The 72,089-nt window shown below is 37.2% G+C and overlaps 1 long non-coding RNA gene across 1 annotated transcript; it reads left to right on the forward strand.

The window, feature by feature from the left end:
* The first annotated feature begins 10,409 nt into the window (after positions 1 to 10,409).
* LOC137640668 (uncharacterized) lies at positions 10,410 to 29,813 on the forward strand. The gene is made up of 3 exons (XR_011044441.1): positions 10,410 to 10,495; positions 20,762 to 20,875; positions 29,086 to 29,813. It is a non-coding gene; the product is annotated as an uncharacterized lncRNA (long non-coding RNA).
* Positions 29,814 to 72,089: the final 42,276 nt, after the last annotated feature.

Consider the following 72,089-nt stretch of genomic DNA (forward strand, 5'->3'; position numbering starts at 1 on the left):
GCGCTTTATTGTACTCTCCGGTGCTTTTTATATATATAGTTTTTTATCACTCTTACCTACTTTTTTTTTAGTTCGTTGTTGTCATTTACATTCATGGCCTAGTACGGAGATCTTTTTTTCCTTTATTGATTTATGGTATATTTAAAAAATGGATATATAATTTCACTAATGTCTTTTGAAGGAAAATATTACGTTACATTCATTGAATGATTTCATTCGAAGTTGTAGACTCGCTTTTGTGGAAATGGTCTTCATAATGAAACAATACTTTATATGTATGATTTTTTACATGCAAATCGCTGAACATACATTAATAAATTTTTCATACATGCCAAAATCTACTCACACAAACATACATATATATGCTTTACTTATATATGACAAGTCCTTCATGGGTACGAAGTAGATTCACTTAACGAGGAAAGCAGTCTGCGGAAGGTTGTAGACAAGCGATAGGTGTTGTTGATATTGAATTTAGGAAGACATGCAAGACATTTCTCCTCACAGCTACACCAAGGGCAATTTGAAGATCTATTGGTCTGCTGTTAACTGTATGTATATATATATATATATATATATTTGTGTGTGTGTATATGTATGTATGTATATGTGTGTGTGTATATATATATATATATATATATATATATATACATATTACTAAACACAATCACAAACATATACACAGATATATATGTATATATGTATATATATAAATATATATATACAAATGTATACATATATATACATAGATATACATGCATATATATATATATATATATTTATATATATATATATATATATGTATGTCTATATATACACATATATACTGTATATACACACGCAATATGTATGATTATATATGATTATATATATGTAAATATATATATATATATATATATATATACTGTATATATACACAATATGCATCCTTATATATGATTATATATGATGTATATATGTACATATATATATGTGTGTGTATATACTGTATATATATTTATATATATATATATATATATATATGAACATATACACACACACACATATATATATATATATATATGTATACTGATTTATTTATTTGTTTATTTATTTATTTCCCGCTATACCATCTTAACTTATAGATTTCGTTAAACATTAAGGATCCGCTTCTCCCTCTGCTTAGCCTTGAACCAATGTTTTTGAATAATTCAGGTGGATGAGGTTAAACCCAACCTGACCTTTCCTGCCTGAGGAAGTCAGAATCCTACGAAGGGAATTAGGATTTCTTTATTTATTCCTACATGTATTCAAGATTTGATGATAGCAAGTGTTCTCACAAAGTAAGGAAATCGAAATTTAAGGGGTCATTGCAGCTCTGGACATATACTTCTTTTACTAAGCACAAAAGCGCACACACACGTACACACACATGTATACATACATACACACATATCTATATATATATATATATATATATAAGGATGTGTGCAAGTATGTACATATATATGTGCATACATACACACACACACACACACACACACACACACATATATATATATATATATATAATGTACAAATTTATCTATATTATATATATATATATCATTATGTGTATATATACATACATACATATATATATATATATATATACATATATATTTATATATATATATATATATATATGAACATATATGTGTGCTTGTTTATATGCATATATATGAATATATACAATATATACAATATATATATATATATATATATATGTATATATATATATATATATATGTATATATATATATATATATATACGTACATAGCCATAGACAGATAGATAGAGAAGATAGTTCGATAGATAGATACTACGAAAGGCTTGCTGGATTGGTAAGAGGGGTATGAGTTGTTACTTGTACAGCTTCTGTGTAGAAGCACGAAACCACTTTTATTAGATTAGCTTTACCACGCACATACTAATCCACCATTCATCAGGTAAAAGAAACTAAATGTCTACTTCATAAAAGTTCTCAAATACACGAAAGACACTGGCATTGTTTTAGTGAGGTAGAGAATATTTAGATAATTTCCCCAAAGTAATTGAGAGTTTATCTGCGACATTATTAATTTTGAATGGGGAACTTCCTATGAGTGGTGCGAAAATTGCATTGTTTTAAATCTAACTTTTGAAACTTATGAGCCTTACAGTATATGGATATCTCACTTTGATAATAATAATAATAATAATAACAATAATAATAATAATAATAATAATAATAATAATAATAATAATAATAATAATAATAATAATAATAATAATGATGATGATGATGATAATAATGATAATGAAAACCTATTATTATTTTGGAAATACACAATATAGAGAAATACAGCGGGAAATTTCTGAGATTCACCGTGACTTCACTTTTCAATGTTTCTATAATCAATTTTTCCATTTGGTTTTATTAACAAGTTTTTATTATCTTCATTGTCAATTTTATTATTATTACCATTATTATCATTATTTAACGATTTAGATGACGATATCTACAATGTATTTTATGTAAATAAAAATTAAACATGTGAATAATATTGATGATGATAAGAATAATGGTAATTATAATGATAATAACAATGATAATGATTATAAGTTTTTGGTAACTAAGGAGAAGTGAAGTAAAATAGAAAAGTAAATATTCAATAAAGAGAGTAATGTGATTTACGAGGGAAAAATATCGAGAGATTTTCGTTCAAGAATCATAATATCTTTAGTAAAAAATCAAGTAACATATAATTCACGTAGTTGGAATAAGAAAAAAAGTATGATTTATTTACCCTTTGTCGTTCAAGAATCATAATATCTTTAGAAAAAAAAAAATCAGGTAACAGATATGATTCAGGTTGTTGGAATAATAGAAAAAAAAGTATGATTTATTTACCCTTTGTATTTTCCCATATTGCATTCCAATATAAAAGTACTAAGAAAATTAAGTTTTATTGCATGGATGGCTATAGGCCTTGCAGCGCTAAATTAGAGAAACAGATTAGTCAACCAGGTTTTACAAGTTTTGGATATGATAAATTATTTTCCATGCTGTTTTTAGAGAAAGGTTTGTCTATTTTTTTATATTATTCTTTTAAAGAAGAAAAATATATTGAGCAACTTTGATTCGAAACGTATTCGTTTACATGCTGAAGTAAAAGTTAACATCGAAAAAACCGGCTATATTATTGATGTTTTTTTTTTTTTTTTTTTTTTTAAACATTGTATAAGCGGAAATAATATGTTGAAGGACAGATAGTTCCAGAAAAGCAGTCAACATTTAGAACATTATTTCTTGCAATTCTAAATCCCCTTTCTCGAGAAAATTGCGTTTCATAAACATTAATTTTTTTATGTACTCTTAAGAACAAATTGACAAACAAGGAAAACTGCTCAATAATATATTTTTTTACATTGTTAATGAAAATGCTGTTAATTTTCATGCAGGTTCATACCTCTTTAAGAGCTATTAGGAATAGTAACGTTATATTGTAAGAAAAGAGCACGGTTTGGAAAATTTTCCAAAGCCTCTTATTTCAAGAGCTCTTTTAACAAAGAAAAAAAAAAGAAAGAAAAAAAAATCTGAGCAAAAATAAACCCAGGTGAACCTAGCAAAAATTTATTTTTAGCTTTTAAGTGGATTTTTTTTATTTTTCATTGCTTTTTTATACTATGCTTCTTCAGAGATGATATAAGAATACGCCCTTTTGAATATATATATATGTATTATATATATATATATATATACATATATATATGTATATATACATATATATATGTATATATAAATATATATATATATATATATATATACATATATATATATGTATATACATATGTATGTGTGTATGGATATGGATATGTATATCATATATATATATATATATATATGTATGTATGTATGCTATGTATGTATGTATGTATAGATGTATATATATATATATACACACACACACATATATATATATATATATATGTGTGTGTGTGTATATATATATATATATGTGTGTGTGTGTATATATGTGTATATATATACAATACAGTATATATACAGTATATATATATATATATATGTGTGTGTGTGTGTGTGTATGTGTATATATATACAATACAGTATATATACAGTATATATATATATATATATATATACATACATATAAATATAAAATGTCTGTGAGGGTGAGGAAGGGGAGAAAGTGAGATCGAGAGCATCACGCACGTGTAAGCATGCATAAATATGCATTCCTTCCTCTTCACAGGAGAGGCGAGGCAGCAGCAGCAGAGACACCCTCGCTCGTGATGGGAGCGTAGATCGTTTGATTTCCTCCTAAGCGATTGGAGCTGAATCCGAAGCCCCTCATATTCCTCATATCAAGAGAACCGAAGACATCCGTGATGACAGAGAGAGAGGGCAAGAGAGGGAGAGAGGGTGAGCCAGGGTGAGGGGACAGGAGGTCAGCAATGTCGCTTTTATAGGGTCCTTCCTGAAATCCTAGAAAAGGTATCATGTGACTCAAAAGTGTCCCTGGGGCTCATTGGCATTCTGGAGGCGTAGGATCTGGAAGGCATACGGTCGTCCGGGAGGCTCCTCACAATGATGGTGTTGAGGGGTCCGATGAAGAGGTAAAAAATAAGCGCTGTTTTTGTGTTTTCTTTTGTTTTTCATCCTTTCGTTATTTTTATTCCGAGTTGTTTTCATATTTCACCTCTGAAAGTTTCTTATTTTAGACATGATATATTTGCATTTTCCCTCTATGGTTTCTTAGCTTTTGGCAAGTTTGCACGTGAATTGTCAATATAAATCTATTTGTTATTTGTTTAGTAAATATTCGCTTCCTATGCGCATGTTATACTTAGAATTGGCGTATGATTTGTTATAGAGGTTGAATATAAAATCAGAATAAAAAAAAAAAAACTTTCCCTTCATGTTATATTGCTTTAAACTCAAATTAATATACCGCCCATGATTATTTGTTTTTTAAGTTCAAATAATTTAAACCCCACCTTGTGTTGTATTATCAATTCCATATTGTGAGCTCTGTCCTCTTGTATGCATATTTACAGGATTCTTTTGTATTTTATATATTTTCACATATTCACGATCTTAGTATATAAAGTGGCCATTCACACAAATACTTACCCAGTAACAAGCGATTACAGGTGAACAACGAGAAAACCTTGTTGTTATATTATAAAATATCTAATTTTACTGCATTTTTCCGTTGTAAAATAATAAAAATGTAAATCATGCTTGCAAATACCTCAACAATTGTTTCACAAAAATTCCATGATAGTCGATCCCCGAAAATCGATAACGATAAGGAATGTTCCAGGACACAGATCTGTTAGGACCTCTCTCTCTCTCTCTCTCTCTCTCTCTCTCTCTCTCTCTCTCTCTTTCTTCTCTACCCTTATGATTCACATAGAAACCGAAATAACCTCAACCTACAGCAACAGCAAATACGTCACCATGGTAGGTTAGGAAATATATTAGAATTTAGAAATAGTTAAGAGTAAAAGGGGGCCATTTTAGGATCTAAGAAGCTATCTAAATCTGACATGAATCAGGGGAAAGTGTAAAAGTACTCAATAAAGGTGTCCATATAAGAAACCCATGTTAAAATGGTTTAGGAAATTGAAGGATAACTTAAGTGGAATCACTGTAACTATTATTTCTTATATTCTCGGAAACTATATTGTTCTTTCATTTGTGTTATATATATATATATATATATGTATATATATATATATATATATATTATTTATGTATATATATATATATATATATACACGTATATATATATATTTATGTATATATATACATATATATATATATATATATATATTACAGTTAAGAAAACACACTTATCTGCTGATTTCTAATTATTGCTTAGATACATGAATAAACAAGGCGCCAAAGATCAATATCTGTGTGTGTGTGCGTGTGAAGAATAATATTTGGGCATCAATCAAAGCACCTGCCTCCAGAATTTATTCTTGTTACTGTACTTCACATGTGTATTTAATCTTTAAAAACTGTGCATACTTTCTGGAAACTAAACACTAAAGTCGAACATTGTTTGGTTGAGCAAATGTTGCACAATAATAATAATAATAATAATAATAATAATAATAATAATAATAATAATAATAATAATAATAATAATAACTCGTAAACTCAACTACTGGTCGCCCTACAAACGAAGGTAATCAGTGATTGATTCTGTAGCTCTGTATGACTGATCGCTAAGACATACCAGGCACTGTTGGGATAGGTTGTTGGTCCGGCAATCTAACTAAAATTATATAAAAGTATATCTACCTCTTTTGTTTTCGTTCGTCAGATAATGAACTCGAATTGCTTTGGCAATAGCGTTTTCCTTACGTTATCGATTTATAAATTTTAGAGCTCTTCCCTTCATTCTTTCGTGATATCAAATGTTCCATTAGGCCTATATCTGAAAGTCCATAGTCTTCGCATTGATAGAAAAACTGTGGATATAAATTAACTAAGAATAACAGAAATTAAAACAGCAAGTAACAAAGGAATCCGAAGATAGTAAACTGAAAAGAAGCCAAAAAAGGGAACTAGAAAGAGAATAGGGAAAAAATATTCGAAGTACACGCCTCTTGACATAAAGGATCGGATTTCGTCCGCCAATACCATTATGTATCCCTCCGCCGAATATCTCAGAGCATAAGCCAAAGCAGTTTACCTTATTGACTTCCGATGGTCAAAGAGGCCCCGGAGACTCATTTTTTATACAGTGGTTAGCAGTGAAGGAGCTCGGGACGCCCCCTTCGTTTAATGGGATATGGGTTTTTCACCAATTTTTCGGTGGTTTACTTACGTCAAGCCCATGCAGAGAAGGATTTCGTTGCGCGCTTGGCCATGAAAAATAAATTTTATTTGCCCCTTCGTCGGCTTTGCATGCATAAGTTCCAAATTCTATTCGGAGATATGGACTTTGCGTGGATGGAATTTTTGGAATATTTTGCAGATATATTTTTTTTTTTTTTGTGAGGAAGAGGGGAAAGACATACGTGTGCCAGAGGATTTAGTGTAATATATGACTTAGTTCATTTCAAAGTTCGTGCTCAGATCAAAGTTTTACTATAAACTAGATATCCACTCAGAGGTATTTAAGGGACATTGCCAAAATTGTGTTAATAATAATAATAATAATAATAATAACAATAACAATAACAATAACAATAACAATAACAATAACAATAACAATAACAATAACAATAACAATAACAATAACAATAATAATAATAATAATAATAATAATAATAATGATAATAATAATAATAATAATAACTACTAGGCTTACTACTACTAATATTAATTATAATACGATCCTTATATCTTTATTTTCTGTATAGCTCTTATATTTACTATATGCTTAGTTTTTCTATCCATAAGAGTTTATATATATATATTATATATATATATATTTACATATATATATATATATATACATATATATATATATATATATATATTTACATATATATATATATATACATATACATATATATATGTATATATATATACATATATATATATACATATATATATATATATATATATATCCCTCCTGAATCTATTCGGGCAAGCTCTGTAAGAGTCAAGCTTGACTCATTGGGCGGGTCGGTCAATCTCCTCCTTTTAATGATAATAAATTTACACTTAAACTAACCTATATGTGGAATTAACATTTCTAAGGGGAAACAAACTAACTAGTCTATCGGTGGCATAAAACATGAACTTCATAACTGTTACTGTATTTTTTATGTGATCTTATTTCTATATTTCAATGCGATATTTCTTAAAATATTTTATTTTCCCTTGTTTCCTTTCCTCACTGCGCTATTTTCCCTGTTGGACTCCTTGGGCTTATAGCATCCTGTTTTTCCAACTAGGGTTGTAGATTAGCAAGTAATAATAATCATAATACCTTACAATTTCATCTTATAAATGTGTATAGCTATGAATATATGCCACACACCCCACGACCTATCAAGTTATGAAATATGGTATTAGGAAGAAAAATATTAAAATTTTCCAAATTTTCTGGTATATAACCGACGACCAATTCTATTCAGATAAAAATCGGCAGTTTGTTTATGATTCCTAGGACAGCAAAATCACTCTCAGTTCGGTGGCTTCATTTCCTCCGAAAATAAGAATTGCTTCGTAATATGAGACGCAAGAGACGTGTCTTTGCAAACTTTTTCTTAGTGGGAAAACTTTACTTACCAAGTTATGGAGTTGGATCGTGTTATGAATGACGATTATTTTCCCCTCCGTATATTTTACCAATGCACTTTTTTTTTTCTAAACATTTGATTTGAGACGATCGAATTCTTAGTCTCTGTCACAAGGTACAGATTTTTAGGGAACTTTTAGGATTATTTGATTCAGTTTTTTTTTTTTTTTAATTGGTAGTGAGTCCATTTATCTTCTCAAATCTCATAGATTTTGTGATATATGACATTATATAAGCTGACCAGACTTCATAAGTTTATTCCATTATCTACATCCAAAATAATAAAGTAATCTCTCTCTCTCTCTCTCTCTCTCTCTCTCTCTCTCTCTCTCTTTATTTATTGAAACAGAGGATGATAGACAGGCATGTCACTCAAAATACCCAGTGACATATGAATGCGTCTCATTTTAGTAAAACATTCTTATAAAGGTTAACCACATTTGGAATCCCTTTAAAAATTTTATTGCTATAAGTAGAATCATACTACTTTTTTTTTTTTTATTGAAATTCAAAGGTTTCAACGGCAGAAGGAATATAGCATCCTTGTGATCCCGCAAAGATTTGAAATATTGAAACTTGAGGAGCATGACTCACGACCTCGGGCTTAAAATTTTGAAAATTAGAATATTACTTTTTGGCTAGGACAACACATATATATATATATATATAGTATATATATGTATATATATATATATGTATATATATATATATATATATGTATATATATATATATATATATATTCTGTTTTAAATATGCATTTCTTTATGATAGCGAATGCAGCCGGTCCCCTACCCAACCCTTGGCTGATGTGGATACCTATCTATTTACTTTTTTTTTTTTGTTTCAAAAAATCCAGGGAGAGCTACTTATTTTAGTATCCCTTATACAGTAGTTCCAACATTTTCTATAATTTCCTGAGGAATAGATTATGATTGTCTTACATTCGATATGATAATCATAAGTAAAAGTTCGGTGCCCCTCTTGTTCTTATTTCTTTATCTGTTGATTTATAAATTTATAATTTATATGTTTTCATTATGCTGAAAGATGCATAAAGTATCAGAAGCGATAACTAAATAGTCCAAAAGTGTAAAATTTGCGAAGAAAATTGCACAGATGAAAATAAATTACGCTATATACGTCTTGCTTATTTGTGGCATTTGGTACATGAGTATAATATGCTCGTGGGGGAACGATATTTTTGGATTTTAGGGAAGGTGCTCACCACTATTTAGTAAGTAACCCGGAAGTATGACGATTGTGTCCTTGTGATCCCCAGTGGGGATATATATATATATATATATATATATGTATATATATATATATATATATATGTATATGTATGTATGTATGTATATATATATATATATATATATATATAAATTTATGTGTGTGTACTTGTGGGGTCTGTGTATGAGGGTATATAAATATGTGCTTTCTTTATGGGCGTACACACACACACACACACACATATATATATATATATATATATGGTATTTGTGCAAGATACTCTACATTTATAATGAATAAATAATGCTTTAGTAGCATCCAAAAATAGAAGAACTTTCTCTCCGGCAAACTGTCCTCCAGATAATTGTCAGGGAATCGGAATGTGTGCATTCTTCATAGGTGTGTCTATGCATTTATTTGCTTCCATAAATTCCGAAAAAAAAGTCTTATAAAAGTCAGAAAAGTAGTTCCTAATATTTTTATCTTTCAATATATATATATATATATATATATATATATATATATATATATATATATATATATATATATATATACACACATATAAATGTGCGTGTGTCAGGGCATATGTGTGTGTATTCTTTATAGGACTGTCCGTGCATTTGTTTGCTTGCATAAAATCCTAAAAAGTCTTGTAAAAAACAAAAGTCAGAAAAACTAGTTCCTGATATTTCTACCCTCTTGCTGTAAAACCAGTGGAATTATGTGTGCATTTAATGTATCTTTTTTAACATCTTTTTATCATAGAATTCTAAAGAAAGACGATTTTAATAAGAAAGACGCAGATTTAATAAGAAAAATAAATATTTTTACATTCCAATATTCCAGGCAAATGTATTGTTCCGCCTTTGCGTGTGTCATTACACTACCGGTTGTTATAGGACAAAGACGAAAACTGGAATACCTATCCTTGTTTCCGGTATTTTTGCTAAACATTTCCACATTTATCCAAAGGTTAGTACCGTTATTTTTTATACCATGTCAGGTATATGAAAGTTTCTTCAGGGCCATTTTCAGATGAAAAAAAAAATGTATAGATGGATGCTTTGTAGTTTGCAATGATGGTTGGCCCCCTACGTTGTGACTCGACATAGGCCAAGACATTTTACCAATGGCATACCTTCTCAGGCCAAAATCTTATGCACTGCGGAAGTCCAAGACTATGTATAATGAATAATGGTTTTATTAGGCTATAGGACTTTGAAACTATTTAAATGTCTCTGGTTTAGAGGATTCTAAAATCTGTGCTTTTTCCTTCTATCTACGCGAAATTATAGTTTTTTTCGATTTTTCGAAATATAAAACGAAATTGTGACAGCTAGGATACTGGAGATATTTTGATATATCTGTTAATTGTAAAGTAACTATCATTGTAAAAAAAAATCGGGAGGTGTCCCATCTAGAGAAAGGATCACTGCTATACTAATTGATTTACATTGGCTGCCGATTAAAGTGAGAATTGAATTTAAAATATGTACAATAACCCACCAAGTTAACTGAACCGGTCGTCCAAAATATCTCAAAGAATTGCTACATATTGTGCCGCCAACAAATCATATTGACACGAGAATAGTTACAGATGGTTCTAAATATTGGAACCTAGATATATGGCTACTGTACGCTCTAGAGCATTTAAATAAGCGGCCCCTAGACTATACAAAAAGCTCCCACGAGACATCCGAATGATTGAAGATATTAAGGCTTTCACGAGGAAACTGAAGACACTCATTCAGCGAGTGCTTTGATAGTTACGATTTAACAGTAATCTAACAATACGCTATGTGAAATGTTAAATGCTCCCGAATGAACATTATATAACGACTGTGGAGGTCGTGTAGAGAGTAGGGTTCCCCTGTTGTACAGGACTGAATAAGCAGCCCCTAACCTAAGTAAGTAATGATCTTGATTAAACTCAAATAGCATATAACATAAAGTGGGATTGCCTTATATGTTTAAACAAGTTTCATTGCCTTTTCCTACCATAACCACAAATCTAAATGACAGGAATATGCACTAACCTTAACCTAACATAGGATACTGGATCCTTGCATCCTTACCTAGCCAGACTAAGATAGAATATATTAAGGATATATCCCAATTTGACAAACAATGATGTAGATAAAGTAAAGTTATGCAGGTATATTCTAACTGTACGACAATGAATCCTGTTCAAAACAATTCGAACAATTTTCAAGCTTTACTGTAGGCGGTAATTGTTTACAACACCACGCTCTCCATTTACTCCAAAATAATGCAATCCTGCATTTCTCATCTTCTTGCACAGTAATTTGGTGGTCATTTAAATTCTGGGAAAGCAATAATTAGCAAGATATGTTGAGGAGGGGGGAAGGGGTTATAAAAAGAAAATAGCTTGGTTTCCTCACTAAATGACTTGGAACTGACATGTCCATAGTCAACCAAACAGAATTCGTGATGCCAGCGTACATTTGATATACTGTATTTTCAAAATATACTTAATAAAAAATTGAGTGATTACTCAAAAGTGTGTGTATTTGTAAATTGCATATTTATGGACACTTTTGAATAATTAATCCATTTTTAATTAAGTATATTTTGAATATACAGTATATCAAATGTACGCTGGCATCACGAATTCTGTTTGGTTGACTATGTTGACATGTCAGTTCCAAGTTGTTTAGAGAGGAAACCGAGCTATTTTCTTTTTATAACCCCTTCTCCCTTCCTTAACATATCTTGCTAATTAATGCTTAACCAGAATTTAAATAACCACCTAATTACTGTGCAAGAAAATGAGAACTGCAGGATTGCATCATTTTGGAGTAAATGGAGAGCGTGGTGTTGTAAACAATTACCCCGTAGGCTACTGTACATTGCCATGTTTTGTAAAGTTAAGAATTAAACAGCTTTTCTCGTCAAAACATTATTTAAGGCACAACTAACGGTAAAACTTAAGAAGCATGCTTCGCTAGAGAAACAAAAAGTAGTAGCAACATGCTCTTTAACCAAGTAACCAAAGACAAAAGGGGCTTGACTCAGTCAGCTAGGTACGTAGCTCATCCTCACTTACCTGTTGTTACTACCGTAGCTACCTTGTTAATGATTTAAATAGTTTTAGCTTGCACTTAATTCATCCCTAATTTATAGCATAAAGAGTTTATGCTAATGTAGGAACAAATTTTTTAAAGGGACTTTCATAATTCTAGGCTAGAATAGGGCCATGTAATGCTTATTCAACATTATTTAGGTGGTTGTTATGAGTATCATATTTTTACCGATTAGCACTTTCTACATACACGTTGCCCATTAAGTAACTCTGTTGGTCCTAGAAAATCTGTTACATAAAATATTCTAAGAGTGCTCAATAACAACAAACCATAGTAAGAGAAAGTTCCAACAGTGATGGTGGAAAATGAGGACCAGAGTAGCAACATACTTTTTAATCAAGTAACCAAGACAAAAGGGACTTGACTCAGTCAAGCAAGTAGGTAGCTCATCCCCACCTACCTATTGTTACTACCGTAGCTTGTTAACGATTAAATTAATTTCAGCTTGTGCTTAATTCATCTCTTATTTAGAGGATTGATTGATTTATGAAATTTTTGGCCCAAAGCCAAGCACCGGAACTGCAAGGACATTTAGCGCATACATATCAGTATAAAATATTGGTAAATATATGATACAGTACTTTAAATATTAGCTAAACTGGAATTCGCTATAAGAAATGGACGAGCGCTGGCTAGTTTCGGTATTTCCTCTGTGTTTAATAGGGGCTAGGGCACAATAACTTACATATCGGTCAATTAAAATGTGAAGTATGTCCATTGTTTACATCTGAGAGACTGAAGGGGACATATTGCGCATGCGTTGTTTCCCATCAGTTTAGGGAGCTTTTTGTGCATTTACAATGATGTATTTGTCAGGTGGTTTTTTTAAACCAATTAACAGCTTACAAATACTTCTTCATAAGTTCCCGGATGTTGTTCTACAATAGCCATTTTTTCCACCTTCCTCTTCAGTTTCAACTCAACCACCATCACATAGACATTTCCAAGAGAGAACTTAAGGGAAGTACATCAGTCTATTACTTTTAATATGTAACCTGGGAAGGGGCTAGGGGTTGTACCATGGGAACTACCAGGTTAGGTTAGGTGGGCTTATGTTCTGTACTGTACCAACCGTGTGGCACACAATTGTACGTAATTATGTTGTATATATTATGCTTGTATCTGCGCTCTTCCCTCGCACTAAAAAGAACCTGAATGATCATGTCTCCGTTTTGCTCTGTAACATTGTCTGTCTCTCGAGCAGGTCATGTCCTGTTGCCTTGAGGTTTTGTATATAAAGAAGAGTGTTCCTTAATAAAACTCAGTTGATTGCATCCTGCCTTTGAGTTCACAACTCCTCTCTCGGCCCGTCACATTGGTGACCCCCGAAGTCGACTCGCTCCCACCGCCTTCCACCCCCACCGCCTTCCACCCCCACCGCCTTCCACCCCGACCTCCCTCGCCCCTTGATCATTGGTACTATGACGGAGACAGACTCTACTACAGCAGTTGGCGCCGCCCCATTGAAACTTTCACCGTTCGCCACCGGAGAAGCGTTTGCTTGGTTTCAGCGCTCAGAAGTCCAGTTTCGTATCAGGGGCGTGACTCGCTCAACAACCAAAGCGGATTATGTTCTCGCGGCGATACCCGAGGACACCTTCCCAGAAATATCAGACTGGCTTTGTGAACAAGGAGACACCCCAATAGCGTATGAAGCCCTCAAAACATACCTTCTGCAGCAGTACTCGCCGTCACCAGCCGCCCGTATAGCAAAGCTTTTTCAGCTCTCGCAACAACCGTTGGGGGACCAAAGGGCTTCGCTTGCCCTCAGGGAAATGACCAGTATCGCTCGCCTTCAACCTGCCGCAGACGGCTCTCCTCGTGAGATGAACCTACTCCGTGCCCTTTGGATACGCCGTTTACCTGAACCTGTGCGCGCTGCCATACCCGATGTCGATAGTTTACCCATAAAGGACTTGATGACCAAAGCCGACGCCCTTATGGACAGCCACTTCAAGACCTCCATCAACGCCTCCACCCCTGACGACGAGGATGACTATTCAACGTCAACCGAAGCTGACATGAATGCCGTAGGACATACACGCCTACCCCGTGACGTGCCGAAGCGGCGACAAAGCCGCCCACCACCCACCAATCGCTCGCGCCCCAACGAACGACTTCTACAGCCACTTACTACCTCCCATCCGCCGCAGTTTTGCTACTACCACTTCAGATTCGGGGCAACTGCGAAGAAATGTGCCAAGGATTGTCAGTGGCCAAAAAAACGTGTAAGTAGGCCATCGCTTGTGGCGGTGGCCTCCCATGTTTCTAATCTTTTCTTTTCACAGGATGCAGGAACGGGCGTGCGATTTTTGGTAGACACGGGTGCTTGTCGTTCTCTTTTGCCAAGGAAACTCTTCAAGGAACGACGTAGTCTGTCTACATCTGCCGACGTCCGCTTAGTACCTGCCAACGGATCTGCGATACCCACCTACGGTTACGAGAACTCAATCGGTAAATTCAATTGGAAGTTTCTCGTTGCTGACGTCACAATGCCAATCCTCGGTGCGGATTTCCTCTCTCATTTCCACCACCTGGTCAATGTCGCCCACTGACGATTGGTCAACGCAGACTCGTACTTGTCGACACCTCTTCAACCCGCCCCCTCTAACCTCGCTCTCCACATTAGTGCACCCACGGATGCCAACGCCCACCTCCTCACGTCGTACCCGGAAGTTTTCCATCCAGAACTTCGCCAAACGCCCGCAGTTCCTGCCAAGCACGGTATTTATCACCATATCAAGACGACGGGACCCCCAGTCTTCGCAAAATTCAGACGTCTGGCACCGGAACGATTGGCAGCCGCCAAACAGACGTTCGCCGAAATGGAGAAAATGGGCCTTTGCCAAAAGGCCTCCAGCCCATGGTCGTCACCCTTACACATCGTTCTGAAGAAAGACGGCTCCCTCCGTCCGTGCGGGGATTACAGGCGCCTGAACATGCAAAGAGAACCGGATCACTACCCCCTCCCAAACATTGCCGATGTGACCTCCTACCTGCACAAAGCGAAGGTTTTCTCTACGCTCGACCTCCTGAAGGGGTATTATCAGGTGCCTATGAACCCAGAAGACATCCCCAAGACTGCCATCACCACTCCGTTTGGTACATACACCTTCAATTACTCCTGTTTTGGCCTTCGTAATGCTGGGGCAACGTTTCAACGTCTCATGGATGGCATCTTAGGGGACCTCCCTTTCTGTGTATGTTATGTGGACGACATACTTGTGTTCTCCTCAAAAGAGGAACACCTCCGTCACCTACGCATCGTGCTCGACCGCCTGCAACAAAACGGCCTTGTAGTCCGGTACGACAAGTGTACCTTTGGCACCAACGCAGTGTCATTCTTAGGGCACCGTATCACTCCTGAAGGAGTCCATCCCCTCCCTGAGAAGGTAGCAGCCGTTCAGAACTTCCCCGCGCCCTCGACCGTCAAAGCTCTGCAGGAATTCTTGGGCATGATCAACTATTATCACCGTTTTCTACCAGCCATTGCCGCCACTCTTGCTCAAGGGCAAGCCAAAGGACCTGAAGTGGGGTCCCCTTCAAGAAGCAGCCTTCTGCAATGCAAAGAAGGCCCTATCAACTGCTGCGGCTCTCACTTTTCCTATCCCACACGCCCCTCTCCTTCTCTCCACCGATGCCAGCGACGTCGCTATTGGTGCAGTACTCGAGCAGGTGGTCAAAGGCTCGCCCCGCCCAAGGCAGAATCGGGTTATTCTACCTTCGATCGAGAATTGCTGGCGGTGCACTTGGCTGTCCGTCACTTTCGCCATTTCTTAGAAGGTACGCCCTTCGTCATTCGCACAGACGACATGCCTCTGGTGCACGCCTTCACTCGACAGTCTGACGCCTGGTCCGCCCGTCAACGCCGACATCATTCCGCCGTGGCTGAATACAATTGCACCCTCCAATACGTCCCTGGGAAAATGAATTCCGTTGCCGATGCCCTGTCAAGAAACACGTTGGCTGCCGTTCAACTGGGATTGGATTACAACGCCCTGGCTGAAGCCCAACAACAGGATCCAGAGTATCAAGCTTGTAGGACATCCTGCACGTCCCTCCGTTGGGAAGATTTTCCCCTCGAAGACTCCAACACCACCCTCCTCTGTGACATCCCTCGTGCCGTTCTACTGCACAGCTGCTGAAGGCAAAGTTCATTTGGCACGGCATTTCTAAGGATGCTAAGGATTGGGTCCACGCCTGTACTTCTTGCCAAACTTCCAAAGTACATCGACACACGGATTCAGGAGTGGGTACCTTTCCTCAACCTCAGCGTCGTTTCGCACACATTCATGTCAATGTTGTAGGCCCCCTACCCACATCACAAGGACATTGTTACCTGTTTACCGTCATCGACCGCTCCACTCGTTGGCCTGAAGCCATTCCCATGGAAACTGCAACGTCCGCCTCATGTACATCTGCCTTACTCTCTGGATGGATTTCAAGATTCGGTATCCCTGAGCATATTACTTCTGACAGGGGAACCACTTTCACCTCTCAATTGTGGACGTCATTAGCGAATCTCCTGGGCATCACCCTACATCAGACAACGGCCAGAACCCCGCTGCCAATGAAATGGTTGAACGTTTTCATCGCACCCTCAAAGCAGCTTTGATGTCCCGCTGCAAGGATTGCAACTAGTTTACTCAATTTCCCTGGGTCCTCCTGGTACTAAGGACCACTCCTAAAGCGGCCCTCGACGTCTCGGCAGCTGAAATGGTGTATGGCGACCCGTTGGTCGTCCCTGCCGAATTTTTTCCTTCTACAACCTCCTCCGACGATCTCCAGCGCATACGTCACGTCGTGGGAAAATTTACTCCGTGCCGCCAGGCTTACAAGCCCCCAGCGAAGCATCACATACCAACGGACTTGCACTCTGCAACGCACGTCTTCCTGCGCAACGACACTAGCAAGCCACCACTAACGCCCCCTTACACGGGCCCTTTCCTTGTGATCCGACGCAGTCCGAAAGCATTCCTACTAAACATTCGGGGTAAAGAAGACTGGGTCTCCATTGATCGTCTAAAACCTGCTTATCTTCTGCCGGATGACCCGCCTACAGTTCGCCTCTCTAGATCAGGGCGCCCTATTTAACATGTACAGTATGTCATTTTTAGGGGGGGAGCCATGTACCAACCGTGTGGCACACAATTGTACATAATTATGTTGTATATATTATGCTTGTATCTGCGCTCTTCCCTCGCACTAAAAAGAACCTGAATGATCATGTCTCCGTTTTGCTCTGTAACATCGTCTGTCTCTCGAACAGGTCATGTCCTGTTGCCTTGAGGTTTTGTATATAAAGAAGAGTGTTCCTTAATAAAACTCAGTTGATTGCATCCTGCCTTTGAGTTCACAACTCTCTCGACCCGTCACAGTACCCTTTACAAATCTCAAAAGTGATAAATAATCATGTTTTGGCCTGTTTTCAGGCACTTTCATGAACCATATATTTTTCCAACTGGTTATCTTGTGCTTATTTTGCATTCAGAACATTATTATTGTTGCAAAATGCAAAATAAACACTAGATAACCGATTGGAAAAATATATGGTTCATGTAAGTGGCTGAAAATTAAAGTATCATAATTATTTAGGATTCACTTCACGTACTCCTAATGGTTTTTGCTCCGCTGTGAGCTCGCTTCGCTCGCAGAAAAAGAAAAAACTGCAAGCTCCGTATGTACTGGGAAGTGGTAATGTTGAGCTGCGCTTGCAATCCCCGTGGCTCATTATTTCGGGGTTATTTTTTACTTTCACATGGGTAAGAATAGCTATACACTGAACTGAGAACGTTTCCATCCTAATTAATTGCCGACAGATGAAATTACAGTAAATATCGAAATAGATAGTACTTCCCTGAAGTTCCCTCTTGGAGACTTCATGTGATGGTGGTTTAATTCAAACTGAATAAAGGGTGGAAAAAAAGGGCTGTAGTAGAACAACATTCAGGAACTTGTGTATAAATATTTGGAAGCTTCTAATTGGCTAAAAAGGCCAGGTAATCATTACGTCATACAAAAAAACAGAAAAGCTGGCCAAAGCAAATGCAAGCAATGTCTGTGCAGTTACTGCAGTAACTTTATATCAGTCTCTCAGATGTAAACAATGGACTTAGAGTGAAAGATAGACTTACACATTTTAATCGACCGATATGTAAGCTATTATGCCCCAGCCCCCATTAAACATATAGAGAAAAATACCAAACTATCAGTATAAATATGAGATGAAGCATTGTGCTCGGAAGCATGTGATTGAAAACTAGCCCTTAACTACTCATCTGAGCTGATCTTTTTACTATCCATAACTGGACAAATCTCCATCTTAGGCCTATTCCAAGGAGGATACTTTGAAGGGGTAATTTAAGCCACTGCCATGGGGAGTAATCCCACTTCAATAGCTGAGGTCGTTAGTCTAACGTTTAATGGTTTGGGCAACCTAGTTCTAGTTGGTGCTCCATTAACGGGTTGCTTAACAAACTTAAAGTTTGGGTAGAGCTTCGAGGTAAGAACACGACATATACCTCAAAGCCCACTCTTCCTTACAAATGAAAACGGGAGGAATCCCTGAATCCATGTATAAGATAACAGGTGATGTCCTATATGCACCTGTGCAAATTCTCAAACCCATGTTATGAGCCACATCAAGTTTTGCCAAAGTGGTTTTGCATGTAGATCCATATATCTGACAACCATATTCTATTTTACTCAGGCACAGTGCCTGGTATATCCTCAACAGATAAGTCCTATCAGCTCCCCAGTTGAAACCAGACAGCTTTAAGGATGTCAAGTCTTTTTCACATTACATACCACCTCATTAATATGCTGAGAAAAAGTTAATTTCTTATCAAATAAAATGCCCAGGTACTTTATGCTATCTTCATTTCAATTAGGGAGTGGCATCTTAACCAGCAGGCTGGTATTTACAGGTTCGGTCAAGGGGATGGCGAGCCCAGTTACAGCTGTTTCCTAGGTTTCAGGTTAACAATCCTGGCAACACTACCGTGGGCCAGGTGAGGGTGAGCTTATGCAGTGATCTTCATTGTTGAAGGTGTGGCATGGAAGGAACACCCTAGCCCTAAGAAAGCCACCTTCTCTCCAGGGGAAGTATCTGAACTCTCACTAACAGCCCAATATGATGGCTACTGCCTTTGATCAGTTGCAGTTGAATAGTCCTACCAGGAAACGAGCACCAGCACGGTTGATCAGGTGAAAGTGCAGTTACATCCATGCTCCCCATTTTTGCCATGATATAGGAGAAAGGTTCTTGCCTTTGGAGAGCGGCTAGTTTCTGCTAGAAACTCCTTTCTAGCAGAAACTAGCCGCTCTCTCTTAGCTTAGTCAACCATGGATTCCCTAGTGGCACATCAGGCAAAGGATGATAATGGCTGCTACACTGGTTGCTGGTGAGCAGTCCCTCATTGAGCTATCACCATAAGCCTGGTATAGGTAAGAAATACACTTCCCAAGGAATCCACAAGAAGGGGTTAATGGAGCTAACCCTGTGATTAATTCTCCTTGGTTTGATCTAACAGTAGGAAACTGCCCGAGCAACTGTGCCATTCAGGTGAAGGTGGAACGTCAGTCTACCTTTCTAATCTCTACTAGACTGAGGGATACTCAGTGGGGACCTAAACTTGGTAATATCCTGATCTGCTAGCTTGGGGGTAGGTTCCTAGATACATGACATGTCCTGGTTCTCTCTCGGCTGTTTCATGGTGCCCTCTATCCGTAAAGTTTCTGCAATTCACAGGTGGAAACATTATTTCATTCAGCTTCGTGAAGAGTCTCTTTCCATGTGTTACTCTTAATGATGTGGATCAAAATGTGGTAAACACAAGGCAGTGATTTTTTGTACCAAAATTAATTGAATCTGTAGGTATTTGATTACTATGGATGATTATTTATTAGTATTGGCCATCGATAAATAGTAAGCCAATAGGTAAATTCTGTTATTTTTGAAACTGTAAACTTATAATAGTCAATCAGTCGATACCAGTGAATGGGTAAGAATGCTTTTTTGAAAGGTCTCTGTAGATAATTATAAAAACAAGAATGTCATGTTCAATTCCATTATTTGATTATGCAATGTGTACGGAACATTTTTTAAATATTTTCACAGATTTTTTTTTTTCAGGTGATTCTTGAGCTATTAGCGACTGAAAATTGAGGGTTTATAATTTTGTTGATCTTCAATGAGAACAAAATCCACAAAAAAAAACTGTTAGCAGCAGTAATTGGAATTTTAAAGGTAAGGTTAATAAAAAGTATTATTTGTTAGATTTGAATGGTATAAAAAATTCAGGTGTTACTAGATTTATATCAAATCGACTTAAAAGTAAATACAAATTTGATTAGCCCTTTTATGGATTATGATTATTATAGATTGCTAATGTATTGCATTAAAAACAGTAAAGTTTAAAGTGGTAATTTTATTCTTAATTTGTTATTCAAAGCAAAATATACATAGATAACAGGAGGATTTTCGTCTTTCTCTGCTGCATTAGCAACTATTGTTTGACTTATTTTAAGTTTTACCTAATGAAGGAAGTTGAAGGTTTTAATTCCTCTTGTTCTGTTCGAATACTAAAGTAGTGTTGGATTACTAATGAATTAAGGTGGAATTTTATTGCCAATAGAGACAGACAATGTTGGATTTCAAATGTTTATTCCTACATGAATATAAACCATTGTACCTCAATAGAAGTATGATTTAAACCTGGTGTCAGTAGTTACTGACGTGTGGCGTGGAAGCCCCTGCACACGGAAAAGCCACTTTGACTTCAGCCACCAGGTCATACCTATCTTGACTGTTTAACTGTTTTCCTTCTTGCTCTTTAATGGTTTAAAGGCTACTCATGAATGTCAGAGGGAAGGAACAGTGACATTGTCCTAACAAGCAGGACAATGGCTTGGATACAGATCATATATACTTATGATCAGCCCCAAGCTAGGACCAGGGAGGGCCAGGTGATGGCTGCTGGTGACTCAGCAGGTTGACCCACAGGCTCCCCAAAACCCCCATCCTTAGCTCACAAAGGTGGTGAGGTTGCAGATGCTAAAGGATCTAATGAGATTGAGCGGAACTCTAAACCCCAGTCTGTTGATCACCAGGCAGACGTTGCCAGTAGGCCACAACAATCCTAAAAAAGGTGAAAGTATGCGTGGGCATGCTATCCTAGCCTGAGGTTTCTGGAAATGAGTGTGGCACTTTCATGAGTAGAAGCCATGTGGATCATCAGGTTTTATGCACCTTTGGTATGGGGCACGACTGCTCAAAGGCCTATCCCCTGCAACGAGTGTAAGGATTGGCTGTAAGTGCAGTGAGTGGTGTACAGCAAGAAGAAGAAAAAGAAGCCAAAATGTAGCCGTTCAACTACTGGATCATATTTGAATTCAAGGAAGTCTGCGTGCATTCTCCTTTCGTCTGGTGCTCGTACTTTACACCCCTCCCTGTCACCCCCCTGTGGTAGTGATGAAGAAAGATGACATTTCTGATCCCCCTCTTGGGTAAGCTACAAGAGAAAAAGTGGTCGCTGATTCCTAGGAGAGGCAGCTATTCTCAGCTCTTGCTTAATGAACCTGAGACCTAAGTTAAAGACAATGTTGAGGAAATGGCCATAATGACAAATTGGCCTTCCGTAGGTTTGGAGGCCATCCTCTCAAAGTAGAAATTGCTGTAAACCCTGGGTACTCCCAGGCTGGTATTCTCCTTTAATGCTACACGCACAAGAAATGGCACGTTTTGACCACCGCTGTTAGTCTGTAGTCCCAGTGGCTCAGACCATGGAAACACCAATGACAATTTCAAGGAAGGAGAAGAAAACAACCTCAAATTCCTCTGTTTAGTCCAATTCAATTAACCTTACCCTATGCTTTGGATTTGACAATCCCTGCAGAGATGTAAAGGCAAAAGAACTGGAAAGAGGTATTAGTGGCTAGTAATAAAAAGAGGGCATCGTATCATCAGAATCCTCGGAGCACTGCGAGACCTAGCACGCTCATCCATGTCTTAGCACACCCTCAAATGTTAGCCTACAGACCTTTGACAGAGCGTACGCAGTCATCACGCTCATTTATACACAGTACCTATCGCATTCAGCTATTAGTGCTCTTATCACTGTCACCTTTACTGCAGTACCCATTGTAAGTGTGCACACTACCATCAACAAAAACGTTCTCCTACCCCCTCATTTTCATCCTTTTGCTGTGTGCTCCCCGGTGAGTGAGATCTGTTTTTTGGATATGCGCTCACCTATTTGCTCTTGCTCTTCCATGGCAGCACGCTCTCCAGGGCACACTTGCTTGTCTGCTGAAGTACATTCTCCTGTGCGCATGTCCTTATCTATTTCAACACGCTTCAAGTATACAGAGCACTCGGCACCATTTGTTAGCTCTTCTCCTCCCCTCACTTTGATATTGATGCCATTTTTCTTATCACCCGTATTGAAACAAAACCCTCCTCCTGCATTTTGTTATAATGATGATGTTGGACAAGGGAGTGCTACAGATCATATAGGATTGATCTCCAGGCCTTTACAGACCCCTGCTAAGAGTTGAGAAGGCATCAGTGAGCTAGATACTGGTCATAAACTTTGTCCCCCTTGAACACATTTGTACTACAGACTCCATTCAAGATAGAGACGGTGAGCACTGTATGAACGACAGAAAGGAGGGACGACTTCATACTGTCCCTGGGTCTGAAAGATGCTTACTATGAGATCCCAGTCCATCAGAAAGTACTTCTAATTCATCCGGGGGGGGGGGTGGAATCCCTTAGTTTAAAGTCATGTGAGCATGAATGACCCTCAGATATTCAGTTCAGTCATTTTGCTAGTTTCTGTTTGTGCACATGCCAGCGACATAAATCTTCTGAAATAACTTGACTGGCTGATACTGTCTTCACCCCAAAGACAGCTTCTCTAGCAGAAAGAAAGACTGTGCCTTTTTACACGATCCCGGGATCTTGATATATTGGGAGAAATCCAGTCTTCAGATGATGGTGTACCTGAGTATGTTGATAGATATAGCACTAGCGAAGATCTTTCATCTGTTGTCCTGTGTTCATTAGTGACTTTTAGAGTTCCATAACTTCTGGCTGCTGCTCTTTTGCAGCTTTTCCAGTACAGAATATTAGTCGTAGAAAACTCAATGTTCATTGCCATTGTTTGTGCAGGTTAGATTTTCCTTTCATGAGCAAGTTTTGCTTGGGTTCTCCATGTTTTTTCCTTAGAACATTGATATCATTCTCTCACTTTGAGACAGGAGTCTTCAAACTTGTTCCCCACAAGCATTGTGTCCCACAGGATTGCCCGTGTGCTGCAATTGGAAAGCACCCTATTGGGTGCCATGCAATCGATAACCACGTGATCAGGAACCACCACACATTTTCCGTTGATCATTACTTTCACTTCACCAATAATTAGTATATGTCCCCTGTCATTCTTTCCTAGGCCTCCCATCACAGAGATCTTGCAACACACTACAATCTTTCACGACTCAATTTTTTTACGTGCTTACTTCCAGCACCTGGATCATTCCACTCTGAGTTGGTCCTGGACAGGAGATCTTCCCACCCTCATTTTTGCAATAGGGATTTGAATAGGTGACTTTTTAGGTCCTATATGAGCAGTCATGTAAGCCCCGAGAAGCTGCATTGTGCTTGCATGATTGTCAGCAAGGATCCTCTCCAACCTAGGACAGGTACTAAAGTGACACTATTAAGCACCGCGTAGTGCCGCTTTTCAGAGGCAAATTCCCTTGGGGCCACTTATCCTAGGAAAGCATGAGAGCCAGAAGCAGTCCAGTTATTGAATGAGACCAATTAATGCTTGTTCATCCCTCCTCCTTCAAACGGGATTACCCTGTCCCATATGCTGATCGGCCAGCAAATGTCCTAGGAGATCCTTGATGAACGTCGAGAAATTCATCAATCATATAACACCCAGCTTTTGTACATAACCTATGAAGGTGACAAAACTAATCTAGGTGTCAAGTGTAGTCAGCAACCACTATTTCCCTTTAATTCTATTTTTTTATAGCCAGAATTTGTATTGATCAACACTGGTAGCTGTAAGACAATTCTCAATGCAGGAACTCCTCTCCTTTGGGGTATTTTGCACAGACTTATCTAGGTAGGAATGGGAAGCCTACCTGTTTCCTATTCATTTCAGGATATGATCCACAGAAGAAAAGCACCTCCTTTTCAACCAACTGTAATGAATGCAGCATGGCTACTTGGCAAGTGACTTTGGTAAAGTATTCGGTAGCATTGAGAAATGGCATTCCTCTGTACATGACGTATGTCAACTGAAGTAACTTGTCTTACAGACCCTTAACAAGAAGCACTCTTGGGAAGCTGATACGGTAGAGCTGCTTGCAAGACTCATCCAGACAAGATGATTTTTCTAGCAAAAATACACAGCTGACAGGAACTGTGTGTTTGTGGTGATTGTTACATCACTGTGTGGCAGATAGGCTTCCTATATCAGGTTTTCACCATCGTCCGATCGTTTCGCCATTAGTTGAACAAAAATGTTTTAGTTTCTGCTCCACAGGCCCAGTTCGTTGATAGCGTTCAAGGGTCCATTCTAACATGCCTATGAATTCTATATGCTTCCACCTTTCTGCTCACCTTCCTGCTCTGCTGATCCATCAACAGTGTGTCGATTACAGCAAGGTTCGTCATGAAATTCATATTGCCCAAGCGGCCACTAACGGAATAATATCCAGATTAGCTGTTTTTATCTAACTTGGTTACAAAAGCTCCTCTATCTTTGATTTGAAGGATACCACTTAGCCTTTGATCAAAGTTTTCTATTAGGTCCTTGGTTTGGACTGAGAAAATCGACAAGGTCTATGAGGGTCAAGCTGGAAGGAACATCTAGTGAGCTCAGAGGCCTCTCGAGTGGTCCTGCTTGAACCTGTGGGATAGAGGGCAGATAAGGCTTAAACTCCTGTGACTGTTGCCTATGTCACAAGTAATTCAGAAAGATGGAGGATTTCTTATCTCCTCAGTGCAGGAGTTTGTGTTCAGGACTTAGAATTCAGCTGTTCACAATTTCAAGGCTTCCTTCATTTCTTGCATAGAAGTGAGTAGCAGGGACCAGAATGACTTGCCTTCGTGGCTTGGGAAAACACTATTCCTCCCACAACAAAGGAATGAGTAAGGGAAAAGATACTAGAACTTGGTTTCTTTCTGGCCTTGTGGGACAATCAGACGTGCTTTCCCTGCAGGCGAAGAAATTACAATCCTGGATTAGTCCACACCGTGAGACACACCGGATCTATCCAGGAGAAACTGTTAGGGTCCTAATTCTTGAAGACAAGAGTCTGGTAACAGCAGAATCCTCTCTCCCCATCACCTATAGTAGGGCACACCAGTCCCTGGATACTGGTATCTTTGGTCCAGTAGTAGATTCTCAACAAATGTAGCTAATCTCCTTTATTCACAGAATAAGAAACATATTGCCTAAGGTACTGGTTATGATGTAAGTCTAGAATTGGTGTTAAGGTTGACTGGCCTCTTCTCTCGACGTTTCTTAGGGCGCAACAATTGCCCTGTTATTTGCTGGATCAGCTGATAGATATAGGTGAGCCACATGATCAATCAGTTTTTTCTTGACAAGTTTGTTTAAGAGTATCTCCCCCATCCTCCATGACGAGAGAGGAAGGACAAATGCATACACCCATATTCTCATAATGACTGTACATTAAAGACAAAGCATCCTCCTCTGATATATTCCTAAACCATCTACCAGTCCCCGGTAGTGACCTACCCTAAAATCTGCCTCATATTTATATACAGATCGTTAGAAGGTTGAAAAGAGTACCCTTTTTTGGGGGGCCTATATAGGATTAAGGTGTCCTGAAAACCAACCAGTTTTAGGATCGTCCTCCCTCTTAAGGGTAAGTCTATCAAACGACTAAGGTTTGCATTTTTGTATTAATAAATCTCATATTTTTAAGTAATTGGTAGTTTTCCTGACTTGACTATACAGACTTACTTCTCTTTTAGTTACACGTCCAACCTCAAGCACCCGACATGTCCTAGGTTTAAGGTCAAAGGTCAAAGTGTGAGGTCAGTGGCATGTTAAATGGGGAGGGCTTCCCCACCACCTTGTTAAAGTTTTAACACTTCAAAGCAAGTTCCTAATATAGAATGAGGGTTTGTACGGTTAGGAAAAATACAAATTACTTTAAAGATATGCGTTATTGAATAGAGAGATGTTTTAAACAGGTGAATGGCCAGCTCGGTAAGAGTCGAGCTTGACTCCTTGTGCTGGTTAATCTTCCTTTTAATGATGATAATGAATAGGTAAATAGACTTGAGATTTTAGTCGGTGAATTTACCTAGATTTCAGGCAGTGGATTGACTTAAGGTTTTAGATAGGTGTATGACTTGAGGCTTGTCACTGGATTAAATTGATATTTCAGTCAATGAATTAATTTGATTTTATTATGCGAGTTAATTTGAGATTTTAGCCATATTTTTTAACTGAACTTTTCTTAGTCAGTGTAGTTACAAATTTTCTATTCTGTGGAGTGACTTGGGATTTATGTTCACTCGACTTCAGTGGAGGGTTGGATTTAAACCCAAAACAAGTAAGTAAACAAGTAGATTGATTTGGGATTTTTAGCCAGTGGATTGATTTGTGATCTTAGTCGGGTTTGACTTGAGACTCTAGTTAGGGGCTTAATTTATGATTTAAGTCATTGGTTTTATTTGAGAGTTACATTGGTTTGACTTGAGATTCAAGTCATTGATTTGACATGAGATTCAAGTCATTGGTTTGACATGAGATTCAAGTCATTGGTTTGACATGAGATTCAAGTCATTGGTTTGACTTGAGATTCAAGTCATTGGTTTGACTTGAGATTCAAGTCATTGGTTTGACTTGAGATTCAAGTCATTGGTTTGACTTGAGATTCAAGTCATTGGTTTGACTTGAGATTCAAGTCATTGGCTTGACTTGAGATTCAAGTCATTGGCTTGACTTGAGAGATTAGGACTTGGTTATTTTTTAATTAATGGACTAAATTCAAGTTCTAGATAATTAAGTGTGGATTTAGGTGGAATTTCTATTTAAATTGATCAAGTTTTGCCTGGTCATTGAGGGTGAATTAAGATTGGTTATTCAATTCAGATTTCAGCCAATGAACTCCTATCCTAGGTTCAGAATTCCAGATTGCCTAACCTAACCCATTGCTTGTCATTAAACTATCAAAAAAGAGTATATACCTTGAGGCTTAGATTCATATAAAGGAGCACTAAATACTGGGAGCTCGCAGTTGTGAGTCATGCCGACTCTTGCTGAAGTTTTGGTGATGTCAACACACTATAAGTCAAAACAATATTTAATGTATTAGTTAATGAAAAATAAGGTTAGTAATTCTATTAGTCTGATAAATTGGTCAAGAGATAAAAGCTAGATAGGACAGCCAATGGTGGATAAATACAGGATTATATAATTATTGAATAAGGTTGAATGGATATACCATTAATTTAGATAAGGTAACATGGTTTATCATTAACAAGACAAACTTTGTTCTTTGTTTAGTGATGTTATAGATTTGACTGTGGTAAGACCATTTCGTCAGTTTAATAGTGTTGGATAGGTTAGTCCTTGGATGAAGTATAGGCCTACCCATTAATTTAAAAACAATAGCGTTGAATAATCCCGTCAATGAACCAATTGAGACTAGATTAGTGAGTCAGAGAGAATTTGATATATTTTTTTTTTTTTTTTTTTTTTTTTTTTCATAGTGCAAGGCAAGATAAGTAAGATGGCGAATCTAGGAAGAATAAGATGGCTCATTGATTGAGGGTCAACCAGAAAATACACACTGATAAGTAATTCATATTACCGTATATGATACATTTACTTGATAAATTTGGGAAGTTGCAGGTCGTTTTTTCTGTATTGAGGAGAGTGAAAACAACACATTAATTACTCCTTTGCACACCACTACTCTTGTATAGTAAGCAACTTTCTACATCTAAAACTGTTACCGTCTCAATAAATCCAATTTCTGCTGAGAATTTATACTTAGCCGCTTTTTATAGATTTTTTAAGATTGTATATTTGACAAGGTATCATCTGTGGTGTAAGGTTGTTTTATTCAGGTAATTATGTTTACCGAGTATCTCATTAAGAAAATTCCAAGGATTATTGGAAGGATTAGGAAAGCTCCTGTTAGTCATTCGATTATTGTAGTGAAGGTAATATTTCTCCATTTTACAAGACATGCTCTCGGATGTTATATTTGCTATTATAAAAGTCATGGACTGTCTAGTTTGTCATTTCCAATATTTCATATTTAATACATTATAATCTATATTCTTCATAGATTATCGTGCAGAATATTTTACGACAATTATAGCCATCATGTTTTTGAAGGACACTGTAAAATGTTTAAGAATTATATATATGTTTGATAATTTTATTTTTTATTTTTCAGGGCTGAATCATGAAACGTGAAAAAAAAATATATTTATAGCCTAATGCTTAAAACGACAGTATTATGAGACGTTCCTTATGACATCAAGATGAAGATCAGCAGCAAATCTGTGGTTTACTACAGCAAAACATTCTGAAAAGTTTCGATGGAAGAAGAAAAGATTATAAGTTGAATTGATTTAATTATGATTTTACAAGGAGCAACGAATCGTCTCAACTGAAGCAGCCAATCTTTCATCAATTTTTTGTACCGAAAATATCTTTAAAAGGTCAATTAGGCTAACCAGATTTTGGGCGGTTATATGTCACGATGGTCACTCCATTTATATGCCAGAGGTTCAGTAGCAATCACTAATTGAAGATAAAAAAACGATTAGAGTTACAGTAACTAACTAATAAAAATTCTTATAGCAATGATATTGCCAAATTTACTCTAGTTTATCAAAGTGTCTTTTGATTTTGGAAGCCAGGAATTTAATGATTAGAACTATTAACTATCCAGTCCAGTAGAAAGTATTTAATTTCTCTTAACTAGCAATTAAAACAAATGTAAATTTTCTCTGAAACTCTCAGCATACTTCTAGATCTTATAATTATTAGAAGTAAAGTACTGTAATCAAGTTATCCAAATGTGGGACAAAGAGGAAATTAACCTTAATCCTCTGTTTTTAGTTATTGATTCAAATTCATTCCATAATCTGTATATTCAAGTACATTAATTGCATGTGAATATAACTTATAACTAATCATTTCAACACTCTGGATATTATTTCATCTTTATCTATACAGTATATACAATTTCATCTGTCTTTCAAGACTGCTCTCTTTTTTTTTTTATTAGCAACGGTCAATGGTGTTTCTTTTACACAACGTCGAATCTAAGCCTATGTTCACTTGAAAGGTACTGTATAAGCAAATTTGGTCAAGATATTATTATTATTATTATTATTATTATTATTATTATTATTATTATTATTATTATTATTATTATTTGCTAAGCTACAACCCTAGTTGGAATAGCAGGATACTATAAGTCCAGGGCCCCCAACAGGGAAAATAGCCCAGTGAGGAAAGGAAACAAGGAAAAATTATATATTTTAAAAACAGTAACATTAAAATAAATATTTCCTATATAAATTATAGATACTTTAACAAAATAAGAGGAAGAGAAATTAGATAGAATAGTGTGCCCGAGTGTACCTTCAAGCAAGACAAAAAAATCTGCTCTTATTAGCCATATTGCGCCATTGCTGTTCAGTCGTCTTGTTTTTCTTGGGAATTGTGGGGAAGATAGCTTTTATCATATCCTAGCAATCGGCACGTAATATAGGAGTAGTAATTTAGTAATGGATGACTTTCTATTTTGTTTCAAAATAACTGCAATATTTCCCTTTCAATAATGAAATGTTGCTTAACGAAAAATTCCTACTGTATAAATCCCAGTACTAGAATTGTTTTTCATATATTTCACTTAAGGGGGAGAACCAAGTAAAGATATTCCTTTAATATTTACGTATTAAATGAGTTTACATATTGTGAGAGTAACTGATGCATTTATCTTGTGTAATTGAAGCAATGAAAGTGATGAATAGAATAGAATAATTTTGAATATTTGTGAAGGGAATCACTGTATTAAGGTCTTAAATGTTATTAGCAACCATTAGTAGGCTAATATAATACTCTCTCTCTCTCTCTCTCTCTCTCTCTCTCTCTCTCTCTCTCTCTCTCTCTCTCTCTCTCTCTCTCTCTCATACATTGGAATCAAGGTTATAGACACAGCAAAAGAAATAGTAGCTTCAAAAGTTCATTGTTTGGAAAGTTTTTCCCAGGGTTTTTCTAAGTTTAATCTCAAAATGTATTTATTTTAGTAATTTTTGCTAAATTAATCATTTTCCAAAAATATCAATATTTTGATTATTCTGGTCACACACAACATTATAAATGCTTATTTACACTATGATTTTATTTTTAATGCAGTGAAAGGGTATTTGTTTCATAATATTAGAATGACAAAATTGTTATTAAAAGGATAAAATCTCTTGTGCACTGGTTTTAAGCTTTGCATATTCATTATACAAAAGATGCAACTAACTGCCTCATATGTTACATAGACTATATAGTTAATAAGATGTAGTTAGGAGCTTTTTACAAATTTGAATTACATTAAAAGAATTTATGAAAGGAAGAGTAATTACATTTGAGTTCTAGGGAAACTTTAGCTTTACCATGATATTCTTACGAGAAGGAAACCATCAGTGAAGTAGTTTTATATCAAATGGAAATTTCTTCTGGACCTCTTGATATATTTGTAGATCGTATAATTTTTAGAATTAAAGTACTGTAAACAAGTAATCTAAATGTCATTGAGAGGAAATTTAACTTTCTTTATTTTTTACCAATTCAAATTCATTCTACAATCTGTATATTACAGCACATTAATTGCATGTGAATATAACCTATAACACTATTTTTACTATGAATATTATTTCATCTCTCTCTCTCTCTCTCTCTCTCTCTCTCTCTCTCTCTCTCTCTCTCTCTCTCTCTCTCTCTCTATATATATATATATATATATATATATATATATATATATATATATATATATATATATATATATATATATAACATTTAAGCCCATTCGACTGTCCTCTTTGTTAGCAATTATCGTTGAATTTTCTTTTACACAACATTGAATTTAGCTTGTGTTCACTGAAAAGGTACTGTACAGTATAAGCAGATTTGCTCAAGATAGCAGCCGTTGGACCAAAAAAAAAAAAAAAAAAAAAACTAGCTGTCACCCATTTTTCTTGGGGGGGGGGGGGGAGAATAGCTTTATCATATCCTAGCAATCAACACTTAATATAGATATACTAAATAAAAAATAAAGGATTTTCTATTTTGTTTCAAAATAACCGCAATAGGTCCTTCTTAACAATAATTTCAGATATGTTGCTTAACTGAAAACATCATATAAAGCACCAGTACCAGAATTATTTTTCATATATTTCACTCGAAGTGAGAACCAAGTATGCTCTATAAAGATTTCGCTTTTGATTTATTAGATGGGTTTACGTATTGTGTAATTCATTTATTTTGTGTAATTGAAGCAGGGAAAGTAATGAATAGACTAATTTTAAATATTTTTGAAGGGTATCAGTTATGTCTTGAATAGTATTAGTAAGCATTAAAAGGCTAATGTAATCAGTATTACTAAGACTAATATAATCACTACTGAATTGCTAAACTTTAGAAGCCTAATATAATATCTCTCTCTCTCTCTCTCTCTCTCTCTCTCTCTCTCTCTCTCTCTCTCTCTCTCTCTCTCTCTCTCTCTCTCTCTCATATCTTCGAATCAAGGTTATATCCACAATAAAACATAGCTTTAAAAATAAGTTTATGTTTGGAAACATCTCTCAAGGTGTTTATTCAAGTTTAAACTCGAAATTTATATTCTAGTAATTTTTGCTAAATTTACAATTTTCCCAAAATACCAATATTTTAATTATTCTGGTCCCATATACCATTACAAATGCTTGTTTACAGTATCAGAACTCTTTTTTTTTTTTTTTTTTTTTTTTTTTTTTTTTTTTTTTTTTTTTAATCCAGTGAAACTCTGTCTGTTTCAAAACATTAGAATGACAAAATAGTTATTAAAAAGAAAATCTCTTGTGCACTGGTTTCGAGCTTTGCATATTCATTATACAAAAGATGCAACTAATAACCTAGTATTCTAATCTAGAATGTAGACTATTTAGTTAATAATAATTATATTTGAAGCATTTTACAAATAAGAATCATGTTAAAAGGTTGTAAGAAAGGAATAGCAATTACATTTTGAGTTCCAAGGAAGCGTTAGTTTTTGTCATGAGTGTCTTAGGAGGAGGATACCCTCGGTGAAGTAGTTTTAAACCAACAATCATGGAATCATTCTTAAAGCAGATGTTCTAAGAGTGGAATATTGTAAAACCTCAAGATTATTCACGAAAAACTTATAGAAGTAATTTCTTATGAAAGGTTCGAAGTTAATATTTTGTAAAGAGAATGACCAGACACATCTGGTTCTTGATACGTAAGCTAAAAATAAATGCATATAGGAAGGGAGGAATTTCAAGACAGCTTCGGAGGAAAATAGTTAGGTTTTGATCAATTACTTGGGATAATGGGAAGCGCAAAGGAAAAAAAATGGGTTTCCTAAAATAATTTGATAAATGTTTGGGAGATTCCTTTCAAAATAGCATTTTAAGGTATTTTATAGGTTAGCAATTGTAAAATATGACATTTAAAGAGAAAGTAATATTGTGGGTGAAAATTTGCGATAGAAATGTAGATTATATCTTTTAAACCTATTGAAAATAGTTTTATAGGTAAAATTGCTTTGCAAATCTAATAACTTGCATATGAATAGGATGTGAATTGAAATTGGTAAATCTGGGTTTGTTTCACGTGTAGGTAGAGAAGCAAATATCAAAGGCTTAAAACCAGTTGCATTTTATATACAATGAAATTCTATTTTGTCATTTGTGACTTAATTCGATACAAATATTAATCATTCACACTTATTTGAAACATGAGATGCTTGTATAACTCATAACTGTATATTTTTTTAATTATTTCAAATATTCTGTTGTAAATAATAGACGCTACATCATAATGTCTATTGTATAAGAAACATTGGTATGGACGAAAATACTTGGATACAAGGGCAATGGTCCTGAATGATAAATTGCAAAAAAAAAAAAAAAAAAATGCGAAATTTCACTGTTAATCGTATAACTATTAATTGAATAAGTAGAGTGCGATGATCCAAGTTTTGCAGGTCAGTGGTTAGTAATATAGACATTACTGAGTAAGTTAGTGATATCTTAGGTTCATTATATTCAGAGAGCTAACTATAATGAACCCAAGAAATGGCTTTAAGTCAGTAATGTGTATATTACTGACCACTGACCTCCAAATATTGGTACACCGACCTCTACCCATTCAATATATATAGTTATGCGATTAGCAGTGAAATGTCATTTTTTTTTTTTTTTTTTTGCCATGAAATATCATTCAGGACCCTTGCTCTTTGTATCTAAGTATTTTCGTCCATACCAATTTTTCTTAGGCAATAGACATTATTGAGTAGTGTATCATTCACCAAATAAGAATATTTGAAATAATTTAAAATGGTATACTTTTAGTATAACCATGAAAATATGAACTTATGATATTTACCATATTCAAACATTGTAAAAAAAAAATATATATACAATTGTATCAACATAAGAATTCCGAAATAAAACTCATATTAATGGTATTACTTCTTTAATTTAGTTTCCCTGGTACATAATAAGAAAAAGATATATATATATATATATATATATGAAAAGAAAACGTGAAACAGAAAACTTGAAATACAAAAAATAAAAATAAAATGCAATGACATGAAGTGTTCTCCTTATATTAGCCTCATATGGCCGAGTATTCTCCCTAGACGCCCCCCTGCCCCTTCTAGTACCAGCAAATGCCTTATTCCCCACGAAAAAGGAGCTGAAAGGCTCATGAAATAGTCCTCTCTCCTAACTAGTCACTTGTCCATTTAGAGTGTTATCTATGCCCCTAATTAAGAGTTTGTTCACCCCCTCCCGCCCCGTCTGAGGGGCTGAGAGTAGCAATGGTGTCTCTCAGTATTTTATGAATATAAAGTACAAAGTCAAGATAGCTCGGTATTTCATGTTGGACTAAAGTCCACTTATTAATCCAGCGGTCTGTTAAGTAGGTTTTTCCACGACTAAAGTCATGATAATATAGACTTGTTACTTCCATTAGTTAATATTCCTCAAAAGCCTCTTATTAAATCTTAGAGCTATTAAAGCAAAATTATAGGTACAAAAAGTATACTTAATGTACTTGAACCTTCCAATTAACACATTATGGCTGAAGAAAAACTTAGAAATTCGTTAAAGACTTTTATTGCAGAAGATTGAATGTCAAACATGAGACAGGTTTCAGTTTAGTTATATAATTGAAATACATACACTATGAAGACAATGACAAATACATATAAAATTTTTGAAAACATTTTCTGAAAGCTTTAAACGCCCTGATTCAAAGAAAACTTAGCGTTTGTTATGCAGTAAGTTCATGATTGGCAAAGAATTGCTCTTAGGTAAGTCACCCTTCATCCAATATGGTGCTCTACATGACAAAACAACCCGTTTTCTTTGATATCCCGGCCTCTGTCCATTTACTCTCTTATTGACAACATGCGTTTAAAGGATTCCAGGTTACATATTTCATCATTGAGTAAGTAAGTAGTGCTTTCTCTAACAGAAAGATAAAATTATTAATAAAATAAAAAAAGAAAATGGAAAGCCCACCAAGGCCATCCCCTATCCCACCTAGTAACCAGAAACTTAATGCAGATTTCTTCAGATGAGGCAATGTTACTAGGCCCTTGAATGCTTTCCTTTTCCTTTTTTTTTTTTTTTTTTTTTATATTTTATTGATAATTTTACAAACAATGATATCTGGATTGTAATTCAAAGACTTCAGGAATAGTTTGGAGCTCTCCTGAAGTTAAATGGTAAAACATTTATATTATCTTTTACATCATTATAAGGCCGATTCCAGCGATTATAGTTACGTTAATCCTTTAATGAACTATACATTAAAAAAAAACATTATTATTTTTAAAGTGGAGAATAAACACAAAATCCAAATGTGGTAAGAAGGGTCATTTTCAAGCCTTTGTGCAATTTCAGAACGATCCATTACTACAGACACCCCAAGCTCGGTCAAAAGCAGACAAGATTCACAAATGCCAAGGTGCCTCCCAGTCTCGTCCCATTCCATGCACATAATTGAGTCGGGTAAAAGAGAAGAGCCGTGCAAGACTACTGCCCTGACCATCCTTGCTACTCCTCCCAGCAGACAGTCAGATCGGACCGAAGTACGCATTCATCTTACACGTGGACACCTAAATCACTTTAGTTAGCTATGTAATAAAGTTTTCAAATACTAGGCCTAACCCCCTACGATAAGCAACCCTGGGACGCTAGTTTAACCTGAAACCCTTTATAAAAGCTAACCCCCCACTTCTAATAAAAATAATAGATTTTATAAAAACCAAGACTAAAATATAACCTTTTAATGATGGATTTCTTTTTACTAGCAAATAACGTGTTATGAAAAATTTGATTCTAATTGAATATTTACCTACAGTTTGAGGTATATTAAGTTTTAATTCTGTTAATATAACTCTAAAAAACAAACAAACATAGCTTACGATCAATGGCCCAAAAATATACAGTACCCCTAGAAATATGATATAGGGCTTAAACACCTTAAGAAATAAATATAGTCAACCACACTACATACTATCCTCAGCTTATAATCCATTGCTATACTATCTTCAGCTTATAATCTCTCACTACATTATACTATACTCACCATACAAACCCTTAAATATACTATCATCGTCTCATAATTATTTATGATACTATACCCATCTTATAAACTTTTACTGTACTATCCTCTGTTTATTATCCTCTACTATAATATCCTCAGCCAGTAATCAAAGATTCTTTATTATGCATTTTACGCAGATCCTGTAAAATTCTATATATAACTACAAGTTACGGTAAAAATAGTTATGAACAAGCTATTTTTAGTAAATGAAATAATTTGATACTTTCTAGGTTTTTTTTTAACACACTTTAGATTAATCCAACCTGAAATTGCGTTTAAAATTCTCTTTTAAAGTTACCAAATTGAGCTCCGACACAAGAGACAGACAGATATCACGTTGGCTGAATAAAATATTCTCTACTGAAAACCGGCACAAGATGAACAGATATTGAATAAAAAAATAGTAATTTTAGTGTTGTTCGGAACACGAATGTCTCTGAGGTCATAAATACCCTTTAATGTAAAGTACTACGAAAAACCAACGAAGGCAAATATAACTTAAGATTATCAAATACTTAATCTAAAATGGACAACGGTTCATCAAGATAATGACATTTAATAATGATGAATTTATTGCGTGTTCTAATTCAAAATAAGGAAAAACTAGAAAATTTTTCGTAATAAACACGGGACCAGAAGTCATAACTACTACACAAGTTAATTATATTTCTAGGAAAATATACACTAATAAAGAGGGAAACATCAAACTCAAATATCTTTGAACAATAAAGCATAATAAGCTATCACTTATTTCAAATGGATAGTTCGCAAATCACACAATTAATGACTCAAAACTCTAAAATAGAGAAAAGAATTTACCTTACATTTTTTAAAATGAATTCCTATAAAAACTAATTCTTAAGTGAAAAAAATAGTCATCTAAGAAAATCTATAATACTAGAGCATATACTAAAACTTAATATTCAAGATTAGAACACGAAAAAATTAAATTTGCATTTCATTCTCTGCTTACTGAGGCTGAGGATTATACACCCTAGGATTTTTTTTTATGCAACTCAATACTGAAGCTCGCTAATGGCTGGGGCTGACTAGCTGTTGTACTTACTATATGAATAAAACTTTGTTCACCTTTTCACTTAGTTAATGAAATTTCTTCAGAGGCTACGATTTCGTAAGTTACAATATAACCCTCACCCTAATTCTACATAAAAAAAAAAAAAAAAAAAAAAACCATGTAATCCAAATTCGTACCCATATCTACATAAAAAGGCTGTAACTAAAATCTTGTCGGTCAGACTTCTTTAAGTAAACAAAAAGTTACTTCCCTTACCCCCAATGAGATAAGACCAATTGAAGGGAAGTAGGCCTCAATTCTCCATAAGAATCCCAAACCAAAACCTCAATATTCGCATAACAATCCCTCATTCTTTGCAGTGGAATTCCAAACACTTTTATAGCACAAAGTCCCAGCAATTAATATTTGCAAATTTTCATCACATTTAAATCAGACACTAACATCAAGGATCAAAATATATTGGGTTTTAATCCTATTGCTATACTGAAGGGAGATTAATAACGATCTTAGAGAGTATAAGGGGCTTAAAAACAATTGAGATCGTTAGCAGTAACAAACAAAAATTTAAGAAAAATTATACAAAGGAGAATACTGTAATAAGAGTTTTTCTAAAGAGGGAGATTGGACTGAATTTAAGAATACAGTATAGCCAAGTGCTTGGGGAGAGAGAGAGAGAGAGAGAGAGAGAGAGAGAGAGAGAGAGAGAGAGAGAGAGAGAGAGAGAGAGAGAGAGAGAGAGAGAGAGAGAGTGTGTGTGTGTGTATGTGTATGTGTTTGAGAGAGAGAGAGAGTGTGTGTGTGTGTGTGTGTGTATGTGTATGTGTTTGAGAGAGAGAGAGAGAGTGTGTGTGTGTGTGTGTGTGTGTGTGTTTGAGAGAGAGAGAGAGAGAGAGAGAGAGAGAGAGAGAGAGAGAGAGAGAGAGAGAGAGAGAGAGTGAGTTACTCTATCTCACTGCTTCGTGGAACAAAAAAGTAACATTAGGTAGCTTGGTTATGCAATATCCAATTGCCAATACTTCATTTTAATGACTTTTGCTGCTCTATCAATCATTTCTAATCTAATCGTGCAATTCTCCATTTAATACTTAAACTACTCTAGCCAGAGTGAGCTCTGATGATCCCCTAAGGACAAAGAACTAAAAGGGGTACTTGTTTTATGGCAAGATTAAAACTTTAAGAGACATAGAAGGACAACATTTACTATTGTACTGTACGATTTCAAATTGTACTCTCTTTCAATATGACAATTTTTTAATTTCTCATTTCATTTGTTACGTTTCCTTCTTTTTTTTTTATAAGATATTCATTACAAATAATAAACAAGGTTTGTTATTACTTTGATAACTATGTCCAGACAGTGAAGTATTTTAATTATTACCATTCTAGTCAAAGTTCACGCTAGTTTCAAACAGAATTAATTCCAGTTATCATTTTAATTAAAAAGAAAAACTGCCCCAAAGGCCAGGCAATCAACAAACGAACAAAAGTTAAAGTGGCTGCACAAAAAATGGCAGTTATGAATCTGCCCACGATCTAGTGTATACTCTAGTAATCTTACAATTTCTATGCATTGTCAAGACATCTAACGATAAAGATTGTTAGATTATGAATGATCTATATTTAGGCTGATAACGAACTTTTGAATACAATATTCCAATTATTTTGAAATGCTGCAAGCGTAAAATAAATAATACGTCTTTTACAAAGTTAGTTATTTTCCATAAGGAAGGAAACTGTTTAAAGATAGGAATATTTCTGCACATCAGCATTGCATTAACCAAAAAAAGGCTACCCAGAAATCAATGTATTTTCAAAACACAGATTATGAGGATACGTAAGAAAAGAAATTTTAGGGAAATGGAACATTCATATCTTGACTAATGTAAGGGAATAAAATATAATCTTTGCCCTAAATCCAGAAAATTTCAAACTTAAAACACAAAACCCTGTCACGATTATTTGTCAATGATTTATAAACCTATTCTTCATACCAAATCAGTTTTCCCACCTTTTAAAAACACACCTGGATAGCTATCACCTAACCAAGATTCAAAAACTTTAACAGACAATTCATCTAAAAATGATTAAAGTGTTATTTATCCCTCCTTTATGTCATGGGCCCAAAAGACACGAGACAAGAAACAAAGTGGAGTTTATGAACCGAGCTGTGCACCTTTTCACAGAGCCCAGATATCTCGCCATAACAGAAGGTTCGGAAATGCAAGACTTAAAAATGACTCTCTTACCAAATTCCTTGAATCACTTACGTTAAGCACACTTATCATTAATCTTTAACATTTTAATTATACTTGAACTTTAAGCTTTCATGAAAAATTTGGAAATAAGTTACCACTGATTACACATTACCTTCAAAAAGATCATAAACATGTCTGGAGCACATTGAATCACAATCCTTTTACATTAGACTTTTCACTACTTACATTACACAGTTCATAAAAATTCTTTACGTATTTGTCATTGACATAAGTGTATACAATATTTCTAAAAATGAAAATGTTAGTACCAAACCTGCACATTTGACATTATAACCTCCTACAATGCAAGCTTCTTAAACATTTTGAAATATTTGATTTGAAAAAGATCTATAGCAAATCTGATAAACCATTACAAACTTAAAGAATTTGAGGCTTTTGAGCAAGTTAACAAAGGCATAACACAGCAATAATTTTCCATGACTTTAGCTGTCAGGATAAAACCTACACTGACAAGACAGCTGGATAAATAAGCAGAATAAAATCTAACATGTTTACCAATACCTTTGACAAGTACAATATATTCAAGTAAACACATTGAGCTAAAGCTCTCAAGACACCACTAAAAGAATGAACAAGCTCTGTACATGGGGAATAAAATAACAGTCTAAAAGAACAAGGTATTACTCTAGTCAAGATCAGGATCTACCTCATGGACCCTTTAGCCCTTTTTATGGTGAGGAATAAAATGGCAAATGCTGATGCTCAAAGAGGAGGGGGGCAGTGGGAGACTTCTCAGCCATATGAGGCGAGTGTTTTTTTTTTTATAACATTTCCAAATTTTGGGATAAGGAAGGATCAAGGATGGGGAGTGGGAGCCCTGAAATTGGAGGTGAGCATCAGGTTAAGATAAAAGAGAACTTCATAATTCAAACTTATTAGAAAATTTGTAAAAAATCTCCCATTACATTTAATAATTAGCATGTTATTCTTCAAGGTATATTCACGTAGCAGAGAGAGAGAGAGAGAGAGAGAGAGAGAGAGAGAGAGAGAGAGAGAGAGAGAGAGAGAGAGAGAGAGAGAGATTACTACTAGATTACTTAAAGTACCTGGAAATTAAAGGAGCTTTACATTGAAGTGGCCATCAAAATGCATCTAATTTATATCACATCTATTTTATACATAAACACAAATCCACCTTTATCTGCACAACCATATGATTCCAACGTCTTCTCCCTGCCTTTCCCAAACCCGAAACACTTTAAACTAGGTTTTATTTACCCCTAAATTAAAATCAGCATCTAACTATACAATTCACTACAAAAGTATTTCAGTAATCAACTGCTTGGTGAAGTCACCTTCTAAAACTCCTAATTAACGAAAGATTCTTTTATTTCATGACATGAGTCTACACCTAGTGATTCATAAATAAACTATCAAAATTTTAGGAATTAATTCTAACACCTGCCATATCTTATTTCTATTTACCAAAAGCTTACAAACACTTTATCAAATCCCTTCCATAAACCCGAACTTATAACCTTTATCATAAGAATTTATTCCGACTGCATTTTCCTTCACAAATATCTAGTGAGCTTGACTATTTCACCAATATTTCATATTTCTTTTTTATTTCCCTTATACTGACATATTCTATATTTCCATTAATCAATAAACCGTGGCTTAATTTTTCATTCACTACCATTCTTTTACCTTGTCAGCTATCCTTACTTCATAATATATTCAGGATTGGATTGGATTTAGGATATATAACTCAGCGCTGGGTCCTGAGGGGTCACCAAATGCAACTGTGGGGTACCCCTGAAGATATCCCTGCAGTCACACTGTAGTAAGAGATAAGAGATTGAACAGGGGTAGACTGATGGCACTACGCCCCTCAGTTGATAATATATTTGATTTCATATCTAGCCTTACAATAACTTAAATCTTATGAACTTTAGTCTCCCCAATCCATGTTTCATAATCTTTTTGTTCAATTGACGTTCATTGACTATATTTCATTAGTTCCTTTAAAATTTAATCGATTAGGTTTTAATAGCCAGCCTCTCTATTACTTCTTTCTTACTTTAAAGTTCCTCAATGGAGAGAGAGAGAGAGAGAGAGAGAGAGAGAGAGAGAGAGAGAGAGAGAGAGAGAGAGAGAGAGAGACTGTGGCAAAGCAATACGTCAAAGGTATTTCAAAAATTACACGCAAAATCAAAAATAAGAATTACAAGATACCTTACTATTCTTCATCTTTAACATATATATCAAAAGAAGTATTCTAGTTTGTTCTCATTCTCAGAAAACATAGAATTTAAAAAAGGGGGAATACATTATTTTAATAAAAGGAAAGCAAAAGTTAATTATAGTAACCCCCTGGCAATATACAAATTCAGAATATTATGATTTTAATATCTTTTTATTTAAGAAACTAAAGGGAATGAAGCAAATCTCTCGCCAGTTTTATGACAGTTTGGCAGATAGCACAGAAAGGGAAGCTTAAGAAGCTACATGTGAGCAATATACCTTGAATTTTATTGATACAGAAGTTCTCTTTTAAATATCCCCCTAAAATTAAGGTAAAATTATTAGAAATGTGTATAAATCTTAAAACCACCAATTACAAAGATTTTACCAATCTTAACTTATTTCACAGAGCAATACCAGGTAACTCTGGAGCCTAAAGGTTCACAAAAATCTAGAACCTAAAGCTTGGAAAGAAAGCTGTAGAAGAAAGAAGAACTGAATGACAAAAAAACTCTTGAAAACAAGAGTGACTGGAAAAAAATAAAACCAGGAATTTCTTGAATAGAAACGAGAAAATAATGAGTTTCATAAAACAATATATCCAATGAGTGCATAAAATAGTTCAGTAGATTAAGGTAAGTAGATGATAACTCCACACACACAAAGGAATGCACCAAATAATTCCATAGGAAATATAGTGCTCCAGATAACTTATAGATCAAGAAATATCTCATAACTTCATTATTCAATGAGTGCCCAAGACAACACCATAGACGTTCTAAATAACACCAAAAATAAAAGTGTCCAGAATAACTTCCAAGACCAAGAAGTGTCCTGAATAACTGAATGAACCAAGAAATAAAGAGCAAGTAACTCATAGACAACGCGGTGTCCTAAATAAACAAATGTCTGATACAAAAAAGATCTTAACCGTTTCCAGAGTTTTCTTACATTTTTCTTACAACTAATTATGAGTCCCAAAGAAGAAAAACATAGATATACTGGTGTCCTAAGGGTGAATATCCTAGGAAACCAACATGAGAAATTAGCATCATCAATAAGAACTAGTTATTGATTGCTATTGATTTTATCAAAATATTTTATTTTGCAGATATCTAGAATTACTATGAATTAAATTTAAATACTTTTCTCCTAAATTTCAATATATTCTTCCAGTAGCCTTTGGAGCAAAGTGATTTTAACTGTTCTTTAAAGAAGAGACAAACAGAAGGCTTAAAAAAACCGAGACCTAAAGAAAATCAAGGTGTCAAATCATAATTATATCTGTGTGAGATCCATAATTTTCATATAAAAACACATTAAACCTATCATGAAAAGAGAAATAAATTTTGTGAAAGTCAAAATTATCGTGTCTGAGGACTTGATTGGGAATAAAAATTCCAGGTAAATAGTCTGAATTTCGTAGAAAGCCTTAACTCCTTAAGATCTATCAAACAATCGACAATTAACCAATGATAAAATATCAACCTTCCACAAGTTTCATGAATAGAGACTACAGAAGATTTTTGTTAAAGTATCCAAATATAGATTCTTCAAGAGGATAACTTTCTGGACAGACAGAACCTTCGTTTATAAATAGTTATAAACAATATAAACTTTAAAGCTTAAGGAAAGTTTACCATAGTATGTTCAAAGCAGTCAATCAACATGAGGTAAGAAGTATGTTTTAACCGAATGATATATAGCATGTAGAATTCTCCTGATTATTCAACATCATAAAAAGTCTTCACACCAAAGAGAGAAACTAAATCACTGCTGAAGAAACTTGGTCCATAAAAAATGCAGAATCTAGTAAGTGAACGCTGAAAAAGCATAATTATCGTCACAGGTTTTAGGTCATAAAGGCTGAATGACCAACTGATATTCATTAGAAAGGGCTACTGAAAAGTACAGATAAAAAGAAACCCTTACATTGTCATAAACTTGAACAGAGGGTAAAAACCTGGAATTATCAAGTAGCTAATGAAAAATAGGGATAAAAACAAAACCTTCAATATCATAAGCTAAAACATAAGGTAAAAAACCGGGAATTATAAATTACCAAATGGAATGTAAGGATAGAAACAAAAGCTTACAATGGCATAAGCTAAACCACAGGAAAAAAACCTAGAATTGTCAGGTAGCTAATAGAAATTAAGGATAGAAACAAAACCTTAAAATGTCCTAAGCTAAAACACAGGGTAAAAAACCTGTAATTGTCATATAGCAATTGGAAATTAAGGACAGAAACAAAACCTTACAATGACATAAGCTAAAGAAATTGGGTAAAAAAAAACAGGTAAAGTCAAGTAGCTAATGGAAATTAAGAATAAGAAACAAAACCTTAAAATATCACAAGCTAAAACGTTGGATCATTACCCGGAACTGTCAAGTAGCTAAGGGGAAGTAAGGTTAGAAACAAAACCTTAAAATGTCATAAGCTAAAACACAGGATAAAAAACCCGGAATTGTCAAGTAGCTTCCAATATATCGGCCTTAAATAGATACCAACAGGTAACACCAAACGCACGCTATCATAAAAAAAAAAAAAAAAAAAAAAAAAAAAAAAAAAACTATCATCACCCAGTAGGACCTCACCTAATTAACTGTGGAATAGTTGAACATTAGGACAAGTGAATATGTTAAGTGAAGCCAGGATGAAATATCATGTTATGGGGGTAATATACCGTTTCAAAATTATACATTACACTATATAATCGGATTGAATATTATATACAATTACGTAAAAAATTAACTAAAGATACCAACAACGTTTGTTTGTGAAAAACTAACCATTGAATATTAGTCCTAATAGGTTTAACTAATATATTTTCTGATTTATAATAGTATTATGATCATGTGTGTGTCACTTCAAATGTTATATAGAAATTATGGCTAATAATTATCTGGTAATACAAATTCGGGTAGCTTAGAAACGTTACAAGGCATTACCAACATTCTTGTACCTCGCATAAATACGAACAACTTTTAAGCCCAATTTTCAATTAATGACAATACGAGTGAGATTTACAGTAACATTGAGGCCTCTGGTAAATTAAGTATGACACGAGATAGCAAAAAACTGAAATGGGGATCAAAGTTGCTGAAGTGATGATTCCATGATATTTCAAGTCGTAGATAAAATAATGTATAAATTAATTTTACGATCTGTTCCTTGTTTAAATCTTGAAATAAATAAAAACTAACTGTAGCGTTAACGAGTTAAGACTTAATCAGTATAATGTAAAGAATAAACTATATGGCACAAACACCAACGGGGTTTAGGACTTACAGAAAAATCGTACTTTCGCAGTTCAATCTTAAAAGCTAACTTTAACAGATGAATTAAGCAATATCAAGTTACTTCCAACCTCACTGTAAACAGATCTAAACAAGAATTTTGAAAATGTTAAATTCTCCCGACACCCATTATTTCTTCTTGAAATCACACATCCTGAAGTCCACTTGCACAGTAGAAGAGAAGTGTTCTTGTGATTAATGGACATTAACCATTATGTATACCGTCAATCATTTGTTGACCTCAAACCAGCGACCAACTTTATCCTGAAAAGAAATATTTTATGAATTATTCCTCTTTCAAATTAGGACAAATAGAAAGCTCTGATAGACGAACTCCAACATAGAACAAAATATATAAAAACTGCTAATAAATGAGATTATAGCAAAAAACAATTTTGCTTTTCATAGCTATTCTTCCATGAAAATTAATAAACACAAACACGCATGCGTTAATTACACTCAGCTTATAAAAATATGTGATATAAATAAATTATCTATATTTCATATAAACAAAACAGATTTGATTCGCGAGTTTGCTAAAAATAACGTTCTTAGATGGAAACTAGCTTTAACAAATGCAAATTAATATAACGATTGATATGCACCAATTTGTCTAGAAGTTATAGGGAAGGACTCAAGTATGAGAAAGGGTAACATTTAGAATACTAGAAAACTCAAGGCTTTTCAATATGGAAGTAATTAAGTTATTAATGATAATTATCAATCATTATATCCTGTTGAAGTTTATAGATTGAATAACATGAACTAGTAGAATGTAGCATTTACAAAAGATTTACGTTATACAAATTTTAAATTTCAATATTCAATTAATTACTTTTATATAACTTTTATGTACATTATAAAAACTTTCAAACTTTAAAATTCATAATCATTGCAAGATTTTCTTCAAAGTATACTTCATTTTTGCACGTTTCAAATGCTAAGAAAAGAGACCGTGAATAAATATACGCCCTATCTAGAATAGCTGTTCACTTCCACTATCAAAATTCTCAAAGATACTCTTCTACAACCAGCATAGATTTGCCTATTCGTAAATACAACTGATAGCTGAATTACTACATCATGAAATACGGTATCTTTATCATATAATTTTATAAGGTATTTTCAATGATCACACCAACACACATATACAATATATATATATATATATATATATATATATATATATATATATATATATATATATATATATATATATATATATATATATATGATATATATATATATATATATATATATATATATATATGAATGATATATGATATATATATATATATATATATATATATATATATATATATATATATATATATATATATATATATATGATATATGAGATATATATATATATATATATATATATATATATATATATATATATATATATACTGTATATATATATATATATATATATATATATATATATATATATATATATATATACTGTATATATATATATATATATATATATATATATATATATATATATATATATATATATATATATATATATATATATATACATATATATACTGTATATATATACACATGATATATGATATATATATATATATATATATATATATATATATATATATATATATACTGTATATATATATATCATATATATATATATATATATATATATATATATATATATATATATATATATATATATATATATATATATATGTAAGCTAATTATCTACTCAAACCAAACACTAACAAACCTATAGTAATCAGACTTATAAACATCTTCCCCTTAATATAAGCTATAGGGATCGGTCTTATGAAGTGCTATTTTGAACACCTACCCCTGAGACTATATAAACAAAATATAACAACCTGACTCAATTACTTATTTTTATATATCCTTCTTCTCTTATGAAAACAATACATAAGCGTAAAGATGACTGACCTCAGATTAAAATTTTTGCAAATGTACATTACTTCGCTAAAAGTGATGAATGGGAATTAATTGTACAGTCTCGTCAGATAAAGAGCAGTGTGAATTTCTCAGTCAAAAGCTGTCCTACAATAATATTTCTAACACTTTCCGTGGCACCTCTAATGTCACTTAATACGGTATCATATGAATACAACGTTATGTAGAACTCTATTCTATCTTGAAGATTTAATTTTTTTTCTGCAAAAATAAAATCATGTATGATGGAGGCATGGAACATGACAAATTTCCCTTATAATTAATACGTTAAAGCTTAGATAAATTTATAAATTCAAATTCTTAACTGAACATTAAATTATCTCTCATTAAACCTGTTCTTTAAAATACAATTTAACTAACATTTGGTGTTTGGTAAAATGATAACGTTTATGCAAGATGGCACTTAAAAATAATTCGATAAATTGATTGGTTTGTGTTATTTTCCATTGAACCTAGAAGTCTAGGTCTATTGACAGATAGTGTTATACTTCAGAGCTGAAATAAAAACTTGTAATGTCAATCAAATGTACCCTGCCATAGTAATCAAGCAGCTGGAATCGCCTCAAACATCAAACAATGGGTGTCGAGTCAAATCAATTTATGAATATCCTATGTTTTGGGCGTATGTAAAGTGAAATACTAGACTTGCAGAAAATCAATGCAATTGTTTTCCCTAAAATGTTATGAATTTCAAGGCAATATTAAAATTAGCAATTATTTGACAAGTACCATACTACAGGTTTAAGGAATACTGTATAGCATTTTAAGACCCTAAGGCAGTATTTAAAATCTATAACATGGAAGTATACTATATCAAATCTTACATTACTGTGGATACTGCATCACTGATAAGACTTTTTGAGAATTTACTTTTGGGAGACATTTGTATACCTAGAATGACACCATAACTTAGACATAAAACTAGTAATGTATAGTAATGACAAAATCTATTACCATCTCACCAAAAAATAATTTTAAAACAACCTCACTTTCAGAGAATTTCTGCTATACGAGACTTTTTCCGATAGTACATGTTCTACACTATAATGTACACTTTACAAGCTACCTACTATATATATTTACTACCTAATCTATAACTAACTGAAGTGTAAATTTCTGAGAAAAAATAATCAAATTTAAACTTATCTTTAAACTGATGTCGGTTGAATCTTACAACCAGTGTCGCTGTTATCAGCTTCGATATAGACACGATTCATTTCATCTTGTGCCATCAACGTTCCTTTGGCTTCCATCTCCTTTCCATATTATCAGGAGAATCGGGTTGCCTATTATAAAGTATTTTGTTGACTGGCTTCGGCTTTGAATTTTAAATGTGCAGGTAAATAAACGCATCTGGAAGAAAAAGAAAATATCTTTACTCCAAATGCTCTTCAAATTCAAGTAATAGCCTGAATTTTGATAATTAATTTGATAAATAGTCTCTTTTTAGGATTATCCTTCATTAGAATAACTAGCTTAACTTCATACATTAAAAAGCAATACAGCAGACTCTTTTGAGCTTTAAACTTGAACATACTGAGATGTTTTTTCAACAATTAACATTTGAAGGAAGAACAGTACTTATAACCAGAATTTGTAAGAAAAAAAATAGAATAAAACAAGAATAAAACAAAGATCACCTTAGCTAGTTATCCGAAAATATAGTAGCAGCCATGTATAATATGAGATTGGTGCTTTCATACCAAACCTAATTTCTAAACAAGGAACATATCCAACATAGTACACTGCAAAAAACGTTTTATATCTTTACATACTCCTTCTATTATATTTTTAAACAATATCTTTTATTTAGAAATTTATTTTCCAAAGTAAATATCACAAAACATAAGAGAACGGGATGTCATTTTGAATGTTGGAACGGATTAAGGGCACTTCAAGTATTTTTGATGGGGAAAATTGATTTGTAATGCAAGCAAATTGAGTTACTAGCTCACCCCACAGAACGAATTCTAAACATGGAAAATATAATCTTTTCAAATACTTTAGTTATCTGAAATTATTTCAATGAACTATTTGATTTATTACTTCAATTCGAAGCCAGTGAGCATTAATTCTCTGAAGGACTGTAGTAAGCCAATTATAGATGAATTATTTTCCTTAGCTACTCTCAGACCTTGACTAGTCCTTGCTATTGATGTGTGTGTCAACTAATTGTTCAACAAAACAGCCCAAAATGGGAGTTGGTAGACAAGGGGTATAATTCATTTAATATCTACTTGGCCTTTGTTTTTTTTCTACTGATATATTCCAACAGATACACAAAGTGAGAACTGTATGTGTGATTTATTGATAGTGGTCATATGGCACGTTGCTAGGGTCACGTAGGCCATTCATCCACGAAATGAAATAGAGGAAATCGCTCAGATACAATAATAAGGAAAAGTTGATAAATATTGGACAGATGGTTACAAGAAATGCGGGTGGAATGAAGATCAGGTAGAAGGGTAAAAAAAATTATGTACAGTAGGTAGGGGCCACAGGGAAACTGTGAAAGGCCGTTTTTCAATTCATACCTTAATTGCACTGCATTAGGTGCACCAACAGCAGTGTCCCTCGAACGTCAGAGACTAAATCATAGAGCAAACATTACAATATGCAAAAAGTGACAACACAACAGTGATGTAGAGCTCTGCCACATAATTCATACATTTCATGTTAGAAAAGGAAGTCACTGAAACTGTCCCTGCATCATAAGACTGCTTTCTGTTTTTCTCAAGGTAACAGACGTGAAGTTGGCAAAAAAAATTAACATTGTGAAAGGAAGATATTGTAACCCGTAAAAACAATGTGAATGATCATAGGTTCCTCTTTTACTGGTACCATTGACTGGAAAAGCTGGAATGAAGCATATGGCAGACATTCTGTAAACAAAGTCAAAGAAGGACAGGTATGATAGATATAATCGGAAGGTGCCTGACTGTGTGGTGTCTGGCATATGCGTAGAAAATCTATCGTAGTGACTAGTCATACACAGGTCACTTATGCAGTGATGGAGCAAGTGAAGACCTGTGCCGTATGGAAGGCACAGATCATAGAGATTGCGTGCATGGTGAACATGCCTCCGGTAATCATATCATCAGATTGATCAGTTGAGATGGGATGGTCTGGTAATGTCCTTACATTCTTGTAATGATCATACACTCCACCCCGCTCCTTCTTCTGGGTTGTCTTCTATGTAACTCTCAGAAGTGGGAAAGGGATGATGGCAGTAACTATCATACTGCACGAGGGTGTACATATTTTGTCTCCTACAAGGCAGAGCAGTGATAGCAGGCGTGTGAACACCTGTACTACATACTGCAGCATATTCTTCTGGAAGGAAAGGTTCCAGATACAAAACCTCTTGCCTTGCATATTAGTGGAGAATGTACGTGGATCAAATTGCCCAAGCGTATACATTTCCAGAACGTAATGGTGAATCACTCAATGTTTTCGAAGTGTTGCCATAAATGAAGAATTGTGAGGCAGGGGAGGGACAAGGGCAGCTGTCAATGTCCTGGCCAGTACAATGTAATGAAATACAGTATATTCCCTGGAAAGGAAGCATTCTAGATATGAAACCTCTAGCCTCTTGTATGAGATGAGAATGTGCTAGTATAGCTTTCCCTTGAAGTGTTGGCATATATGAAGAATTATGAGGCAGGAGAGGGACAAGGCAGCTCCCAATGTTCTGACCAGTACAATGTAATGAAATGTATTCCCGGGAAAGGAAACATTCCAGATATGAAACCTCTAGCCTCTTGTATGAGATGAGAACGTACTAGTATAGGTTTCCCAATTGGATACTGTATATTCTCAGTACGTACCTATGGTTCTCTCGACGTTTTTCAAAGCCTTGGCATCACCAAAGCATCCCAGGAATGTTCCGGTGCCAGCAGTTCTTGTGCTTAATCTCGTATGATATCTAACACTAATTATAGGAAAGTGAGCTCCTCTACTTTGTACTGGAAAACTCTCCAAGGGAAGTTCAGATTTTGGTACAGCGGTGCTCCTCCCATAAAACTTTGTAGAGGAATCAGTAAATGCCTCGCGAGACTCGGTCCGATTGGTCATCATGTGCATTGGACCTCTTCCACTTTCGAAGGCTCAGCAACAGGTGATGAATATGACACAAGAAAAGATGAAGTGATAGAGGGGGTCGAGCGCATACACATTGACAGAGGTCATCCAGGATAGTGGAAAAGAAGTGTCCCTTGTAATAATAATAATAATAATAATAATAATAATAATAATAATAATAATAATAATAATAATAATCATAATTATAATAGTAATAATAATAAAATGTTTTTTCTTAATGCCGAATGTGTTCAAATTAAATAAGTAGTTTTGTGATATATATATATATATATATATATATATATATATATATATATATATATATATATATATATATATATATATATATATGTATATATATATATATATATATATATATATATATATATGTATATATATATATATATATATATATATATATATATATATATATATATATATATATTATATGTATATATATACATATATATATATATATATATATATATATATATATATATATATATATATATATGTATATACTATATATATATACATATATATATATATATATATATATATATATATATATATATATATATATATATATATATATATATATAGATATAGGCTTGCCATGGAGGTAGCTACCATGGCAGAATATTAGGATGACAATAAAAGGGTTCCCCCTATCTCGAGTCTATAAATAGAAGTTCCTAGTGTCAGGTTTTTCACTGCAGTATCAACTGCAAGTGGAGAAGGGCTAACATTCTCGGAAACATAGAACCCTTTTTGATAGGAGCGTGTGGGAGAAAGATCTTTCTTGAGTAACTCAATCGTAGTAAGTTCCTCAGACCAGAGATCTCCGAATCTACATTATCTAGACCAACTTGAGCAAGCTCTAACCACGGCAGCTTTAGGATGAGTCTCAAACCATAAGGGGCAACAAAGCAACGACCAATGGAGGTCATCCTGGTGTTCTAGTTACCTCCCAAAGGTCTTCGATTGGGTGTTGGATGATAAGCAAGTCCTTGATGAATGTAGATTCCATCTCAGGATTTTCCGTCTCTGCTTGTGGTGGTCCAGTCAGGTGCTGAAGGGTCAATGGTTTCTCTTGAATCCTTTTCTCTAGGGGGAAGGAGGTCTCTTCATGATCTGGGAGTAATTCCTGCAGCGTGGCCTGTTTCCTCTTGGGACTCAAGACTGAACCTGGAAGGTATGATGAAGAAGCAGGAAGATCAGCAATTAAGTTTGATTCCTACATAGCCTGAGCTATGTCATTTGCCATTGTGTATCTCTTGGATAACAAGGCCAAGACTTGTACCATGAAGGACTCATGGGAATGTGACGACAGGTTAGCTACTGACAGGTGTGTCCTTGGGCGGTCTGTCAACAAGGGATGAAGATTATAACAGTCTGATAAAGCTTCTACATGAGAGGGAGACATTATCCTGCTTAATTGCATATCCAGAACAGAATACCTGTCCTTCTCTCATAGGGGTAGGATACTGAGGCTATGGATGTTTTCTATCTCAAACATCTGGATACTTTAAACTTCATCCTAATGACCTCGAGCAATGGAAAGAGGAGAGAGAACATAGACTGGAAGCTCTAGCCTCTCAATCACTCAGAGTACCCGGATGTCCTGTATGAAGATGTTGGGTTCCTGTCTGTCCTGTTGTGTGAAGTGGGGAAGTATAGAATCCTTAATGATGAATGTTCTCACATGGAACAATCATCTGAAGACCATTCACGTGAAGGCATAGCTTGTAATCTAACACTAGGAGAACGAGTGCATGGTGTACGAACTCATGAAGACCCTGTATTTAGAGGCCCTAAAGCTGGGCGAGCATGATTGTGATGAACTCTCAGAAGGTGAGTAAGAGCTTGGAAACCTATCTGCGGGTAAGGTTGGGTGCGAGTGCTTCATGATTGGGGACCTTAAGCATGGAACCTTAGCATATGAATATCTAGCGCATGGTGACCTAGCATGTGGGGATCTAGCACGTGACATACTAGAGTATGGGGAGCTTATCTAAAGCAAAAGAGTAACATCTTTAAAAGAATGTCTTGAAATATTGCTTTTTATTTCACACCCATGAATGTATCTCTGTATCCTATCATCGCCTCTCAATATTGTTGGTATGTGCACCCTTATCTCGCATGTGCACTGCACCTTTATCAGGAAAGTTTTCTGAGTGATTAACAAATAGGTGTACATGGCTATCAAAGATAAGATCTTTATATGCTCTCCATGATTCGCTATGAATTACACTACCTGCACTGAAGATAAGCACTAACGTTTCGGCATTTACTGGTTTATCTACATGTGGAACCAAATAGGAAATTTTTGTTATCTTAAAGTTTTTTCTTTTGAAAATGGGGAAAATATGGCCGATTTTGACGGAAGAATCATTTTTTATGAATAGCCAAGAGAAAAAAGCACCTAAATGTGGTCAGAGAGTTGTTTACTGCTATTGTAGTAGCTATGACAAAATCAGTGAGAACTGACGAACCCTTAAGTACTAATTAATTAGAGAGAGAGAGAGAGAGAGAGAGAGAGAGAGAGAGAGAGAGAGAGAGAGAGAGAGAGAGAGAGAGAGAGAGAGAGCAATTGCAACGTTTATCAGTACTACTATGAGAAATACTGTTTACATTTAAATTAAAAGAGAAATATAAGGTACGTATCACTGTTTAAGCGGAGGGGATTAGAGTTACCATGTATCTCAACTGACGCAATGTGTGTGTGTGTATATATATATATATATATATATATATATATATATATATATATATATATATATATATATATATATATATATATATATATATATATATATATATATATATATATAGATATAGATTGAGGGACCTTTGCAGAATCCCTTTGGCCCACAATTGAAAAGACTTTTTGAATAGTCTCCTTGGACTTGGTACTGGGATCTAAGAGGAAAATTTCATAAATCCAAATGATTCATGTTTATCCTGAATGCTAAGCAATGATTTCCAAATAATCATGCAATGCTCAGTATTCTCATAGGAAGGAAAATCACTTTTTCTCCCTAACCAGATATCTTAAACAGTTAATCTATTGTAATAAAACTTACATATGCAAATGACACTTTAGAACTAATGTCTGCTCTTTAACAATTTACAAATAGAAAATAATTATTGAAGATCCCAGTGTGAGACTGAGTTTTTGGATTAGGTGGGACAAAAGAAACGAGTGTAATACATCTAGTACTAGTACCATATATAAATGAATCACACCAAATTAATCCAAATACGTATAGGTCATGAATTATGTTTCTCCAGGGAAACTATGGTCTCCCGATTGGGGAAAATATAGAAAAAGAAACTGACAAGTATTTTAACTACCATAACCACACCCAAATGACCTATCCTAGGATTCTACATCTATCTTTATTTACCGAGAGATTTCACCTACCTTGAATGGCCTGTGACGGGCCAACAGTAGGTTGTGAGTCAAAGGCGAGATGAATGCAACTGAGTAACTTTATTACAGACACATCGAGTATATATACACACTAGGTCCCGGTAAGAAAGTCACAAAATACAAACATGCTATTTCTTGTAAACTGGTAATCGGTTCTGTTAACAGTTAACAATGAAGTAGGCAGACAGGTTAATACAAGTTGCTGTTAATGCCAGGGGAGAGCGAAGATGCAAAGGATAATATATACGAAAGAGAAATGTCGTTACTATGTACAATCGTGTGACACACGGGTGGTACATGACTCCCCCCCTAAAAATGACATACTGTACATGTTAAATAGGGCACCCTGATCTAGAGAGGTGAACTGTAGGCGGGTCATCTGGCAGGAGATAAGCAGGTTTTAGACAATCAATGGAGACCCAGTCTTCTTTGCCACGAATGTTTAGTAGGAATGCTTTAGAATTGCATCGGATCACAAGGAAAGGGCCCGTGTAAGGGGGCGTCAGCGGCGGCTTGCTAGTGTTATTGCATAGGAAGACGTGTGTTGCAGAGTGCTAGTCTGTCGGTATGTGATGCTTTGCTGGGGGCTTGTAAGTCTGGCGGCATGGACTAAATTTTCCCATGACGTGACATATGCACCGGAGATCGTCAGAGGAGGTTGCAGAAGGAAAAAATTCGCAGGGACGACCAACGGGTCGCCATACACCATTTCAGCTGGTGAAACGTCCAGGACGTCTTTAGGAGTGGTCCTTAGTCCCAAGAGGACCCAGGGAAGCTGAGTAAACCAGTTGGAGTCCTTGCAGCAGGACATAAAAGCTGCTTTGAGGGTACAATAAAAACGTTCAACCATTCCATTGGCAGGAAGGTTGTAGGCAGTTGTCTGATGTAGGATGATGCCCAGGAGATTCGCTAATGATGTCCATAATTAAGAGGTGAAAGTGGTACCCTTGTCAGAAGTAACATGCTCAGGGATACCAAATCTTGCTATCCATCCTGAGAGTAAGGCAGATGTACATGAGGCGAACGTTGCAGTTTCCATGGGAATGGCTTCAGGCCAACGTGTGGAGTGGTCGATGACTGTGAACAGGTAACAATGCCCTTGTGATGTTGATAGAGAGCCTACAACGTTTACGTGAATATGGGTGAAACGACGCTGAGGTTGAGGAAAAGTACCCACTCCTGAATCTGTGTCGATGTACTTTGGAAGTTTGGTAAGAAGTAAAGGCGCGGACCCAATCCTTAGCATCCTTAGTAATGCCGTGTCAAACGAACTTCATCTGCAGTAGCTGTGCAGTAGAACGGCGCGAAGGATGGGAAAGGCCGTCAATGAAATCAAACACCTGTTGGCGCATGGGAGCAGGAATCCATGGTCACATTCTACAAGTACTGACGTCACAGAGGGTGGTGTTGGAGTCGTCGAGGGTGACGTCTTCCCAACAGAGGGATGTGCAGGATGTCCTACATGCTTGATACTCTGGATCCTGTCGTTGGGCTTCAGCCAAGGCGTTGTAATCCAATCCCAGTGGAACGACGGCTAACGTGTTTTTTGACAAGACATCGGCAACGGGATTCATTTTCCCAAGGACGTGCTGAACGGTGTAATTGTATTCAGCCACTGCAGAGAGATGTCGGCGTTGACAAGCGGACCAGACGTCAGACTGTCGAGTGAAGGCATGCACCAGAGGTACGTGGTCTGTGCGAATGACGAAGGGCGTACCTACTAAGGAATGGTGAAAGTGACGGACATCCAAGTGCACCGCCAGCAATTCACGATTCTGCTTTGGATAGTTTTCTGCTGAAGAAGGCCAATGGGCGGGGTGAGCCGTTGACCACCTGTTTTCGAGTAGTGCACCAATAGCGATGTCGCTGGCACTGTTGGAGATGGAGAGGGGCATGTGGGACAGGAAAAGTGAGAGCAGCAGTGGTTGATAGGGCATTCTTTGCGTTGCAGAAGGCCGCTTCTTGAAGGGGACCCCACTTCAGGTCTTTTGGCTTGTCCTTGAGGGAGGCGTAGGGGGGAGCAAGAGTGGCGGCAATGGCTGGCAGAAGTGATAATAGTTGGTCATGCCCAAGAATTCCTGCAGTGCTTTGACGGTCATGGGTGTGGGGAAGTTCTGAATGGCTGCTACCTTTTCAGGGAGGGGATGGACTCCTTCAGGAGTGATGCAGTACCCTAAGAACGACACTTCGTTGGCGCCAAAGGTACACTTGTCGAACCAGACTACAAGGCCGTCTTGTTGTAGGCGGTCAAGCACGATGCGCAGGTGACGGAGGTGTTCCTCTTTTGAGGAAGAGAACACAAGTATGTCGTCCACATAACATACACAGAAGGGGAGGTCCCCTAAGATGCTATCCATGAGACCTGGAAAAAGTGGCCCCAGCATTATGAAGGCCAAAACAGGAGTAATTGAAGGTGTATGTACCAAAGGGAGTGGTGATGGTGGTCTTGCAGATGTCTTCTGGGTTCATAAGCGCCTGATAATACCCCTTCAGGAGGTAGAGCGTGGAGAAAACCTTCGCTTTGTGCAGGTAGGAGGTCATGTCGGCGATGTTTGGAAGAGGGTAGTGATCTGGTTCTGTTTGCATGTTCAGGCGCCTTTAATCCCCACACGGACGGAACGAGCCGTCTTTCTTCAGGACGATGTGTAAAGGTGACTACCATGGGCTGGAGGCTGCCAATCGATCGGGTGCCAGACATCTGAATTTGGCGAAGACTGGGGGTCCCGTCGTCTTGATATGGTGATAAATACCATGTTTGGCAGGAGCCGTGGGCATTTGGCGAAGTTCTGGACAAAAAACCTCCGGGTACTACGTGAGGAGGTGGGCGTAGGCATCCGTGGGTGCGCTGATGTGGAGAGCGAGGTTGGAGGGGGCGGGTTGAAAAGGTGTCGACAATTACGAGTCTACGTTGACCAATCGTCGGTGGGCGACATCGACCAGAAGGTGGAAATGAGAGAGAAAATCTGCACCGATGATTGGCAATGTGACGTCAGCAACGAGAAACTTCCAATTAAATTTGCGGTTTCCAAATGATAATGTGAGGTTCTCGTAACAGTAGGTGGGTATCGCAGATCCATCCGTTGGCAGCCACCAGACAGACGTTGGCAGACTTAGACTACGTCGTTTCCTAAAGAGTTCCCTTGGCAAAAGTGAAAATCAACCAACCGTGTCTACCAAAAATTGCACGCCTGTTCCTGCATCATGTAAAAAGAAAAGATTAGAAACACGGGAGGCTACCGCCACGAGCGATGGCCTACTTACACGTTTTTTTGGCCTCTGACAATCCTTGGCACATTTCTTCGCGGCAGCCCCGAATCTGGAGTGGTAGTAGCAAACCTGCAGCCGATGGGCGGCAGTAAGTGGCTGTAAAAGTCGTTGGGTGGGGCGCGAGCGAGTGTTGGGTGATGGGTGGCTTTGTTGCTGCTCCGGCACGTCACGTGTCCTACGGCATTCACGTCAGCTTTGGTTGACGTTGAATAGGTGTCCTCTTCGTCAGGAGTTGAGGCGTTGATGGAGGTCTTGAAGGTCGTGAAGTGGCTATCCATAAGGGCATCAGCTTTGGTCATCAAGTCCTTTATGGGTAAACTATCGACATCAGGTATGACAGCGAGTACAGGTTCGGGTAAACGGCGTACCCAAAGGGCACGAAGTAGGTTCACCTCATGAGGAGAGCAGTTTGTGGCAGGTTGCAGGCTAGCGAAACTGGTAATTTCCCTGAGGATGAGCGTAGCCCTTTGGTCCCCCAATGGTTGTTGAGAGCTGAAAAAGAATTGCTATACGGACGGCTGGCGTCATACCCTATTGGGGTGTCTCCTTGTTCACAAAGCCAGTCGTAGATTTCCGGGAAGGTGCCCTCGGGTATTGCTGAGAACATAATCTGCTTTGGTGATTGAGCGAGTCATGCCCTTGATGCGGAACTGAACTTCTGCGAGCTGAAACCAAGCAAACGCCTCTCCACTGGCAAACGACGAAAGTTTGAATGGGGCGGTGCCAACTTCCGTGGAGTCCGCCATAGTAACAGTGAGGAGGGGGGAGGCAGGAGGAGCGAGTTGACCTCTGGGGTTACCAATGTGATGGGCCAAGAGCAGGTTGTGAGTCAAAGGTGAGATGAATGCAACTAAGTAACTTTACTGCAGACACATCGAGTATATATACATACTAGGTCCCGGTAAGGTCACAAAATACAAACATGACAAGTTCGTAGATAATTTGTATTTTTCCTAACTATACAAACCTTAGCTATTTAATAGGGGTATTACTTTCGGCGTAGCTGAAATGACGACCCATTAATTTTCAGCGAGGGTTTACTACCCACACCGCTAGTTAGCGGGGGTAGGGGAGGGTAGCTTGCTACCACCCGGCCCCCTCTCACACACCTGTGCTTGAGCTCACTTTGCTTGGAGGTAAGACTTCAAGGGGGATAGGGTTGGCAGGCAAGTTTGGTTAAATAGCTAAGGTTTGTATAGTTAGGAAAAATACAAATTATCTACGAATTTGTCATTTGTTCCGTAACTGGAACACAAACCACGCTATTTAATAGGGGTGACTCACCCATTAGGAAGGGTGAACATCTCAGCTAGTCTGGCTAAAATTTTAGCTTTGCCCGGGGGCTCGTTATTTGAGTGTGTAAGCACCCAAGAAATAAGGAGTCCCTGCACCTCGCTAGAACCTTGCTACGCAAGGACTGCGGCCTACGCAAGCTGTGTGTGAATGTATGAAGAAGTGTGACTCGTCCTAGGAAGTTGTTCTGAAGTTCTTTAGATGGAAACTTGTAAACTAAGACTTTCCCAATACCACCTCGTCAGGGTATGGGGACGCAACAGTATTGATCTCAATACTAGGAACACAAGGGAGCATGGTTTACCTGCAGTGGTTTGAGGTCAGCTATGCAGAGAACCCAGGATGCTGCTTTCCCCAAGAGAGGGGATGATGAAGAAAAGAATAAGGGCCAATCAAACCTTTTCATTCATGCTGACTAAAACTGGGTAACAATGCCCTCAACCCTCTGCTACTTGTCCAATAAGGAGCTTGAGGTTTTAAACCAGCTGTTGTGCAGCCACCACAGGGCCGATAACGAACGTATCGAGTCTCCTGTGGGTCACGTCTTGCAGGTAGTGGGATATGAATGTTGTTTGACGTTTCCACACCCTAGCTTGAAGAACCTGCGTCACTGAAAAATTTCTTTTGAAGGCCAGGGACGTAGCTATGCCCCTGACATCATGTGCTCTAGGGCGACATAACGGAGGAGGGTCTGGATTCAAGGCCAGGTCAATGACCCTACAATCCATGCAGAGATGGTGTTCTTGGTGACCCTCCTCTTAGTCCTTCTTGTGCTGACGAATAGTGCTGGCACATGAGGACGGGCTGCAGCTGTTCTTTTGAGGTACAGCCTCAAGCTCCTTACTGGGCATAGTAAGAGATGGTCTGGGTCATCTGTTACAGTACGGAGACTAGAAATCCGGAAGGAATCGAATCGTGGATCCGCCACTCCAGGATTTTGAGTCTTAGCAATAAACTCAGGGACGAAGCTGAACGTTACCTCCCCCATCCCCTTGAATGGGCGATGTCATACGAGAGACCAAGAAGTTCGCAGACTCGCTGGGCGGAGGCCAAAGCTAGTAGGAATACCGTCTTCCAGGTTAGGTGGCGATCTGAAGCCTGGCATAATGGTTCATAGGGAGGTCTCTTAAGAGACCTGATAACTCGAACCACGTTCCATGGGGGAGGTCTCACTTCCGACTGAGGGCAGGTAAATTCATAACAACGTATGAGTAGAGAAAGTTCTAGTGATGGAGAAATGTCCACTCATTTCAGCCTGAAGACTAGACTTAAGGCTGAGCGATAGCCTTTCACTGTCGTGACTGAAAGGCGCATTTCATCACGCAAATACTCGAGGAACTCCGCTATTGTTGGAATAGTGGCATCGAGTGGAGAGATATCCCTTCCACAACACCAACCACAGAAGACTTTCCACTTTGCCTGGTAGACTGCTGCCAAAGACTTTCGCAGGTGTCCAGACATCCTGACAACAAATTGTTGCGAAAATCCTCTCTCAGAGAGGAGATGCTGGATAGTCTCCATGCGTGACGTCGTGGTGAACCTACGGCTTTGTGGAAGATGTTGGCATGTGGTTGTTTGAGTAGATTGTGTCGTGGAGGGAGTTCTCTTGGTAGCTCCGTTAGGAGTTGCAGAAGGTCTGGGAATCATTACGCGTGATGCCATAGCGGAGCTGTAAGGGTCATTGAAAGATTGACCGATGTTCTAGTCTTGTTGAGCACTCTCCTCATCAGACAGAACGGGGGAAAGGCATAAACGTCGATGTTGTCCCACTGTTGTTGGAAAGCATCTTGCCAGAGAGCCTTGGGGTCTGGGACTGGGAACAGTACAGCGGGAGCCTGAAGTTCAGGGCCGTTGCGAAAAGGTCCACAGTCGGAGAACCCCACAAAGTCAGGACTTTGTTGGCTACTAGATGATCCAAAGACCACTCGGTACTCACTGTCTGAGGTGCTCTGCTCAGATTGTCGGCGAGCACATTCCTTTTGCCCGGAATGAAGCGTGCCGATAGTGGTATCGCGTGGATTTCGGCCCATCTCAGTATTTCTACTGCTAGATGAGATAGTTGCTGCAAAAAAGTACGTCCTTGTTTGTTGACGTAGACCACTACTGTGTTGTTGTTGCTCATCACCACCACAGAGTGACTTGCCAGGTACTGTTGGAACTGTTGAAGGGCCAGAAAGATAGCCTTCATCTCTAGGAGATTTATATGGAGGTACTTTTCTGACTCTGACCACAGGCCTGAGGTCGTGTGGTGCAGCACGAGGGCCCCACACCCATTTTTTGAAGCGTCCGAAAACAGCATCAAATCCGGGGGAGGACAAAAAGGTCCACTCCTTTTCGTAGGTTCTTGTCTGCCACCCACCACTGGAGATCCGTCAGTTCCGCAGGTCCCATGGGGATCTGGATGTCTGAGGAGTCGTACGCTTGATTCTACCGGGGCTTGAATTGCCACTGGAGGGATCTCATTCCGAGGCAACCGTTGGGAACTAGATGAGCCAGTGATGAAAGGTGACCGAGGAGACGTAACCACGATTGGGCTGGAAGTTCTTCTCGTCTGAGAAAAGGCCTTGCGACCTTCCTCAGCCTTGCTATCCTGTCGTCTGATGGGAAGGCTTTGTGGAGATTGGTGTCTATAATCATGCCTAGGTATACCAGTCTTAGAGTGGGAAGCAGTGAGGACTTCTCGAGATTTACCATGATCCCCAGATCTTGGCAAAGTCTTAGAAGTTTGTTTCAGTGATGAAGAAGGGATGACACCGAGTCTGCTAGGATTAACCAGTCGTCTAGATAACGGAGGAGACGGATGCCAATCCTGTGTGCCCAAGATGATACTAGGGTGATACTCTGGTGAAAACCTGTGGTGCTGTGGAGAGACCGAAACACAGCACCTTGAACTGGTATTCCTTGTTGTCTAGGCTGAATCTTAAGTGCTTCCTTGAAGACGGATGGACTGGGATCTGGAAGTATGTGTCCTTTAGGTCCAATGTGCACATGAAGTCTAGCGGTCTCACTGCTAGTCTGACCGTGTCCGCGTCTCCATGCTGAATGGAGTTTGTTTGACAAACTTGTTCAGAGCTGAGAGGTCGATGCTTGGTCTCCAGCCTCCAGACGCCTTCTTTACAAGAAAGAGTCGACTGAAGAAGCCTGGAGATTCGTCGAGGACCTCTTGGAGAGCGCTCTTTTTCAACAGGGTCTGGACTTCTGCCCGAAGGGCTTGCCCCCTTGCCAATCCCATGGCAAGGGAGCTCAATGACACTGGATTCGTCGTCAGGGGAGGTAATCCCATGGCAAGGGAGCTCAATGACACTGGATTCGTCGTCAGGGGAGGTACAGATGTTATGAACGGGACGCGATATCCTAGACTGATCATGGAGATTGTCCAGGAATCGGCCCCGAGTTGCTTCCACCTGTTTGAGCAGTTTTGTAGGCATCCCCCAACTGGTGAACATACAGGGGGACTGCCTATCCTAGCGTTTGCGGCCTTGGCTGTTCCCTCTAGGATTTTTGCCTTTCCTTTCTTTGACAGGAAAGGGCTTGGACACCAAGGTCTTCGCTGCTGTCGTCGTTCTAGCGGTCTTGACTGGACAGGACTGCTGTGGTGCTGGAGGCTTATTGGGCTTAGATGTTAAAGCCCTAAGAAGAAGGGAGTCTTGATGAGACTTCCTCCACCTCTCAGCACCATGTTCCACATCCTTAGGCTCAAACAAGATGGATCCCTCTAGAGAGGAATGTCTGAGCCTATTGATCTAGGTGCTAGGGACCTTCTAATGGAATCTCTCAGCTACTGCATCCCGACGTTTCAGAATGGTATTTGCTCACAAGTTCGAGACTTGGTGGGCCAGAAACTCGATTGTGCGAGTACCTGAGAGAAGAAAGGTCTCCATAGCTTTCCTTGTACGTTCTTTGGAGAAATCCTCAGCAACTTTTTCCTGGTTAAGGATCTCAGTCGCCGAGAATGAGACCTGCTGGTTGGAGAGTCTCTCAAGAGGGACTCCCCTGGTAAGCTCTTCCAGCGAGTGGTGAAGAGGAAGAGCTAAACAAGGCTCCTCAAGGATCTCGAAGTACCTCCTCTGCTGTACGTGAAGAGGTGGGAGGAGCTTGTTGATGGCACTGGAACGGTTGGAGGAGGACATCTCGGAGAGCTGTAGAGAGATCTTGTCCCTGGTACTCTTAACCCCTTGAGACTAGGGCAGTGCTGCACTGGTCTTGGAGGGTTTCTGAGTACCAAAGGCATGGTCCAAGACTGTGTCCTTGCCCTCTCGAGAAGGGATCTCTGGGTCGGAAAACCCGTTGAGAACCCTCATTAGAGTCAGAACTTGCCAAAACGCATGTTCTGACTCATGTTGGTCTCCTCCTGATGTAGGACTTGCAGCGAAGTCTCCTTCTGTCCCCAAAGGCTTTTCTTGGGGAGAGTCGCGGACGTTCTCCGAGTGGCTAGCTGGCTCCATTCTAGTCCTAGTAGAGGACTTCAGCAATGTTTTAGAGTCCTTAGATTCCTTCCTGGGAAGGAGGTAGGCCTTCAACATTGACGAGGATGGCATGTTCCTTTCAGTCTCCGCCTGAGAAGACATCTTGGCACGAGGAGAGGATTCCCTCATCGATGCGATGGGGGAAAGTCTCTCCTTGCGTGATTCCCCTGGGGACGGGTAATCTTCATCCGAAAGGGAAGGAGAGACAGTCTGGGGGAAGGAAGGAACCTGCCTCGAAAGTTTGCGTGGAGTCAGTTTTGACCTTGGAGAAGTTACCACGTCTGGAAGTCCTCTTTTTCTCTTCAAAGGGGTAGGAGCATCCATGGATCTTTGCCCTAATTCAGAGAAGAAAGGCTTGAACGCCTGCGTTATGGCTCTGATCAGTGCACCGAACCCGGGCTGTTGGCTGACAGACGCGCTGTCAGACATACCCCTTGAAGGGACAGGAATTGAAGGATCCCTGGGAGGAGTTCTCATCATTGGTGGGTTCACCTGAAAAGGCTTTGGGATCCTGGACCCCTGTAGATGTTTCCCTTCTCCCACAATGCACGGTGGTATGCACTTGCGGGGAGGGGAATGAGGTGATGGCGACCTTGCCGCGCGTATTTCAGCAGTCTCGCGCATGGGAGGATATTGACGCTCGCGCGAGGGAGAATACCGGGATTCGCGCGCGGGAGATTGCGGGCGTGCGCGTGGGCGCGCGGGAGACTGATGGCGCACAGGAGCGCGTGTGGGAGACTGTGGGCGCACAAGAGCGCGTGCGGGAGACTGTTGGTGCGCACGGGCAGGATCAAGGCGTTGAGTGCGCGGGCGAGAGTTCGCGCGTGCCTGTACCAGTCGTAGGGTGTGCACGCAGGAGAAAGACCCCTAGAGCGCGGGCGCGCAGTTGAAGCCTGTGATGCTCGTGGGCGCGAATCTGTAGGAGAGGATAGGCAAGTGGGCGCGGGGCGCGCGCGCGTATCCTCGCAGATGCGTGCGGGAGAAGGCTGGCGCGTGGGAGAGGTCAGTTTAGTTGACTTACCAGTAGCGCCCAGATCAGTAGATTGTTGGTGCACAGGAGAGTTAACTGCTGGGCGTGGGAGCTGGCGAGCGGGAGAGCGCTGGCGAGCGGGAGAGCGCTGGCGCGCAGGAGATCGCTGGCGAGTAGGAGAGTGCTGGCGCGTAGGAGAGCGCTGGTGCGTAGGAGAGGGCTGGCGCGCAGGAGGTTGACAGCACGCAAGAGAGCGCTAGGGGCAGGTGAGAGTTGGCGCGCAGCTGGGAGTGGGCGCGTAGGCTTAGGCTCAGGCAAGGCCTGCCGCGCAGGAGAACGTGGGCGCGTATGTACGTGAGGGCGTGCATAGCGCGTAGTGGAGCTGTGCTCCTGTTGGGACGTATGCGCGTGTTGGCGCATACGCTCTTGATGCCCTGTGTTAGGGTTTATTGATGGGGCCTGACGAGCTACTAGAGCGCATATCTGGGTGGCGCACCACTTGACGATCTCTCGAAAGAGACCGACCGAGTGGGAGCTTCGGAGGAGGTTTGGGCAACGGAAGAAGAGGCCTTGGGTTTTTCTCCTTTCAAAGAAACCTTGGAAGGAGAAATATCCCATTTGGACTTATTCTTCCGTCGTCGCGAAAACCTCTCCCACTGGGAGGTAGACCACTCCCTACACCTGTTGTTGCTATCACACCGTTGACCCCTACACAAAGGACAAAGAGCGTGAGGATCGGTCTCGACCACCGACATGAATGTTCCACAGGGGCGGTCGGGAAACACAGGGCAGGTGCGCATAATCGCAGAGGCCAACTTCACAAACATAACTAGAAAAAGAAAAAGACAAAAGCTTTAAATGTCTGCCAAATGACGGGAGGATGAGAGCGGACACGTCCGACTACCATCCGAGCGGAGAGCAAAGTGAGCTCAAGCACAGGTGTGTGAGAGGGAGGGGGTAGCAAACTAGTGGTGTGGGTAGTAAACCCTCGTTAAAAATCAATGGCTCATCATTTCAGCTACGCCGAAAGTAATACCCCCTATTAAATAGCGTGGTTTGTATTCCAGTTACGGAACAAATGTTATTTCTTGTCAAACCGGCAACCAGTTGTGTTAACAGTTAAGAATGAAGTAGGCAGACAGGTTAATACAAGTTGCTATTAGTACGAGGTCAGAGCGAAGACAAAAAGGATAATAGATACAAAGCAATGTCGTTACCATGTATGATCGTGTGACACACGGGTGGTACAGTCCCTTCAAATCCCATGACTGTTTCACATACAAACCCATAATTAAAACATTGACTTGTGTAACAAATTTAAATTATTCCTTACCTAAGTTTAGGAGGTTGAAGACTCTGTTCTTTATGTAGCTACGTTGACTATTAATTGTTAGGTGGAGGTATACTGTAGCTGTTTCCAGCAGGAATTTGTTGAGCTGCTGTGCTGTTGAATGAATAAATATGTATAAGTCAAATAAGAAAATATATTTGGTATAAAAATTGTTATTGAATATATTTTCACCAGGTAAATAAGCATACAGTATATAGAGAGGTTATTAGCTACAAGATTATCTTTTTTACTCCGCAATAAAGTGTGTTTCTCCATATCTGATCATATTCTTTCGATGTTGTGTGTATATGCACCTGTATCAGGATCTAGAGAAAGTTATTAGTTATTAACAGGTGCATATACCCATCATGGGCAAAATCTTTATTGGCATTCCATTTTGAATTACCCAATTCACCTTGATAAAATGATTTCTCTTGGGTACACGAGTATCAATATTCCTTGATTAATCACCAAGTGGAATCAATAAGTTTTCGGTTTCCTGTTCTATTCCACCATACATCTACACAAGAAAAAAGTCGTCTTCTATTATATTTTTAACTCCCAAACAAACTCTTGATTAATTCACTTGAATGCCGATGATGGGCCCCACAAAAACCACTTAATCTTCGCAATAATTTTCTGTAACTTCCAAGCAATGAGATCTAAATCTAATCAACATTGGTTTTATAAAGTCAAAGTTACGGGTGATAAAGTCATAACTAAAAGAAATTAGAAGGAAATGACTCAGTAAGTAGTTTTTGCCTCACCTCTATTTGTACCGTTTTTATGATAGTTATTTTAACAGATACCTTCATTGTATTGCTATAAACCCATCTATCAACTTGAAGTCTAAGTGCTCATAATTTTCAATCGGTTAGGCATAACACAGCTTTAGGGATGAATTCATGTTGTTGGGAAAACTAGTATTATTAGCAATTTTGGCAAAACACCGATGCTACAACCGACTCTTTTAGGGAACAATCTTGGCATAATACAGAATAGTGAAACTAACGAGTTTAAACAATGAGGAAACGTATGAACTTATTTAAACAAATTTCACAGTTTAATTCTAATATTTCTAATTTTAGATAATGTATATGTCAGGGAAAATCAAGAAAAACTTTCACAAGCAATCGCGAATACTGATGAACAATAAGACACCATCACCTTTCCAAACAACAATATTAAAGTTTGGATATGTCATTGTTCATATTTTTTATTGATTAATACAAACATACAAAAACCTGTACCTAACCATATCTTAATATTTCATACCATTACCTTTACATATCTATTTACGCAAACTGTTCAACTTCACAATATCAATATTTTGTCTGTCTATTTCTCCCAATACATTTAATAACAGTACCAGACTCAATAATAAACAGTTACACAGCACTGAATTTCTAACTCTTTATGGCTTCAGTGGAATTTCTGTAAATTGGCGAGTCTTCTTAAACTAATCAGTTACTAACTTTCACTATATAATACTATTTTACTTACATTTTCATAGCATATAAAACTTTCCTTACAAAATTGAATTGAACAATGTATAATGTAAGTTCAAGGTGTTTCTACCCACGGTCACTTAGCCAAAGTTTCCTATTCAAGATAGTCGAAAGCTTTTCTTTTATTTATCCTTGCCCAAAACTGTAAATAAGCTTAAGTTGTGAAACACACAAGGCCAGGTAAGGATTAGATGAGCTTGTAGGATAATTTACTTTCATTCTATATTCACTGAAATAAGTTAAAGGTAAAATATGACATTGTTGGGTAGGGTAGGGTAGGGTAGGGTAGCTAAGTTAAGCTAAGGCAAGATAAAATAAGCTAGGGTAAGGTGAAGTGAAGTGAGGTGAAGTGAAGTGAGATGGGCTAAGGTAAGTAAAGTAAGGTTAGGTAGGCTATGTAAGGGTAGGTAAGGTGGGGGCAAGAAAAGTAAAGTAAGGGGAGGATAGGTTAGGTAAGGTTAGGTAAGCTAAGGGTTGGTAAAGTAAGGAAAGGTAAGCTATGGGTAGGTAAGGTAAGCTAAGGGTTGGTAAAGTAAGGAAAGGTAAGCTATGGGTAGGTAAGGTAAGCTATGGGTAGGTAAGGTAAGCTAAGGGTAGGTTAGGTAAGGTATGCTAACGATAGGCAAGGTAAGGTGAGCTAAGCTAAGGGTAGGTTAGGTAAAGTAAGGTAAGCCAAGGTAAGGTAAGGTAAAGTACGGTAAGCCAAGGTAAGGTAAAGTACGGTAAGCCAAGGTAAGGTAAGGTAAGCCAAGGTAAGGTAAGCCAAGGTAAGGTAAGGGTAGGTAGGGTAAAGTAAGGTAAGCTAAGGGTAGGTAAGGTAAGGTAAGGTAAGGTGAGAGCATAAAATATACGCTAAGGATGCTAAGGAAAGTATGGCAAAGGTAGGTAAAGGGGGGGGGGGGATAGTTAAAAGTGTAAGGGGTAGATAAGGTGTAAGGGTAGGTTAGGTAAGGGTGCTGAGGGTAGGTACGGTATGAGTAGGTATAGTAAGGGTAGGTAGGGTAAAAGTAGATACGGTAGAAAGCATAAATTGTAGTAGTTTGCGACATGGCAGGTCAAAACAACTTGACACCCAATATTGACAAGAGAATCTTTGAAATTATCTTTGTGAATTTTGTTTTCGCCATTTGCTTCTACGTCTCTGCTTTACTGCCTTTTATCATATTTTTAAAAATCCTAAATACGCCCTATGCAAATCAATAGCTTACTATTAAGCTTACTTTGAGGGTGGGCCTAATCTAGCATGAATTTGCTAGGTCTCGAAATATATAGGTCTAGGCTATGAAATACACTTCTATCAGACTAGTTTCACATCAAGACAGAAGACCACTTCAACTATAAAATCATTTGCATATCAATTAACTTATTACGCATCAATGAAAGCCTTACCTTCGCGGAAAACAGAAGATTTGCACCAGTTGAAAGTAACAAGTATCGAGAAACAGGACATTTTTGTTCCCGAGTTCAGGAACCGCTGTCATCCTCCGAAAAGGTTCCAACAATGTTCAGGCAATTTTTTTTTTTACTTATATATTCCCCAATCGTAATCATTTTGACTGTGCTATTTCATTAAAATACACACTGAATTGCTGATAAAAACTGGAACTAGAACAAGCAGTAGCGAGATTGGTAGTAGTAGAATAAATTGTGATTATTGATAAATATAGAAAGAGTTCGAATTTCGAAAGAAGAGAGCAGCTTATTGTAAACATCGAAAGTAAGGTAGCGGGTGTTTTATTATTTCAAATTTAGTCAACCTATAGAATATAGGATGAAATATACATTTAGTAGTTAAAATGCTAATAATAAAGTCAGTATCAAGTTATGCTATTGGAAAAATATTATTTTAATTTATTTTGTAGAGGTTTGGTTGTGTTTTACTTAAAAAATATGAAGCCATATTATGACAATACTTAAGCCTGCATCTAAAGTGGTGAACAGATTGACTTTAATAATACAAGAAAATACAATTTACTATAATGAGCATGAGGAAATTCTCTCTCTCTCTCTCTCTCTCTCTCTCTCTCTCTCTCTCTCTCTCTCTCTCTCGTTATGTACACAGTTCTGCGGAAAAAAATATGTGGTAGCACCTCATTGACATCTATACTGAATACTGAATAAGCCTTTTTTTTTTTTAATCTAAGAGAGGAAAACTAGAATACATGTTTTTCGCTTATCTGATATTGCCATACTCAAAAGAGGCATTGCACAATACCCCTGCTAGCGACATCCAGCAACTCTGGGCAACAACATAAATGTTTGGTTAAAGAATATATAGTAATTCGTACTTTTCTTAGATAGCCTATATGGAAATTTAATCAATAAGATATTATAATATATGAATCATGAAATAACTGAAATGTATTTGTCCTAAGATCTCAAATACACTATACATATGAGAGTTTCCTTGCTTCTTGAGGGTACGCTCGGGCACACTATTCTATCTTATTTCTCTTCCTCTTGTTTTGTTAAAGTTTTTATAATCTATATCTATATTTCAATGTTGTTAGGATTCTTGAAATATTTTATTTTTCTTTGTTTCCTTCCCTCACTGGGCTACTTTTCCAGTTGGACCCGCTGGGCTTATAGCATCCTGCTTTTCCAACTAGGGTTGTCGCTTAGCAAGTAATAATAATAATAATAATAATAATAATAATAATAATAATAATAATAATAATAATAATAATAATAATAATAATAATAATAATACGTATGAGAGTTTCAAAACGAAATCTGGACTTGGATAATTATGAGATACAATCAAATCTCCAATATTGGAGGAATGATTAATGTATAAATCTTTAGATAATTGAAAAAATATTAAAAACATACGATATGAATATCATTATTAATTTAGAATAGAGTTCAGTGATTTGACATAAGAACACCTGAATGGTTTTTTACTATTAACGTTCGGTAATCTTTAGCAGACGAAATCTCAAAAAGGATACACTGAATTGAAAGTTCTAAAAATATTGTGATCTCAAATCACAAACTTGAGTAATAATCAGTAATTAGAAGAATATATTGTAGTTGATTAACTGATACTAAATCCGAACTTTAATCCCCTCCAAATCTACTAATCGTGTTTAGCTCTGCCACAAGGACTTGGAGATTTAGAAGCTATATAATTCAAACTGCATATATATATATATATATATATATATATATGCATGATTGTTGTCATTCAAACATGAAAAAATAGAAAATTATGTAGCCTATAATCTGTACATTATTCTGTAGTATGTTGGCCAGTGAACCAGCCACCCATTGAGATACTACCGCTAGTGTCATTTGGTCCTCTGACAGGCCAGACAACTATATTGGATCCCTCTTTGGTTGGGGCTCATTTTTCCGCTGCATACACATACACTGAATTGTCTGACCTATTCTTTACACATTCTCCTCATTCCTCATACACCAGACAGCACTAGCATAACCGAAAATTCTTCTTCAATCAAGAGGTTAACTACTGAACTGTAATGGTTCAGTGGCTGCTTTCCACTTGGGAAGGGTAGAAAAGACTCTTTAGCTATGGTAAGCAGATCTTCTCAGAGACGGACACTCCAAAATCAAACATTTGTTTTCTAGTCTTTGGTAGGGCCATAACCTCTGTACCATGGTCTTGCACTTTTTTGGGTTAGAGTTCTTTTGCTTGAGAGCACACTATTCTATCGGCTTCCCTATTTCCTTTTCTCACAGGGCTATTTTCCCTGCTGGAGCTGTAGGGCTTATATCTTCCTGTTTTTTTCAACTAGGGAGGACTATACTCAGACTCTAGGTATTTCGTTTATATTCTAAAAGCACCCCTTACTTTAGAATCAACAATGTGTTTATGGGATCAAGCGCGATTGTACTGCACTAGCTCTATTTAAAGATTAATGAATATCAAAAAATTAATGGATGTCAAAACCCACTAAAAGGAATGTAAGCTGTACTCCGAAACATATCTGCTAACCTACGTCACAGTTCAGCAAAGAATCCTATCCCTTTACGTTAGGAAGCACTCCCCATCATAATGGTGTTTGAACCTAAGCCAAGAAGGTCGTAATTCGAACAGTTGTAAGATCGAAATATGATGGATGATTCGAACCGCCCAACTTTCAGTCCATTCTATCTAGACTCCTCCTACACCTCTTCCTACCCACCTCCTACCGTTCCACTTTTTTCGTGGTCCTTCAAGCATATTGGACGTCTGGGAAGACTTTTATGCGTTTTCCTTTGATGTAGAAAAGTAAACGTTTTTTTCCGAGTAAAGGCACCGGGAACGTTTATTCCACCCGTTGAAAGATATCAAAGTAAGAAGCTATCTCTTCCTCTCTTTCTATCTCTCCATTTTGCGGTGCCGCTCGGTAGCGGTGGACGCCGAGATGACATGGAGAGAATTTGTTTAAAGGCAATATCACCGTCATCTTAAGAACATTTAGCCCTTTATGAT

The sequence above is a fragment of the Palaemon carinicauda genome, chromosome 5 (genome assembly GCF_036898095.1).
Source record: "Palaemon carinicauda isolate YSFRI2023 chromosome 5, ASM3689809v2, whole genome shotgun sequence".
NCBI classification, from domain to species: domain Eukaryota; kingdom Metazoa; phylum Arthropoda; class Malacostraca; order Decapoda; family Palaemonidae; genus Palaemon; species Palaemon carinicauda.